General features: G+C 37.0%; 4 protein-coding genes across 4 annotated transcripts; 2 read left to right on the plus strand and 2 right to left on the minus strand.

The window, feature by feature from the left end:
• Positions 1-23,931: 23,931 nt before the first annotated feature.
• Positions 23,932-29,378, minus strand: LOC147481905 (uncharacterized). Its single transcript, XM_086581366.1, has 3 exons — positions 28,873-29,378; positions 26,747-27,219; positions 23,932-24,505 (listed from the first exon to the last, which is right to left on the minus strand). The coding sequence occupies exons 2-3, from the start codon at positions 26,993-26,995 to the stop codon at positions 24,095-24,097; spliced, it is 660 nt and encodes a 219-aa protein (XP_086437492.1). The 5' UTR covers positions 26,996-27,219; positions 28,873-29,378; the 3' UTR covers positions 23,932-24,094.
• Positions 29,379-35,505: 6,127 nt separating this feature from the next.
• On the minus strand, positions 35,506-36,741 carry LOC147481906 (uncharacterized). The gene is made up of 2 exons (XM_086579116.1): positions 36,211-36,741; positions 35,506-36,087 (listed from the first exon to the last, which is right to left on the minus strand). The coding sequence occupies exons 1-2, from the start codon at positions 36,739-36,741 to the stop codon at positions 35,506-35,508; spliced, it is 1,113 nt and encodes a 370-aa protein (XP_086435242.1).
• Positions 36,742-61,452: 24,711 nt separating this feature from the next.
• Positions 61,453-66,950, plus strand: LOC147481907 (Major facilitator superfamily protein). Its single transcript, XM_086576641.1, has 10 exons — positions 61,453-61,927; positions 62,022-62,185; positions 62,619-62,682; positions 62,796-62,909; positions 63,073-63,117; positions 63,341-63,591; positions 63,675-63,765; positions 64,893-65,005; positions 65,123-65,246; positions 66,640-66,950. The coding sequence occupies exons 1-10, from the start codon at positions 61,751-61,753 to the stop codon at positions 66,823-66,825; spliced, it is 1,329 nt and encodes a 442-aa protein (XP_086432767.1). The 5' UTR covers positions 61,453-61,750; the 3' UTR covers positions 66,826-66,950.
• A 933-nt stretch (positions 66,951-67,883) lies between these two features.
• On the plus strand, positions 67,884-68,544 carry LOC147481908 (uncharacterized). The gene has a single exon (XM_086576642.1). The coding sequence runs from the start codon at positions 68,025-68,027 to the stop codon at positions 68,391-68,393; it is 369 nt and encodes a 122-aa protein (XP_086432768.1). The 5' UTR covers positions 67,884-68,024; the 3' UTR covers positions 68,394-68,544.
• Positions 68,545-72,089: the final 3,545 nt, after the last annotated feature.

Below are 72,089 nucleotides of genomic sequence, written 5' to 3' on the forward strand. Positions count from 1 at the left end.
GTAAGGCTTAATTAAATCAAGTCACAACATAACTATGACTTGGACATGTCCTTCTTCAATTATAGTTAAAACTTTTCTTCCTTAATCCCATTTATTCCCCTCAAGTCCTTACCCCAAGACCTTGATACCAACCTCCCAAGTCTTGACCAGTAGGCCACTGGATGACACTATGATTTGGATTTTGGACATGTCATCCACGTTAAATAGTCTAATCGCCATATAACATGAGTGTGCACATGCACATGCACACGCACACGCACACGCACACGCACACGCACACGCACACGCACACGCACACACATGCATGCAACACACCTCATCTATTATTGGACATCCTTTGTCTTTGACCTCCTTCAATATATATTCCAAAGCAAATTTAGCCGCATTCTGTCCTGCCTCTTTCTTATGTAGAAATGTCTCAACCGACATATAATTTACCCCATCAACCGAAACAGAACATCTAAATTGGGGCACAGTTCCAAAGCTTTCAGTAGTATAGGTCGGAAGTGGCAGTTTAGATTTCTGAGCATACTCTTACAATCGGTTCTTATGCATGCATTCATCTGGAATACCTACACACATAATACAAAATATCAAGATATGGGTGTTTATCGATACTTAATTTCTTGATATGTATCGTGGATGTCCAAATTGAGCCCAGTATTTGAACAATGTAAAAGTTGAGAATGTACCACTTGTGTCCATCAGGACTTCAATTAGACCACAGGGTGTTCCCAACTAGACAAAAAAATAAATGGAAATAAAATCCATGTCAAGAACTTTTTTGCACTGAGTTAAAAAGTAGGTAAAAAGTATATAGACATAAAATAAAAAAAATAAAAATAATAAGGGATAAAGTTAAAAGTCAGAATGGAAAATTCAAAAAACCATTTAATCTAGGTTTAATCTATGACACTCATTGTCAGATGTAATGTAATGGGTGACTTTAAAAGCTAGTCAGATTCTAGTCGAAAATGGGACGGTCGAGTGCGAGTAGCGAGTAGGTTTACTCGGTCGGGGATTAATTGTGATTACTCGGGCGATTTTTTCTAAACAATATATTTCTATACATATACCTGTTAAATTACTTAAATATAATTAACAAGTAAAAGCATTGATATACCAACATAATAAAGCCAATAAACGACTTTGTGGCCTAATGGATATACCAACATAAAAAATCACTATAAAAAAAAATCAAACGGTAAACAACTAAACACTAAGAAGTAGAAGAAATGGAACTCTCAAACCCAACAAGACAATGGTGGTTACTAACACTTATCCATCATACTCAAAAAATGGAGAAGAAGGAGAGCTAGCGTACTTGGAACTCCTGGAGGTGCTGGAGTGGAGAAGACAAACTAGCGTACGACCCTTTCAGTGTTTCACGAGCCCTACATTTGCTTTGGACCTTTTTGGTTAACTGTTTCTCGGGCCAAAAAAAAAGGCCCGATTTCACACTATTAAGTCGCCCAGGCCTAAGTACTTATTAATTGAAATATCGACCTATTTCTCAGTGATTTTTTGTCCCCAATCACTCATGGGGAGTAATGGGCTGAACTAGTCGGCTAGGTACCGAGTAGGGAGTACCCGGCAAGTACTCGGCGATTTTATAGCACAACATGTAATTGGATGATTGAGCGAGAGGGCTACATGAACAAATATTGAAAGAAATTGTAGTAACACTTTTCATATTACATCCCAATCCTTTAAACAATTTTACATACTTGTTCAGCTAGAGTTTTAGTATCAGTATTGGACGAAGAATCACCCATTTTCTCAATTCCCTTCGCCAACGACAAAAAAAAAACTTACAATTTTCTCAATTCTCATATTTGTTGGAGTGTTGTAATTTTGTGATTATAGGAATCTTACAAGTAGACAGCACTTATGGTGAATCACATAGAACATTATAATGTTATATCCGGTCAGTATGATGTCTTGCGTTGAATAATCACAAATTAGTGCTGATCATTTCCTTCAAATGTACAAGACCATCATCGATCACAGCATGGTCGAGGACTATCAGTAGATGAAATTACACATGATCGGGTAATATAACCGAAACGTTTCAAATCGTGTTTTCATTGGGCTCAATTAGCCGACGGGGTTATTCCCAATATCTGAAATAAATACCCTAACTAAATCCATTATATAACTAAAACTTCCAGTCATTATTCAACAAAATGATCTTCTTTGGCGCCTAGTTTCATAGCCACCAATTCACATACAGGCAACATTTCAAAATAGAAATCCTCTTATACATTACATTTAAATCCAAATAGAAATAAAAATACAACTTAAAAAATAGTTTTGATATCCTAATAAAATCCCTAAAAATCATTCCTTATTATCCTTCTTCTCTACATCATTGATCCCAAGTTCATCCATCTTCTTCAAGAAACCCGCACAAACATCATTTGTTATAGCTTGTTTCATCTCAACAAATGTGCGCAATTTGGCAAGCGTTTCCTGTTCACTAGAATCATTATTTGTTACGGAAGACGTAGAGCTTGTGCCACTCGTCTCTCCAAACCATTGGAAGAATCCACACCCTGCAAATCCTTCATTAGTTGATTGTGGGCAACGATAGAATTTTCTATTTGGGTTTCTTCGGGTATGCGAGGTTTTTATCATACAAAGTCCCTCATTACATGGACACATTTTCACCTCATCCACCCATTGCCAAAGTCCACACCCTTTAGCACCCTTTGGACATGTAAGGTATGCTCTCCTAGGGTTCTCTAAAGTCTTCGATACCTTAGTCTTACATGTACCCCCACCACATATGCAAAGAACATCTTTATCTCCCTTTGATGCCATCTTACCTGCTTATAAATATTGACAATAATTTCAAATAAAGTCATATCTCATGACAATCAACATGTTTACATGTCATGATATAATAAACTCAAACACCAAGAAAAAATGTTTAAACATTCTCATATCATCGATATGTCAGAAAACAAGAGTTTACAAGTCATAAATATAGCAAATAAAACAAGAGTTTACAAGAAGTTATACATCATAAAACACGACTAAGAAGAACATCACTCGGGATTATTAGGATTTGCAATAAGGATATCTGCAATTTGAGATCGTAAATTGACTATCTCAGTGCTTGATCTTGTGACCTAAAAACTTGCTCAACACCATAAATTGTTTCTGGGTCTACTGGAATCTGATTATTCACAGGAAGTTCCTCATTACCATATGCTTGGAATAACACATCATTGAGGGAAACTCAACGAAGGAAGTTATGAAGAGCCATACAAGCAATGATTATGTTCCTCTGAATTGGAAACTTATACCCTAGCATCTTGCTTAAAATCAGGGAACCTAGCTTTCAAAACTCCAAAGCTCCTCTCAATCACATTCCTTAGTTTTGAATGGTAATGGTTAAACTTCTCCTCCTTAGTCCTAACACGACTCCCAGGACTTCTGTAGTCAGCAAGCCAATATCTTACACCACGATATGGGGACATAAAGCCCTAAAGTATGCGTGTAAGCCGCGTCACACAGACAATACTTATTTGTACAATGGAAATAGATGAAAATTTACTATGCATATACCAGTAATAAGTTTGTAGATAAAATTACAATAAAACAAAGTCTACACACTTACCACGATGAGGTAATGGAAACTTGAAAGCTGGATTCCCCACTGAAGTAGTTAACACCCTAGCATCATGGGCAATCTCCTCCCATCCAACCACAGCATATATGAATTTCATGTCAAAATCATAAATTGCCAACACATTTTGCCAACAATCTTTTCGACCTCTGCCTCTGTAAGGGGTCTGTTTAATAGGAGGACTAACTGCATCAATGAGAGTGCCATCTAATGCTCCAACAACCCCTTTAAATGCTCCTTCTCTAAGTTCTTTATAACTTCTAAGTTCTCCAACTGGGGCATCCCAAGATGGTGGTACAATCATCTCTTTGGAAAACACAATCATAACTTTCAATACTTCATGAAAGTACTTGTGAATTGTTTCTCCAGAATGTTGGAATAACCAACTTACATGTTTCATACGAGTGTTATGACTAAGTGTTAACAAGAACATCATCATTTTCTCTTCCAAAGGTAGGTGCTTGACAATTGCCCAAGTACCCTCTCTCTCGAAAATGACTACACAATGCTTGAAAAGATTCTTTCAACATCCTAAAAGATTGGAAAATTAGGTTTTGATGGACCATTCAAAGTCTCCCTAACTAAATCTTATCCACTACTTGAGGAAATGCACATCTTGTGACAGACTCTCCTTGGGAGTGTATTTCTTCTTGCATGTTTGAGCAATCTCATTAATGCTGTAAGACTCACCAACAAGGATAACTTAAAATAATCCATATAGACCTACATATAACAAGGATAACCATTTCAATGTATCCATTACATTGTATTTGGTGCAAACTAATTAAAAAACAGTTTATGCATTTCAAAGAGAGAATAACATACTAGAACTTGGCATAATTATGAGTGTGTGAGCACTTGGGTTGATAGTAGAGCAAGCATCAAGAACACCAAAGCAATCATCTTAACCATAATGTACATCAGCAATTTATCATGAAAAGTGCACTTCCATTATCGTACAAAATATAAAATGGCATGGTTCTATGTCAAGTTCAAACGTAGGCTTCCTTTGCTAATACTCCATATTTGATTTATTGATCTATTTCATCCTAGACTAAACACATTCTTATCAATCAGTCGGCAACAACCCAAAATTAAAATAAAGAGATAACCATTCGGCAGCAAACCTAAAAGCAAGTACTAAAAGAAAATAAATAAATCAGTAAATAGCCAAATCAATTAGTCGGTAGCAAACCGGCCATAACAATCAATAAAAAGAAATTGAAACAATAGCATACAATGCAACAACAATAATGCAAGTGCTAGTGAGAGAGAGTGCGAGTGTGAATTCAATAATGAACATAGTCCATGAATACTAGCATAATCTAAGAGACAGCTCGCCAATTTAATCAATGTCGATTAAGTTTCTATTGCATACCGAGTGGCTCGATCAACCTTGGCAGTGGCGACAACAATTTCACACTTTATAGTAGTTGTGGTAGCAACAGCACCAAGGCGCTCGGTCAATATCAGAGATGGAGCTCATGATTGGTGGCAGCAGCAACTGCTTGTTAGTCTGGGAAGAATGAAGAAGAGATAACGAGGGCAAGGGGTAGTGTGCTTGGGGCGTTTGTGTCTTTTCCCAGCATACAAGTCTTACAGAATTGTAGTAGATCCAATGTTGGTACTGACATAAATCATGCCTCTTATAAGAGATTTCTAGTAGAATGCCTCTTATAAGAGGCAAAAAATGAACCAAAAATATGTCCCAAATCACTGGTCCACGTGTCTTATAAGAGGTTATAAAACCTCTGGGTCTTATAAGAGGCAAAAGCAAATGGCCCCTGTAAACTGTTACAGATACATTATGTTGGCTTATGGGATATTTATATTGTCTTACTGGTAACCGTTGAGGAAAATGAAATAACATGTTTAATTAAGTACTAATTGAACACAATGCAGTGCTTTCTGCACTTGATACATAAGTACCCAGTCTATTAATATGTACTAAACCATACTTAATGCAGTGCTTCTTGTGTTATGTGATTATGTCTAGTCGATACTGTTTCAGCAAGTTTTGCCAAAACACACTAGTTGGGTCGGAAGTGATCTTTTCAGAAGAGATTGCGAAGGGGATGGTTGTTGGTGAGAGTTAAGAATGGACTTTGGTTTGAAGTTGCCTACATACCCAAATGTTGTATTGCTTTGGGATCAAGTCTCGATTGCGCAGTTCTGGAGAATGACCAATGTTGGATTTTATATGTCGGATTGGTGATAGTTACTTCCTCATTCTCCAATATTCTAATCGTGGGATGAAATTGGAGAACTTGTTGGAGTACCGTCACAAGATCTGAAGTTGATGGAAGTGAATCTTGAATTTGGACAAAGTGTGGAAGTTGTGGAAGTTGATTGATTCGATGAAACAATTCCTCACAAATGTTCAAGACACGTGTTTAATTGAATAGACTTTGCGTTATGTGGGTAGGTAGGCTATAAATTGAATCTGAGCATGGGCTCTGAGCGTGGCCTTTTTGGGCTCTAAGCATGGGCTTTATTGTAGATAAGTTATGAGCATGGGCTCTAAGCGTGGCCTTTTTAGGCTCTGAGCATGGGCTTTACTATAGTTAAACTTTAAGCATGGGCTTTATTGTAGATAAGATATGAGCATGGGCTCTGAGCGTTGGTTTTTTTTTTTTTTTTTTTTTTTTTTTTTTGGAAAGGCAAGTAGGGTTTTTGAGAGGTCCCTTACCCCTATTTTATTAAAATTAAAACTAGCTTGGTTACATAGCTTATACTCTTACATATCTTTTGCCTGTGGCATCATCGAATACAATTTTCCTTACATCTTCAGAAAATGAACTAGGGGTAATTACTACATAACTTGCTATCGGGATATTACTAGCTAATATATCGGCTAATTTGTTGGCTTCCCGAAATACATGTTTGAGTGTGAAACTCTCAAGTTGGGCTTTCAATCGATGGATTTCACCCATAAGGTAATGGGCCTGATCCCTCATATAAGCTGTTACTGTTGTTGAGTTCGTCTGGGCTCTAACATTTAAACATCTTCTCTCCACCGCCAACTGAAGTCCTCTCGCTAACCCCTGTAACTCAATGAGGTCGATCGTCTGATATTCTGATTTCCCCTGTGCAGCTGCTACAACAACTCTTTCTTTGTTATCACAGCCACCCACCCCCCTTGTTCTCCCTGGAGTGTTACATCAGTATTGAGGTAGTACGATCCCATATTTGGCTTCTCCCATACACAAAATCAAGCTATCCTCGGCCTTGCTTCCACCATTACATTCCATATTAACATAACACTGTCTCTTTCGGGCCCTTCATCCATTACTGTTTTGAGAGAAGAGAGTTTGGTCGCTACATCATGAATGATCAATAAACTCACCTGGACGGCAATCTGATTTTTGTGCTGAAAGATCCTTCTATTCCTCTCTTGCCACACATGATAGATGAAGCCATTAAACATCAATCGAAGCGCATCCTGTTGAATGCCTTTCCCTTTTGTTTTCATGATCACCCATTCCACTTCTTCCAACTAGTTTGCACTTTGTGCCTTGTTGTAGCCTGCATGTTGTAATATATGCTGCCAAATGAACTGTGCATAAGTACACTCAAAGAACATGTGTACTTCAATTTCTCTCTCCCTCAAACACAGTACGCAGGTGTCATCAGTTCCTACCCCCCACTCTTTCAACTTGCTAGTTGTCTTCAGCCCTCCCTAGAATGTGAGCCAGGCAATGAAGGAGTGTCTCGGTATCCGATTCAAGAACCAGACCAAGTGATGCCAAGATACTGGATTTTTGACTGCTCTGAGCGTGGGTTTGTATTGAATTGGGCTTTTATTGAGCCACATTTGTAGGGACCGAAACAGATACCGACACATACTCACATTTGTAAAACGTACCAACTTTCTACAATGATCTTGTCTGTGGTTTTCAAAGAAGCCAAATGACTGTAGGGAACAATTCATCTTTGCCATAGAGTCATAATCAAGTAAGCGGAGCGAATATTTTTTAGAGGGGTTGGGGGGGGTACATGGCCCAAAATGTAGTTTGGTTTAGATATTTCTGCACTTGTTAAGTCGTTAGTGTTTGCAGATTGAACTGTAATGGATCTATTGATAGCGTAAGTTGAAATGAGTTCCCCATGTATTTTAACTGTGAAATGATAATGGGCAATGATTGAAGAAACATCAATTCAACTTATACATAATGGGAAACTTAAACTTACTTACATAAGTTCGTAGAAAAACAACTAGAACTCAACAAATGGACAATTAGATAAACACCAATAGATGTGATAGACAAATAGAGGGGCTTCCTGATTAAGTTTGTTAACATGTTAGAGAAATACTATGTTGTCTTACAGTATAGTTATATTGTGTTAAAAGGAAACCTTAAGGAAAGGACATGACATGTTTAATTAAGTACTAATTGAACACAATGCAGTGCTTCCTGCAAGTCCAACACAATGACTCTATATTTCTGTAAGCAAGGGATAAACAAAGGTCACAGGTTTATAAAGTGCAGAAGTCAACCTAGATGCGGCGCTTTCAAATGGATTGATCTCCCGGATGAAGAAAGCCATGAAGCCAGCCATCAAGCAACTACAACTAGGTAAAAAAAGGTCACAGAAGGAGGGAAGGTGAAGGTAACAATGGAGGGGAACTATACCTCCAAAATTACCATGGAAGGGATTGTTTCAGATATTTCAGCACTTGTTAAGTCTTTAGGGTTTGCCGATTGAACTGTAATGGATCTACTGATAGCATAAGTTGAAATGAGTGAACATTTTGGATGTATTTTAATTGTAATTGATATAGTTTAACTGTGAAATGATAATGGGTAATGATTCAAGAAACATGAATTCAGCTTAAACATAATGGGAAACTTACACATAATTACAAAAGTTCGTAGAAAAACAACAAGAACTCAACAAAGGGATAATTACAAATATGTGTTTTCCAGTTATGTAAGTTCTATATTAGAGATACACTGTGTTGTCTTCATACATAGTTATGTTGTTGTGTATTTAACCATTGACTAAAGGACATAACATGATTAATAAGTAATAATTTCACATAACCATAACATAATGTAGTGCTTCCTGCAGTTGATGCATAATAAGTACCCAGTCTATTAAAATGTAATGACTAACAGGAAAGAAATAATTACATATATAAACGACTAGTTAAATTGGGTTTCGACAAAGTCTGACATGAATGAGAAAATAGAGTGAATGCCACTTGTTGGGATTACTTGATCTGCTAGGACCTTCTTCTCCATGAAACTGTACCATATGATCTTGTTGTACCAACTGAAAACTCCAATGTTTGATGGCAGTAGGTTGACAAAGTTTGAATGGCGAAAACTTTCATACAATATAAACGTCATCGGTTCACTCCACACACAGTTCTCGTACCGCTACAAAACCCGGAGTTCTAATATTTCAGTGTCAGTGCCATCCTCACCCCAGAAAGAGAACATAATAGCTATAGAGCCATCATAGGGAAATAGCGTGTACGACTTCGGTGGACGTTGAGTATCCGGTAGCCTAATCCTTGTCCATTGCTCACGTCGAACGTTAAAAACTAATATTCCCGCAGCCCAAAGAGACCAATGAAGATTTCCTTTTACAATAACTCCAGCATTCCTTTTAAGGAGTGCATCATTAAAAGACAACTCCAGGTCCTCCAATCTTCTCCATTGGTTAACTTGGGAATCAAATTCAACATGATAGATGATACATTTCTTCAATTTGTTGTCCCTGGAAGGCCTTACAATGTTGTGGTTGGGCACTGAGAGCCTAACTATAGTGAATCGCAAAGGTTCCACAGAATTAGCCACCATTCCCACACATTCTGTGAATAATATGTTCCTAGGATTATTTAGGCGACGAAGGTTTCTAGTTGTTGGTTTGTATACATAGAACTTTTGGTTTTTTTCGTAAGGTGTGTTCAAGAGAACAATACCTTCCATTGACGAGGCAAGGACCAATGTGCCATCAGGTTTGAAGTCCAAAGTTGTGCCTGGAATTGGTGGGTTGTTTGCAATGCTGGATGCAAAAGATATCCTGGATTCCCATTTGTATTCTGTATTTATGATGTAACCAAGAAAAGATCCCATCAACAATGCATGGTCTTTAGTGAAGGAACTTGAATTGTAAAGGATGCACATTTTTGGCAGACAAACATTGCTTTTTTAAGAAATGGAAGTGGAGTATGTTTGACTATCTCTTCAGAAATTTCATCTGGCCTTTCCATGTTGTTGTTGTTGTTGTTATGGTTGTTGTTGTGGTTGTTTTTATTGTCGGTGTTGGTGTTGGTGTTGGTGTTGGTGTTGGTGGAGTTGTTCTTGTTTTTTTTTTGGATATAGATGAAGAAGATCCTTCCATTGTTGTTTTGTTCAGGTGGGTTTGATATCGAATGTGTAGTTTTTAGGTTTGATATCCTCTCAATGCTTACAAGTTGCCCAATAAATGGAAATGAATGCTTTTAATCTTGGGAGACGTTTATTGAAGAACCGTTTATTGAAGAACTGAAAGGTCGTGACTTATTTGTAAAGTAAATCTAACCACCTAATTAATAAAAGAAACAAAAATCTATGGTGATCACTTTAACCATAGTTGGAAAACACAATGTTGTATAGGTGAAGTATGTTGTTATATAAAGAACGTTGTGTCTTCTGAGTTATCTAATTTGAATAATGATTCTAGGCTTAGATTCTAACCACAAAGATAACACATAAATTGATGTTACACCCTTTCCCATTGTATGGAATCCTAATGGTCTATATGACAGCTATGTTGTCATATTCAGTTAGGTGTGTGTTCAGGGCGGTCTAATTTGAAATTTGAATCTAACCGCCTAATGAACTTCTAAAACATTTGCTTCTCAAATTGACTACATGATGGTATACATAATGTCTAAACCAGAATCTATGTTGTCATATCACGCACGTGTCATCTTCAGGATGCACTAATTTGAAATTTGAATCTAACCAACTAATTAACATAATCACATTCACTTCTCATTATGACTAAAGGATGGTATACATATACATAATGTATGCTGTCATATCAGCAATATTTTGTCTTCATGGTGCTCTAATTTCAAATTTGAATCTAACCGCCTAATTATAACCTTGGGAACTGTTGCTTCTCTCTTGCCACTAGATAATTGTACACTTAATGGATTATATGGATGTTACGTTGTCATACTTGGTACGTTTCGTGTTCTTGGTGTTCTAATTTTTAATTTGAATCTGACCGCCTGATTAACACAAAACTGTTTGGTTCTCCATTCCGACAACAAGATGGTGTACATAATGTCATGTAAGGACTTTAAGTTTCCCTATTAGAAACATGTTTTGTTCATGCATGGTGCTTTATTACAACATCTAATTTTAAGTTCCAAATATAAATACAAATATATATTACTAGTTATACTGAGTTGGGCCAAAGTGAGTTTCGCCAAAGTCTGGCATGAATGGTAGAATGGAGTGAACGCATTGTTGGGATTTTTTATTCTGATAACACCTCCTTGTCCTTGAAACTGTACCATATGATCCTGTTGTTCCAACTGAAAACTCCAATTTCTGTTGATAGTAAGTCGACGAATTTCGGATGACTGTAATGTTCATACAATTTGTCCAACAAATACTTCCTCGATTGACTCCACAACCTGTTCTCGTAATGAGGTAATACCCTCAGTTCTAATATTTCAGTAGTAATGTTGTCCTCACCCCAGTAGGAGAACATAACAGCAATCGTGCCATCAAAGCAAAAAAATTTGTAGGACTTGGCTGGGGATTCGGTTTGTGGTAGCATAATCTTTGTCCATTGTTGTCAACCAATGTTAAATACCAATATGCCTTCTTCATAAAGAGACCAGTGGAGACATCCCTTTGCATCCACCCCGGGCTGCCTGTTTATGTGTTCAGCATTAAAGGACAATGCCAAGTCGTTCAACCTTTGCCAATTGAATGTTTGTGAATCAAACAATTCAACATGGTGAATGATTGAAAATTCCTTTTTGTTGTCTCATCTTTGTCTACCAGTGTTGTAGTTGGGTTTTGAGATCCTAACTATAGTGAAACTTAAAGGTGCCATGGATTTCACCGACATTCCCACACATTCAGTGAAGAATTTGATCCTAGGATTATTCAAGCGACACACTTGTCTAGTCGTCGGTTTGCACACATAAAAATTTTGGTCTTTCTTGTGTGGGGTGTTCAAGAGAAATATACCTTCCAATGAAGACGCAATTATCGACATACCATACGGTTTGAAGTCCATAGTTGGGGCTGGAATTGCGGGGTTGTGGCCAATGCTGGGGGCAAAAGATATTATTGATTCCTATCTTCTTTTTGTGTCTATCTTGTAACCCATAAATGATCTAGTCTTCAACGTGTGCTCCTTTATGAAGGAACTTGAATTTGTAAAGGTTTCCCATTTTCGAGAGACAAACTTGGCCTTTTTAAGAAATGGAAGTGGAGGACGTTTGACAATTTCTACACAAAGGTCATGTTTTTGAAATGGTGAACTTATGTGACTTTTCAGGACCTACTTCTCTATGTTACTGGTTTTATAACCGTGGTATTCGCTCTATGGGGCAGTTATAAATAGCCAAATAATTTGGATAACTGTATTTCATCAGTATTCTAATTGTATATCAATTCAAAAACCGTTTGACACTATTATCTATAATGCCCCAAACCATCTTTATATTGTCTTATAATGCAGTTGGTTTGTCCTGAAAAGTCTATTGTGATGGGCACACGTGGTTTTCAGATGGGCCACGCTACCACTTTAATGATGATGTGTGCGGCGTACCAGTAACATCAGTTCTAGGGGAAAAAACCATTGGGAACTGAGATGAATGCTTTTCGACACATCAACTCTAATTTCTTCTCAAACCGTGACCACATTCCTCCTTAAATCGTGACCAAATTTATTCTCAAACTCAAAAATCGCCTAAATCATGACAAACCCTAAAACGATACGCCCCAAAACTAGAAGTAATGGCCGAACTCATATCAAAGCCAAAAAATGTGGGGTTTTACAAATGTGGACCGTCCTTTGTGTGTTATTTTGTCCTGTCAAAAAGAACCCTATCTTATTAAATGGACTAGAATTCAAATTGTGGCTATGCCACTCAAGAGTCATGGGGGTGCCTTTCATACTCAGCGTCTCAACACTACAAATTACATCTAGTCTTCGTGGAGGCGATAAAAAATTACATATGTTTCCAAATAATCGTACATAATTGATCTAACTTGAATGACATTTTTACAATACGAATGTATAGTAACGTGATCTAGAAATTACCCTTGTCTTCAAGTTGAATGATTCTTGATTTTGTTTCTCACCATTTACTTTGTATCTAACAAAGTAATATAAAACCATGGAATTCATTTCCTCTTTTTTCTCAACTCACAAAGCTTTATGGATAACAGCCGATGGAACTAAGTTATCTCAGCCCACCCTGAGAGAAAACTAAGATGAAAGGGGAGTCAGTAATTCGATTATTGGGAGCATACCCAGAAGAGTTCATGGATTATTGGAGGCATCTTAAGTCTTCAAACCTTAAGTAGCAAATCACTTTAACATGGATTATCATTTTCCTTCCTCTATCAAACACCTATCTGTACACTTGCATTGCAAATAAGATAAGCATATTGAATATTTGCTACACGTTTTCATAAAGATTGTTTCCTAATTGGAATCAACTTACTCTTTAATCGTGCCGGTCTACCGTTAGATGTACTGATTGCATTAACTATTAGGCATCTGATGTAGGAGTTTGTCGATAAAAAGGCTATGAGAATTAATATCATCAGTACGTTAGAATTTAGATAACTTTAGATAAATTTAGATAAGTTAGAATTTAAATAAGTTAGATAAGTTATTTATAGATAAGTTAGTAGTAATTTCTTTGAGTATGTTTTCATAAAAATTGTTTCCTAATTGGAATCAACTTACTCTTTAATCGTGCTGGTATACCTTTAGATGTACTGATTGTATTAACTATTAGCCATCCGATGTAGGCTTCACACAAACCACTTAAAAACCTGAGAAGTGGATTATCCTCTTCTTTTGTATTTCTTTGCATTCCCATAAACATTCAGCTCAAACTCTCTCCCCTACAAAAACATAGTGATGTTCTATATTTACTCACCGTTTTCCAAGAATCATGATTATAACCAAACACACCTCGATTATTTTTTTCGCAAAAAAATTAGACACTACAGTCAGTTAGGCTGCCCTATGACACAAGTTATGAAGCTAATGATCAATCAAAATCTTTACAAGCTTTTGAGTAGTTTCCTAATTGGAATCAACTTAGATTAGATTTATATAGCCTTGGATCCCATGGATATATATATCCAAATGAAAATATTAGATATAATTTAATATATATATAGCCCGGCTCCTAAAATGACCTTAAATAAGTACCAAATCTAAAACACCCACAACTTTACCTACAAAATGATTTAAAATCTAATCTTTTGTGCATGTGATCTACTAACCATAACGAACATCTCTACAAAAATTCAACTCGTTTGATATCCTCTAACTTAGATAAAATTGTTTTTCACTTATGAAAAAATATATAAAGGTCCAGAAATGTCTAGTTTTTGCAATTATCTTTTGCCAATATTAAAAATTGTCAAATGAGTTGAATTTTTGTAGAGATGTTCGTTATGGTTAGTAGATCATATGCACAAAAGATTAGGTTTTAAATCATTTTGTAGGTGAAATTGTGGGTGTTTTAGATTTGGTACTTATTTAAGGTCCTTTTAAATAAGTATATATATAATTAGTTGATTCCAATTAAAACTAACAATTAATACAATTAATACAATCAGTATATATATCTATGAGGATTAATATCAATCAGTATCTTTTAGTAGTTTTCTAATTGGAATCAACTAACTCTCTAATCGTGCCGGTCTACCGTCAGATATACTGATTGTATTAATTGTTAGTTGTCCGATGTAGGCTTCACACAAAGCGCTTAAAGACCATGTTGTTTTATTATATAGATAATGCCCTTAACTATCTTTATATTATCCTATGAGGTAGTTGGGTTGTCCTGCAAAGTCTATTGTGATGATTACACTTGGTTTACAGACGGACCACGCTACCACTTTAATTATGATGTGTGCGGCGTCCCAGATAACATCAGTTTTGGGGGGAAAATATCCCAAATACCATTGGGAACTGAGATGTACGCTTGTTCGACACATCAACTCTAACCCCTTCAAATTCCTCCTTAAACCGTGACCGAATTTCTTCTCGAACTCAGAATTGCTTAAATCATGACAAACCCTAAAACGATACGCCCCAAAACTGAAAGGTTCGTTTTTTTTGTTGCTTGCTTTTATACAGTTGGCTTTAATTACATGTTTTTTTTAATAAAAAAGAAAACCTTAGTAGGATTATTCCTTTGTCTGGTATTTTAGTTTTTAATTTAATACTTTAGTTATATGTGTTTTATATTGGGTCGACCTGAGAGAATTCGATTATATTTAGGCAGTATGCATCTAATTAATTTAATTACCTATAGCCATAGTTGTTGTTTTTTACCCATGCTTTGTTGTCCTAATACTATCACACTATGGCTTGATGTGTGTTGTGTAGTGGAAAGAGGAAGAAACCTGAAGCACTGGCATGAATGCCAGGAACGAAGATTACTTGTCACTGATGTCCTAAAATGCTTCAAGAGAAGCTTTTCCAAGGGTTTGATATGGAGGAAATAAGTAGTTTTCCTTCATCTCCGTTTGGGTTTCTACTGACTGTTGATGGCAATGTGGACCCTCTGGATCCAAAACAAAGGAAGTACAATCATTTTACCCACCCCCAATTGGTTGTCTCCGTTCTGAAAAGACGAATTGCACCATTGACTTACCATATTAGGAACAAATATATCAGTTTTAAGTCTTCCGATTTCTCGCTACTCACCGGGCTTTCCACCGCCTGTCTAAGCAACAACTATTACGATTTGAATCCCAAGAATCTGACTGATTTCAGATTGAGGTAATTTAAGGAAAGTCGTGGTTCCCTACGTGGTCAAATTCGACTGACTGCTATTGAGCAAGCTAGGGAGGTGGCAAAGGCTAATGCATTACATAATGTGGAGATGAAGAATGACATACATTGCCTTAATAGGCTGTACGCCCTTGGAGCTTTCCTCATACCTACTGGCTCGAAAGAAGTCGATGTAAGATGGGTTGACATTGCTGCTGATTTGGAGGTGTTTGATGCTTTTCCTTGGGGGTATCTTGCCTATGAACTCCTTTGTAAAAAGTTGGAAGAGTTGTATCATAGTATTACAAACCACTTCTCCAAGGCGCTACCCAACAGTATACTGGCACACTCCAGGGTTGTGCCCTTGCATTCACCCTTTGGGTATTCCTCCACATTCCATCTCAGGAGGCAAGAAGGTTGGATCCATTGACCTTCCTATGGTTTAAAGGGTGGGTGCAAGTTCTGGACACAGTTGCCGCGGTAGTGCATGGGATAAAAAGCTTAGTAACAAGAAAAACTAGTGGTTCCGAATGGTTAGACATTCCCCCCAGGTTGTTAGGGAAGAACCGGTGGTCGAGATGCTTTGGAGGTGTATATTCATATTCATTTACCCAAGTGTTCACAACCTTCTAAATTCGTTTGTGTTAAACATATTTTCATACTTGTTTTAATACTTTTATGTTTTATTGTGACAGCGAGAGTGGCTCAGTCCGACTATGGCATACAATCTCCTGTTGGAAAACAGAAGACTAGAGCAGAAGACTGAATCGGTATGGCTATGATGCAGACCTTTTGTTTGCCTTGCTATTCTTATAGCATTTTTGCAATTCTGTTTCTTATTGTTTCCTTTACATTTATTCATTTCAGGTGATGAACAAGACTGCAAAGGAGTTCCTTGTTGCTGCTCATGAGACTGGCCAACCCAGTATAGTTGTTAGGAAAAATGCTAGAAGAGAACATAGCAGTGAAAATAGTGAGGGTAATGGGGAAGAGGATGAAAAGGAAGAATGGGTTAGAAGTGAAGAAGAGTCCACTACTAAAAGGGTGCGACGTCCCACTGCCAGGGAAAGCAGCTTCACAAAACTGGGGAGTCTGGCTAAGAAACAACATACGGTCATCACCATGAAGACACATGTTGCTGCTGTGGCAAACAATCAAGAAACCGCAAGTTTGAACAAGAAACAAGTACCACCACCTTTGAAGAAGACACCTCCAGCAATTCTGAAGAAGAATGGAAACCCTCCAAAAAATAAGGCTACAACCCAAAACACAGTCCTAAATAGGGTGTCTGGTACTGCTTCCACTCAGAGGTCACCACGGTCAGCGATGAAAGTCACCACGGATGCAACAACTTCTTCAACTAACAGCTTGCCCGACACAATGCCTGTTGCAAAATATGTCCAAAGCAAATGTAAACCATTGTCCAAGGTAGACAGAACTCCATTTGCTCCCCAGCGTGTTGGGGGGACTGAACCGGAGCCTCTATCGTCCCCTGGGGAAGTTGAAGACAGGCGTCTTGAACTCGGAATAGGCCAAACTAGCCTACCAAAACATGTCAACAATCCACTACCAAAGGAGGAGCCTGCTCTAAATCAGAGACTGTGGAAGCCAAGTGAATGTTTGGTGAGTGAAATGGTCATTTTCACGACATAAGTGGGACATGGTTTGTTGGGTGTTTTTGCAACCACCTTAGACCCCACCTCTATGGCTAAGTATGCCAAAATAACTTATGTTTCTATGTTTTATCTCTAACAGGATTTCAATCACATGCCCAACGCATCTAAAGTAGGTCACAGCACCAACCACCAAGTGCCAACTCAACTTCAACTGGGTCAGATTGATAACCCTAGTGAAGATACTGAGGCGCAACAAATAGTTATGTGCACTACTCATGCCATTAACTCCTCTGTCCCTCCCAATGAATTGGAAGGGATGTTCAGAACCTACCGAGGTGGGCAGTTGTCAGAGAGTTAACCTGATGTTATTGATAGGGGAGGAGAAGACTTACTGAAAGATGTTTTGGCTGAAGAATTTAACAATTGTTATACTAAGCAGAGTCAACCTGAGCCGGCTTTTAGGGCTGGTGAACACCTGAGGGGGAGCATGAGTGACATGGAAATCTACCAATCGTATGTGTCAAGGAATCAACAATTGCAAATAGAGGCAGTGGGTAATGAGAAGACGCTTCCTGAGATTGAGACAGCGGGTATCGATGGGGAACATACTCATCGAGAGGAAAATTTATGTAATGAAATTGCACAAATTTTGGTTGTGGATGTCATAAGTGCGTCCAAGGTAATTGAAATTTAAATGTGTCCCTATGACTTATTTATCTTCTTAGTGGAGATTAAATGTTTTGTATATGAGTGGGACTTTATGTGGCTTCGTTGAGACATCATATCTACTTTCTGAGCTTATATAAAGTTTGTTTATTTAGGTTGTCTGTGTGACTCCAAGTGATGGTGATGGTGAAGTTGAATTTGTTCCAATTTGTGAGGACAACTTAGAAGATGGGGAACTAGCATTTGATCCTAACGAACAATACACTGATGATTTTGCATTTGATATGGTAATACCGATTCTTGTGCTTCACTATTAATTACTTTTTTTTTAAATATTGTCGTGTCTATAGGTTATTATTATATTTTTTTAGGCTACTATTTTAAAAGAATTGGGGATGCAAGCCAAAGAAAGATGCACTATGCCTGCTGTGAGTGTTCAGGGTGGTGGTGCTGATGTTATGGAAGGTGCTAATTCTGAACAAAATTGTGTTCGTGGGAACACTATTTCCAAAATTCTAATTGCTCCAACTACTCCTTTAGAAGGGGAAACTACAGTCAAGGTACATTATTCTTTTTTTACATAACTCCCAAATTACTCTAAGTTATCATCTAAATGTGGATAGAAAGGTTGCTATTTTAGTGGGACATTATGTCCCTGCTGTGAGACATCATATATGCTTTTTGACTTCTTCCATTTTTGGCATAGGATACTTCTGAGACATCTGTTGTGGATGATCGTGGTATTGGACTTTCTGAGAATTTGTTGTTGTCAGAGAATATGGAGGAAGATTGCATCATGGTTGATGGCGAAGAAGATGGACAAAATTATGTCCCTGCTTATGTGTTGTAGGATGATATGGCACGGAGGTCACAGCTACGAATTTTCCCAGAAAACAAGAGGAGTCAACTCAAGGTGGAAGTGGCTGACATTTGCCATGATCTGATTCTTGGTGTTTTCAATAAGGGAGTGGGATTGCTAAAAAGAGTTCCTGGTGTTGCTAGTCGAAAAAGTGTTGGAGATGACCAGACGGAATTGCATACCTCGTATGTACAAGTGTCGTATTACTGGAATAAGCACGACAATGATGAAACCAGTCACTCTGAAATTGTTAGACGGTACGGGAGTGAGTTTCAAATTGACATTAGCATCTTTTATGGACTGTATGGGAGAGGATGGCTTAATGATGTGGTATGTCTCTGTCTATTAAAAGTACTTCATGTGCATATACTTGTTGATTATTTATTCTTGTTTTTTGGGTTCTAGGTACTAGACTCCTACATGTACTTACTGAGTCAGTGGTACACTACCGTAGCACACCCTGGTGGAATGGAGAATTTGTACATCATAGTTGCCGAGTCGTGGTTCTCGGTAATTTCACACATGTTTCTAGTCATTTATTCTATAATGATTTATTTAATTTTATTATTGTAATGACAACATTATTTGTGTGATTTGTACAACGGATTGGCCACTGTTTTAGAAGAAAAGAATATGCCCATAGAAGATAAGCTTTCTGCAGCAAGACTGCAAATTGTAGGTAATTTAAAGACTCGTATCATCGGACTGGTTCGGCTTGACAATTCGGGGCCAGACTTGAGAAAATGTCGTGGGTTGATGATGACGGTGAATGTTGAAGGAGTGCATTGGATCCTCATCGTCGTTAACTTTGTCACGTGGGGTGTTCAAATCTACGACTCATTGGAGAAACCGAAGGATGGTGCCAACTGGGTTCTTAACCCAACACCACGTTTAACCAAGTTGTTGACAGTGCTTCCTTACACACTTCTGAGCCTGGATAGTGGATGTATAGACATGGCCAAATTGGGTAGTCAGTGGAATCTAGAGTTTGCGAAATGCACCAAACAGGACGACGACAACAGCTGTGGCGCGTTCACCCATGCCTTTGCAGACTGCCTACTCCGAAATTTGCCGCCTGTCTTTGCATCGAAAAGGCAAACATATATTAGGAAAAGAATAGCAAAGGACTTGTTAAAGTGTGGGATTACTGAGGAAGAGTATTGTCGGTGCCAAGGTGGTCGGGGTTTGGACTTTAATGCGGCAGATAAAACTGCTGATGTTAATGGTTTAGCTTTTAAAAATGATGTTGAAAAAACTGCTGATGTGAAGGGTCGAATATCTGAAGTCCAAATTGGACCAACTGCTGTTACAAAGGTGGAATAGGATGACAAGGTTGTTTAAATATGTACCAAACACTATGTAGTACATTATGTGGCAGTTCTAAGACATTTTGGGGTTCCCTTCTGACTTCTAACCATAATTTACGCAGGTGGCTTGTGGGATTAAAACTCCATTGGTAATGACTGTGGGGAGATCTTCAAAATATATTAAAGTGTCACATATCATATTTTTATTGTTCCCCTGTCGAGAGAAGATACTTACTATCTCTTTCGATTTTGATTTTTTCTTAGGTTACCGATGGGAAAGTTCTGGGTCAGGAAGAAATTGTCAATCATGGTACTGTGAGTTGCTCTGGGAGTTTCTCTGGGAGTTCTAGTCACGCTGCTCTGGGAGTTGCTCAGTTGAATCGGTGGAATAAATTCAGTGATCTGGAGGAACAAGCTGCCGAATTATGTGATCAGAGGCTTCTGGAACACATGATTGTGAGTGGCCCATTAATAAAGAGGAATTCCTCCATTGCTACCAAGAGAAATATGCCTTTGGAGTCCGCATTTTGCCCTGACCCAAAATACCTTGCACAGTTGTATTGGTGGTACCATGAACGCGACCTATTAAAGTCCGGTGTTTTCAACTCTATAAAGCTCAGGTTTTATGGTCGTGGTTTGGACTTAAGCATGAGCACATACCACTTGTTTAGCCCTAATCAGTGGCTAAATGATGAGGTATGTCAACTGCTACTCTGAACTTACCCAACTTAATTCGCAACTCATTTCGTCTTATTGATAAATTTGTTATTTCTTTTTGTCGCCAAGGTCATTTCGCTCTACATGGCGCTTCTTGACAGGGCCCATAACAGACTTGCAAACTCTAATGATGTACTCAGAACACGTGATTCGTCGCAGTCCTACACTGTCATCCCCGATACACTGATCCCGGTTATTTGACCGAAACCCACTTCTTTTCTCGTACTTTTCTAGGCTTTCTGAGATTGTGCAAATAACTTTTGTTTCAATTGATGCAGGTCAGCTGGGAGTCATTGTATTCGACTGTTGAAGTGAGCCTTACCGATCCGTGCCTGACTACGGAACAAAAGATTTTTGTCCTTGCTTCCAACCTTTCATCGAACCAAAAGATGACCTTTGAAGATATGCTCCAACCAAACACCCGCATCCCATACGTCACCAGATCTAAGGGCATGATGATGGCCTTCAATATCTCAAACATGCATTGGATACTGGTGGTCTTTAACTTCCCCACTTGGACTTGTTGGATATATGATTAGCTGGCGGAGCCTATCGCCGATCCTAAACCCCGCCTCGAAAAGCTCGGTACCCTGTTTCAGTATGCCCTCTTAATGCTCGACAAAGGTTGTATACCACAATCGAAGCTTCGGAAAAAGTGGAATATCAAATACGCCGACTGTGTAAAGTAGACATATTCTTACAATTGCGGGGTCTTCATACTGGCTTTTCCAGATCAGCTACTGCGAAATCAGCGTCTCAATTTCACCCGGACTGGGGCCATGATAAAAAATACGGTGGCCAAAGACTTGCACGCCTGTGGTTTGACCTGCTTGCCGGGTTGAACGGAATGGTAGAATCGGGGTTGACCGTGAAAAAACACAAAAATGCAGTGCTTAAGTCTCTGGATGGACAAACTAAACTACATGCTACTGGATTTTGTTTTTAATTGCTTTAATTAAGATTAATCTTTCTTAATTAAGTACTTTTGCCTACACTACTAACATCACCTAAACGAAGACAACATGTCGTCAATTGGAGTATGCCACGAATTGAACATTTATATAGATCTTTCTTTACCACCAGATCTATTTTCCAGACTAAAACAACATACAATACCATTGAGACATTATAAACCTTCTTTGGAAATAAATTGATCTTTGATGCCTCTGCTCATATTACCATTTTCTAAACAACATCATAGCTTTTCAATACTAATTATTGAAGATGCTCACGTGGTGCTTCTTAGATTTGTTTATATATTGGTACTTTATATATATATGGGCAAGATCATACTCCACTACATGTTTTGACTTCTCTCTTTCGATATTGAGTTTTGGGCATACACATATTTGTTCTTACCCAAGTATACATTTGTACAACAAATAAAAACTAGAACTACCGTGTTCTACCGTTGCATTCACATCTTTATTTTTTTCGTGTATACTTTTGTACTGATAAAAACTACGTTGTTCTGCCATATACTTATAATGGGATTAACAAAACCATATCTTTGATTAAAACGAAAAAGCAAACCCTATCATACATTTCCTATACAAGAACTCCATTTCACAACAACTAAACTAAGATATAAGACAATAGGGAAACTCCCAAACATTTTCAATACAATTTGGTCAATATGGTAGGAGAAAAGAGAGGAAAGGAATTGAAATTTGGGCGGGAACAAAGGGAGTTTTCGTTGGTGACTTTGTACTTAGGAGTGTAAGTTGTTGAGAGAGAAGGTAGGAATAAGATAGAGAAAATAACTTCTGATGTACTAGGTAGGAAGAGATGTGACAAGAGGGTGGGAGATATTCAAAGGTATATATGTAAATTCGTATAATGATATATCATTTTTTCTAAAAACAAAACACTAATACCTTGAAGGGTATTAGGAGCATTTCATACAATCAGTAAATAGGGGCCACGTCCGGCAGTGGAATAAATCATTTCTGCCGTATTCAACGGGTTCATTTGTACTAAGATTAAGTCAATTCCGATTCAGGAAGTTTCCCCTAAAACTATTTCATTTCATTTAATTTCAAGACAAGATCAAAGACCGTACGTATTCTACTATACCAGTCGAACCAGATATGAACCCCTGACCCACTAAAGCACTATTACAACTTTTAGACGTATTGGTGACAGCCTTAATTAGTACCTTCAGAAACAGCATGTTTAGCTCCAGGAAGAACAAGTCTCACAGAAGTCTGATTCTCTCGAGAAGTAAATTAGGCTTCTTATTTACACCGAGCAAGTCGGGAAGCTTCCTGAGCCAGTTTCTCAAATATATCACTAATAAAACTGATGTCAGGATGAACTTGCTTCAGAACATCGAAAATGTAGATTTTGTATGATTTCGTGATGTATATATTATGCGCTAGTTCATCCTAGAATGCATGAGGAATTATTGATTCTCACAGTTTGAAAAAGTAGTTCAACAAATACATAAGGATAGAATACAAAACTTATGCCAAAGACTAAGGATAAGGAAGCTGTAAAAAACAGAATAGCCGAACTACTAATTCTGGATGTAAGCTTGAAGATTGATTAGCAAAGTGCACAATTTTCAGAAATTACTAATAGTCAAATAGATCAAAAGATTTCATTGTTCAAGTAATGCAAGTTGTGAAATACACTAGAAGGCCTAGAGAAAGCTCAAAAATCTCAGGAATGCAATGCTAGTTGTGACAAAAGCAAAAACTATAAAAAAAAAAAGACGCGGTATGGGACCAGCACCCCTTTTGAATGACATATGTTATATATGTTATATATCATCCAAAAAAGTGTTAGTCCCATAAAGTGGGGTGTCAATACCGCCGCCCAAAACGGAAGGCTAGACATATCCGCAATTTCCAACACATGACCCTGAAATTCCAGCAAACATCGCCAAAATGGTGAAGGCAGATGCCCAAATGGTGAAGGCAGATATTCAAAAAGGAAAAAAAACATTGGACTATCAGAAACATCAATCAGGTTCCCAAAACTTCAGTCCCTCGTATATAATATACTGATTACTGCCCTGAGCAAAAAGGAACTACACGGATCAAAGAAAAAAAAATTAAAAAGGTCTGATCAAAGAAAACATGTTACCCTGAAGGTACAATTATGCACAATCAACCTCTCAAAAATGACATAATCAAGTTATCGAAACTTTGTAGATTGAATATCAACATATAACCAACCAAAACGCTTAAGAACCACGCACACACAACAAAGACTGATCACCTACTGTCGTTACAAGTTTACAACACAACAAATTTATTTATTTACAAAACACTGCAGCATGAAACCAACAGCCCAGCAATTATGTAGCCTCAGCAAATGGGATGTGCACCTTATGGAGTGATGTCCTGAGGAAGCTACTCCCACAATTAGACTCCTTCCCTGTAGCAGAGAAGTCCAAGAAATCAACACTAGATTCATTGAATAACCCATTGCCGGTCGCTGGTGACTTGGACCGCAGTTCAGAGTTCCCATTATGTCTCCGATAGTGTTTCTTATCGGTGCTACCCCGTGAAGACTTCCCTTTATGCTTGTTCTTGCTATTCTTCTTGTTGGTCCTGGAACGCTGCTGGCTGTAGCCCTTCACTGTGTGAGAGAGGGAAGTAACTGGTGGATCATACACATCAGGGGCCCACCTCACTGTCAGGAACTTCTCATGTGGCTCCTGCCTCTCACGATTGCCTTTCATAGCAGACACAAGCTTCAAAGAAGTCTAAGAGGAAGAAGCATAATAAGATGGGTACAAGAATTTTTGTCAAGAATTGCTTAATTTGTGTACAATTACAAGGAATTAATAACCCAGCAATAGAAACATTATTTTGACAACTCATTTGTCGTTTCAAAAAATCAGTACTATTAAAAGTATAAAAGCATTTTTGAAATCCCAAGCATAGTTGGGACGTTTAAAATCTCGGAAGCAATTAATAGGGTAAGCCATTAGATTTAATATTTTATTAACAGGAAACATCAGATTTTGAAGACGACAAAATGCAGAATGACAATTAGCAGGACACATGCATTTTCCATCTTGCCAACTTGAAAGAAAGATTGTGTTCTAATATAAAATCTTGAACATGTGGGTATACTATCTTTCCAAATTTTAGTGAGAAACTTCTACACACTTTAAAAAGAAAGGAAGTACCTAATTTTTCCAAACTTCAATGCACTAAAATCATACTGCAAATTGGTTTACAATAAAATAGATACTTTTGTTAAGTTCTCACTGAGATAACTCAAATGAAAGAATAACCAATATCACAGCCTCTTTCTTTGTGTGCCCTTTACAGAGTTGCACTGTGCAATTTCTAATGCACAATGCCACATTGCACTGATTTCCAATGCCGTGCACATATGTTTTACCTTAGGAGGACCTGCAACCAAAAATCTAGCCTCATCTTTTGCAAGCCTTGAGCATACTTTTATGGAAAACTTATTCTTCCCTATGCTATAATCTGATTGATGTTTTATCTACGTCAATAAACACCAACTACTATTTCTTGAAATGGTGCAATATATTTTATTATCTCAAGCTAGCTACCGCACACCTTCATTACTATAACTTTTTCTTTATTTATTTTTTCTTTTTCGCAAGAGTTTAGCTCAAAGCTGGAATCATGCAATTCGTATGTTTTTGTTCTGCCAAATATGATGAAAAAGATCTCAAACTTCAAATATTATATTTTTTTTTATCAAATCTAAGATATTAATAATGACATTCTTCCACGTCCTACAATCTTTCCAGCTATTCCCTTTATATGTAGTTATCCTAGATCCATAAATGAAACCTTTACTTGCTCAGAATTAACTATTTTCTGATCAGTGCTTAACATTTTTTTGTTCAGGTACTTAACTGACAAGCGTAAATATAACACAATGCATGTAATAGAGCTTGCACATCAGCCTCGAAGCTAGCTAACACTTACTTAACACTGTAAACCATTAACATTTAAAAACTTTGTTTAACAATACTCTAAAAGTGCAGCTCCAACGACATTCTGAATTTAGTGTATAACTAATCTAAGTTCAATAAGTAAGCTCATACACATCAGGAAAGACCGCTAACCATACCACTTTATATTCTTAATTTCAACTTTTTCTGATCTACGACGGTCCAGACAAGTCAAAAAGATAATAATAAAATGGAATGATACCTCACTTTTTGCAATAACATAAACATAGGTGCCATGAGGCTTCATCAGTCATTAAGTGTTGTAAGCAATTAACATATAAATCAAGTCAGGATGCGCTCATTTTTTATTTTACCCTATTTACATTTCTACATTTCTTTCATGGTCCTTTATTTTGATTAATCAATTTAATCATTTTTTTTTTCTTTGTCCTGAAAAGAGTGTTAAAAGCAGCTTCAAGAAAGACAATCAAAACGTTTATCGATCAATGAAATAGAATGTAAGAAATAGGTAAATGACAAGCAGGGTTCTAAGCTGTTTTTGTAACAGAGAAAAAAAACTAAATTATACGTGTACCATGTATATATATATATTGAAAGGAGAAAAATATCCACTTGTCTTGCACTTTGGCAATCACATTTACAAACACTAGCTAACTTCGTATATCACCTTTTAACTGAATCTTGTATACAGCTGCTTCAAATTGATTAAATTTGCTTAGCAACTGTCAAGAGCGATGTCAGTGATTTATAAGTTAAAGGACATTTTCTAGTAAAACAAAGTTGTTTAAACCATATACAGGCCTGCAAGAGAGAACATGCATCAAGCTTGATAAAACTTATTTAAAAGCCAAGAAAAAGAAAGTCCTGACAGCTTTGAATGTAGCCAAACACAACATTGTGTAGATTCAGAAAATTACGACTATCGAAATTATGTCTGATCATAGATCTTTAGTGTATATGGGCTTTCAAATATATAGCAATTATTTATTCTTCAAAGAATTGAAAAAGAATAAATACATGGTGATATAAAGGTTGGAAACTCACAGGTAAAGATATTGAGCGGGCGTAAGCTGGATTGTCAGATGCCATAGAGCACTGCCCACCATCACAAGATATGTCAAGGACATCATCATTACCAACTGCAGAAACAGGATCTGCAAGCTTTCTGGAGCTGGGGAACGTTGCATATTTGCCCAAGACCTTCTCAGCTGTTGCATTTGAGGAGCCAACCTGCTTTGACTTTAAGTTTATCAGATGAATCTTCTTTCTCCTGACAGTGGCTTGACTCCTCATCAATAGCTAGAGTACAGCTTGACATTAGTTCTTCTACTTCTTGAACATATAGGACCTCGCTAGAAGTGTTTCCGATTTCTGGTACCACATTGACCTCAGTGCTGATGTTTTTACTACATATATGTTGCTTATGATTTACAAGTGCATCGATTGAGTCAGAGGCACTATATACACATCCAGATGCTATATCACAAGGAGGGAAAACGTCCATGAGATACCTAGCCCTACGTGAATGAAAACGACAAAGCACTCTTATTAGAATAAATATAATTATTGCGACTCTGTACGTTAATCAAAACCAAACTTCAGATAATAGTCGGCAAGAAAACAAACAGGACAGCTGTGAAAAGGTATTTCTACAAATCCTTCTCGGCTGTGTCTCAAAAAAGAGAAATCAAAGATATTAACAAATTGAATAAAGAGTTCATAGATGAGAGGGTAACACAATAAGAAGAAAACATAGTATATGTACAGTTGCAATTTTTTAGCGTGCCTGTGCGCTGTGTGCAAGGGCAAAACTGCAAACCCCCACCCCCAAATTCCCCATCTTTATCTGTAAAAGAAATATTATCCAGAAATAGAGATAAGCTGTTAAATACTTTCCGACCAAAATATGAGAAATTGCACATGCATATGCGCTGTGTGCGTGTGCAACTCCTCCCATGCAATCCAAGAAATTTAACGCATTACTAACATGATTTGCCAATATGTGGGACAAGACATAAGCCTCAATTGACATTTTGTTTTGTACATCCCTACCCAATTGACATTTTGTTTTGTAGGCAAGTGAGCACATCCCTACCCAATTGACATTTTGTTTTGTACAAGTACTTAAATCTGCAGGGACATGCACTATCCCTTCTCTCTCCAGTTCGAATAGGGAATACTCTCGTGGATCAAATAGGGAAGACTCTTTGTCAAATTTTAAACTCCCTTTCTTATTCTCTATTTCTCTCTATCTTCAATCTCACTTCAAATCAAACTAGATCCAAGCAGTTAATATGCAAGCGTTTTTAAACAGAGTCACATAACTTCAACCAAGTATGCAAGCAGTTCAGCATTTCGGACAGTTCAACATACGCTCAAAACATCTTTGATCTCTTGACTTATGCGATAATAGTTGCATTTAGTTTGTTTGTCATATAATTTATTTTGCATTACAAGCAGTGAGTGCTACAAATTGACAAACACTCCCCAAAAAAAAAATGTTACCAGAAGCTAGCACGGAATGCTGGGTGAACTGCTTGAATATTCTTCCCTGCGAGTCGGCAAGAGGGACTTTCCACAGTCCACACTAAACCATTTGCTAAACATTTACAAAAAGGACTCGCTAGAGTTTGCCTTGGGCACTAACATACAATTCACTCCCATAATAAGCTCTTAATAAGCATAAATCACCTCATAATAAGCTCCTAAGTATCCTTAAAAACTCAAGATTAAAAGTTCCCCAATATATAGTTTTGAAAACACCATGCAATTACAATCTAACCATAAACCCTAAACAATGGCACTAGTAAAAATTATCCACAACATGCATCTAAGCGAATAACACATATTTGGATAAGCCCACTGTCTTAAACTCTCCACAAAATGCATTTAACACTATCTTTCCTAGGCAAACACCAAAGATAACACACACGTTTAAAAGAATCCAGATCGAATGCCAAGTAAACCACAAACATCTAGGAATTGCTACTAAGTCTGCTAGGCAAGATGGTTAACAACGTAACACCTGGCATTAACAACTTCTTATTTAGATACTACCATAAAGCATATTTAATCCGTAATCAAACCACAACTTTAGTAAATTACACAGAATGAAAAGTATCTAAATGAAAAGACATAAAACAATATGATAAAAAAAAACAGTATATTACCTCAAGTCACGAGTTGTCAGTCACTCAGCAAGAATTATAAAACCAAGCTAGCTCTATATTTATAAAACCGCAAAAACCGGACACTCTCTTTCTAGATCGAAGAAAATCCTAAGCTAAAGAAAAAGTCATGATGTAAACGTTAATTCAAATTACCACGCCGATTCCATTTTTCAAGTTTTTTCAAACGATGACGATGAGAAGAAGAAGAAGAGTAAATTTCAGATTGTATAGTCATTTTGTTGACCAACTTGGACATTCTTGTAATAAACTTTTTTTTTTTTAAACCCTAATTAAATTAATATTCCCCGATCTCTTCGATCGAGCTGGAATAACACCATCCGAATCAACCCATTCAAATGCACTAGTTGGAGAATATGAAAACCCTAGCGATGATTCTTTTCTTGTCTGAATTGGAGGTAAGCTATATATAGTGTGAGGAATAGGGATCTGGCAGCCGGTTTTGGTGGAACCTAATCCAAGCGTACACGTTGTATCTAGATTTGGTCGTCGTAACAGTTGGTCAAACTGTCGTTTAAACAGCGAACAACTTTATCCATTTTCACTAATTTTAGGGACTCGTCGTAGTTGGTAATTCCAAGAAATGGCAAAAAGTTTAATTGGGTTGAGCCTTGAGAGTGTAAATTTAAACCCTTGAGATTTTATACCCCAAAATCCACCTACGAGATCTCCAAATGGGGGGTGTAAACTGTATAATGCCTAAAGTTTATACCTCTAAATTTAATATAAACTTCTTCCGACCGCATCTCTAATAAAATAATAGTTAATAGAGCGATACTGAGACCACATGTAAAAGGGTCCCAAGAGTACAACACCTAGAGGAAAAGGAGATAACAAAAATATAGACAGAAAAGAAGTGAGAGAGAGAGAGGTGGACCTTGTGTGGTATTGGGCCAAATAGATGGGCCCAAGATCAGGAGGTCCAAGAACTTTTACCTAAAGAAAGAGAGAGGCGGCTAAAGAGAAAGAGGAAGGGGGAGAGTCGAAGAAGGAGAGAGAAAAAAGGAATGGAGAACTACGATACAGCTTTATCCTCCGAGAAGGGTTCGGGTGTATGTAGGCAACCCAAATGGGTTCAGCTGATCAAGTCAAATCGCGATTATTTCTCATCTTCGACAGGAAACCGAGGAGTGGCCGTAGACTTATAAGATTAGTGTGTATGAAATGGGATCATACAATGGCACCGTCTGTGGGGATATGCGATGCGAATGAGAAAGCTACGCTATCTACAAACTATTGAGCAGCTATGAACATTCTGGCAACAAATACAATTAAAAGGCATCACATTTCAGCGGTTACTTGCAGCTTGGTCCGGTGTCACAAAAGAAATTACTAGCAGCTAAGTGTTCATATCCCATTAAAATGCCGATACATCTTATTATTATATTTTTTGGGTTCTCTTTGGTAAGGGAATCCACGTTTTTGCTTGGGTTAAGTTTACTGACAGATTTCGCTCAATCAACTTTGGTTTTGTAGGAGTAATAGTGATTCTCACTGTCCTTTTTCGGTTATCTTAAATTTCGGTTTGTCCCGAATTATTTTTGGTTTTCTTTTTTCTGGTGGAATCAATGTTTCTAGATAGAGGAGCTTACAGACCAATATGTTTTGAGGGGTCGAGAACGTGAGGCAATGTCTCTTTGTCTTACTAACCTGATATCTCTAATCTTTGCTGGTCTTGGACGTGAGGCTACCAATATATCTCTATGAAATAGCTCCATACAAAGTTAGGGGTGCACTGAATATCGAATCCCATTCGAGTTGGTGTTGGTGGCCAACATTATAAACTACTTCACGGCTCAAATCATAAGACTGTGGGAGCCCTTTCTCATCAGTTGAATTGCAATGCATTAACTCAGTTATGAGGGGCAATTGGTCCTATTGTTATACCTTCTGAGATGTACAAATATGGTGAAGAAGAATATTGTTGCCAAATGAGGTGCTCTACAAAGTTTCACAATAGGTGTTTGAGAAATTGAGCTAAAGAGGGAAACATCCATGAAATGGGCATGACTCTTGATTTTGGCCCCAAACCACATGGGCACCTACAATGGGATCAAATGGTTTCGTATTACAGGAGACATATTTGCATTGACACCCTAAAGGACCTTCAAAGCTATGGTGTAATCATCTTATCACTAGTCTAATTTGGTCAAATCGGTCGGGTGTGACAACGGAGCAGGTAGCCTCTTAACCTTTATAATATATTACAGTTACATTATAAGGAGAACTTGCTATTCTTGTTAAGGTCATGAAATTTATTAATAGGGCATTATGTTTATAACAGAAGAGGCTATAGTAGACTCCGATGGCTTGTACAATAATTTGAGAGAATGTACATTATGTCATGAAATTTGAGAAATGGGTATGCTTGATTTTTGACAAGGATCCATACTCCGGTTATTATTTGTTTAGGGATAAATCATCAATTAGATTTGGGGGAAAAATCAAACGAGATGAGAGGGACTGGATTTTTGAGGAATTGGGCAATCTCATGGTGTTGCATGTGCTTTTATGCATGATAAAAGAAGGTGAAACCTTTGGTTATAAATTATTTTGAGATGCTATCTTGTTTGGAAAATAGGTTTGGTTGTAGTAGTATTAGTATCTTTTTTGCCTGCATGTGTATAGTCCAGTTCTATGTGATTTAAACCTACTGATATGGGAGTGAAATTATTGGTCATATTAAAATGTTATCCTCGTATATTCTGTAATGGTCTTTGAGCTGATGGTTTATGTGATCTTAGATATTAACTTGCTTTGAATTGTTTGTGATGTTGTCGTTTATTAGTACACCATATGAGGTACTTTGGATTGATGAGAAAGGAGCTGAGCTTATCTACTATATCTTGCCTATTTTCGTTGTGTACATAATAGACGGACGGGTAGTGACTCAATTGTTAACTAGAGTTACACTAGGGGAAAGCGAGACTTATCCACGAACAAGCAATTGGTCTCACAATCTGAGTCCGCGACCAGGCTGGGGTAGGCGATTCCTGTTCCCATCGTACACTGGGGGCAAGCAAGTCTTGTCCCCATCCTTGGCAGAGATGTATGTATGGACAGGCTAGGTTGTCCCCAAATATCGTGATATTCCGTGGAGCTATTATCTCTAGGGAGCCACGGACCACGAATGAGAACGTGGTCATACCCCTCAAGGTAAGACGGGTGGTACATTGTCTGGAGCACATTATCGCCATTAGTCTTGTATGCAAGAGTTTATATGGAATGTCCTTCATTATATCTCACGTGTTATTTGTACAATACCCGAACATGAAAGTTTCAGGTTATAGAGAAAGAGAAAGACTTAAGGTACCGTGGAACCAAGCGGAGTTTGAGCTGGTATTGGGAGATGGATCCATCTTACCTTATTTACTACTGATATAAGTAAAAACTAATGTTTTACTTACTCTTAACTAATTATGATAAGAATAAGTAAAACTAAAAAAGATTTATTCTAGATCAAAGTTTTCTACTCTCGATTATCTTGCGATATGGTGGAATTCGTTCCACTCCTAGTTCCTTAGACGTAACAGTTTCACTAATTTAACAATTCTATAATATCAACGAGAGCAATAAGTAAATTATACTAATATGGTGAAATAGCTAATTAAAATGTTCTAAACTATACTATGACAATTTGATTATAAGATGTGAATGAGAAGAGAGATATTAGGGAGATTTGATTTCACCTTGATTTATTCTTAATATGTTAGTATATATTTGTTGTAATCCTAATCTTTATGCTTTCACATGAAGGTTGGGTATTTTTAATCCCTAATTATTCATGGCAATCTCTACCAACTAATAATTAGCATGTGAGGCAATTTAAACTCATTTTCATGGTGAATTAACTAACTTCTTGAGTGGAATAGATTACTACAACTATTTCTATATTAACACATCAAGTCTTCATCAAAGCTTTATCAAACCCCTCTAATGGAGGTTTAGCTCAGATTCATTAGACCATCATTAATAGAAGAATAAGAAGAAAGTATCATAATAACAATAACTTGGCTTTATTAATCTAATGGAAGAGAGTTTAAGAATGAAAACTATATTAAAAACTAATAGTGAATAATTAACTAACTTAAAACTAATGGAAGGGTTATATGAATTAAAACCTAAGTATTTGAGAGCTATATTATGTCTTAGTCCTCTTTATATAGGAGAGGGCTAGGTTTATAATTTCGTGCATGGGCTTTGGATCCATGTTTTGTTCCCTTAAATCAAGCCCAAAACCTAATTACTTAAGTTCAAAAAGGGTTTCTCTGTTAGAAATTACTACAACAGCTTTTTCGTCCACTTTTACTTCTTTGATTAAATCAAGGCTAGGACCGTTAGAAATCTCTTTCTGAGCCGGTCGTTTTAACATATAATAGGCCCAATTCCGAGTTTGAGTCTAAAGATACGGCTTGTGGATATTCTGTTGACTTTTATGCTCTATTTCTGCCCGCGTTGACTTTGACTTTTTAGCTTTTGACCGGGCTTTAAAAAGGATTTTTCTCTTTGAATCTTGGTTTTTAGTCATAGAACCTCTTAGCAACCAACCTTTGCTCATTTCTCTTGCAAAAGTGACATGTTTCTTTACATATTTGACTCAAAAACCTGAAATAAACAAAAGCACATAAACAGTACTAACTCTTATCTATTATACACATAATTGGTCTAAATGTAATATTATTAAGGGGTTAAAACTACAGTTTTGGACTCTAATCAAACTACCCCCAAACAACATTTTGCTTGTCTTCAAGCAAATATGAGAAATTAAAATAAGTGACAAAAAATGGAGTTCTAACTAATCTCGTTTCGCTGAGTGCGATTGCATTTATCATATGCAATAAGGCCTTAAACCACTAGGAATTCCCTAGTAGACGAGTTATACCCTCGTGAGAGTTTTCTAGATAAGGTACTCACAAACTTCATCTATACTACAACAACTAAGAAATAAAAATTATTGTTTTCTAATTTATTCTCAGATATCTATACATCTCACTAGTAATGAATACAGAATAATCAATTTGAAATCTAAGCTAATACGTGCATAATAATCAATCATCTACGGATAAACATATATATAATAAACTATGTTATGAAATGCAATAACAGGTCTGTTTCTGAAACTTTGGAATAACGTCCTTAAGTTGGTCCTCACATATATGTCAAGACAAAAAACACTCTGATTTTTCCACTCAAGTTTCGCTCACTCCAATGTATAGTGGGCACACTTTATCTTACAATCTCAATAACATACAAGGAAGCCGAAGTCGATCAAACACATCTGCCACTTACTATCACACTAACATATTCCTAATTAAGCTAGAGGTTTTTATTAGATGTTGCGGAGATTAGGTGATAGGTTAAGAATGAAGAAAATGGATATTCAAAAAGGACAAGTCTGAGATAATAGAGTCTTCAAAATATGTGTTTTTTTTTATGGGCAAGCGAGGTTGTTATAGAGGTCCCCTACCCATTTTCATTAAAAAGAAAAGGGTAAATAGCTTGTTACAATCGAATATAAAGTTTGCCTATTGCATCATCATATATTATTTTTTTTACATCCTTCGAAAAAGAACTAGGTACTAACTCTACATAGCTAACTGTTGGAATGTCACTTGTCAATGCATCTGCAAGTTTGTTAGTTTCCCGGTATACATGGGTGATAGTGAAACTTTCTAGTTCCTATCTCATCTGATTAATGCTCCTCATCAGCTGTTCTGCTTGCCATGGATATTGCTTCTCAGAGAAAAAAGCAATTACATTTGCTGAGTCCGTTTTCACTCTTAACTTCCTAATGCCCTATGAAATAGCCATCTTCAGCCCTTGTTCAACACCTTGAAGCTCTATTAAGGCAATGGTCCGCTTGTTGGATCTGCCTTTACTTGCTATTCGAACTTGCCCCTGTTCATCCCTTAATACCGCGACCCATCCACCTAGAAGCCCATGTAGAGTACCGTCAGTGTTTAAATTTTGTATTCCCTCTTTAGCTTTGTCCCATTTACAATACTTCGTCTTCTTCACTCTCGAACTCACGTCAACATTCCACAATTTGCTAAAACGTTGCTTCTCTGGTCCATCAGCCATCTTTATCTCCATTGATTGCAACTTAGTTTTGACATCACATAATATTCTCCACACCACCTGAGTCGCAAGTGCCTGCTTATTTTCAAAAATCTTTTCATTTCGCGTTCGCCATATCCAGTATATATACCCATTCCATCCTAACTTTATAGCATCTTGTTTCGGCCCCTTCCCCTCTGATTTGCTCTGTACCCATTCAATCTCTGCCTGCCATGAGTTCGCCTGTATTCTATTGTATCCCATTTTCTGTATAATCATCTGCCACACTTCCTTAGAGTATTCACAGCCATGGAATAAGTGTTATGCTGTCTCCACCTCCTTCCAGCACAATATGCATGTATCATTAGACACTTTCTTCCATTCCTTCATCTTTTCTAGTGTTTTTAGTCCCCCTTTGATTGCCATCCAGCTGATAAACGAATGTCTCGGTATTCGATTTGAAAACCAGATCAGCTGATGCCATGGTACTAGTTGTTTAGTTCCTCTTAATCTTTCATAAGTGTCCCTCATGGTGTAGTCGCCGTGAATTGATGTCATCTAGACCAACTTATCTCTTCCCCCCATTATTTCTGTTTCATAATCAATCTGCTCCACTATCTCTCTTATGTGAACCTTTATTTGATCTTGAAAGTGCCATTCTCCTTGTACAATGAATTCAGCAACCTTAGCGTTAATGTGACATGTGGAATCATACTTAAATACTTGCGGGAACTTATCTTTCAAAATTCCACTCGGATCCCAAGGATCAAACCAAAAACTTGTGTTGCTTCCGTCTCCTATTTGATGTATAGCCACTTGCGCTGCTTCCTTTCTCTCCTTTAACAGATTTCGCCAGCTCCATGAACAGTCATTTGGTATTTTGAGCTGCCAGAAGTTCCGCCCTTTGATCAAGTTCTTGTGTACCCAATCCACCCATAGTGTATCTGCCTTTGTTACTACTTTCCAGATATGCTTCATGTTGGCTGCTTGATTCACCTTTGCCAAATTCCTCAAACCCAGTCCTCCCTCCTCATATGGGTAGCACAAATCCTCCCATCCAATCAAAGCATGTGACTGGTGGCAGTCAGGCCCTGTCCATAGAAAATTTCTACACAACCTATTGATATCATCAATAATCTTCTGTGGTATAATAAATGATGCAAACCAGTATACACTCAGGTTGTTAAGTACTGCTTTAACCAGCTGTAATCTCCCTGGATACGACAAAGCCTTTCCTTTCTAGCTCTGTATCCTGCTTGTAACCTTTGTGAGCAAAGGGCTACAATCCGGTGATCTCAATCTTGTTGTAATTAAGGGAAGTCCCAAATATTTCACCGGCAGCTCTCCTAATGGGAATTGCAGTATCCCCTCAATCTCTGTACATGTGCTATCATCCACTCCAACAAAGAATATCTGACTTTTTTGTATATTCACTTCTAGTCTTGTGCAAGCTTTGAAAGTGTTCAGATTTTCTTTGAGCTTTGTGGCTGTTTGGGCATCCCCCTGTATGAACGCCATCAAGTCATCTGCAAAAGACAAATGAGTAATAACTGGATTATTGCATTTGTGATGTAGTTTATACTCATTTGTTGTTATAGTATAGTGCATGATTTCTGAAAAAAGATCCATCACAATGACAAACAAGTATGGGGAAATTGGGTCTCCTTGTCGTATCCCTCTCCTTCCCTTGAAATACCCATATGGTGCTCCATTAATCATGATTGAGTAATGAGCTGATTCCACACACACTTTAACCCACTTAATGAACCTTCTAGGCATACCAACTCTCGCCATCGCAAATTCAATTGCTTCCCATCTCACTGAAATAACAGTTCCTACAATATGTTCTCAGACCCTGTTCACCTCCTAGTGTTGCTCTTCTAACAAATTGCCCACCGTGTCGGGCGCCTACACCAAATTTTTCTCTGTTCGGTGCTACACTCCTGACATATGGACCAAATGGGCAAATTCCTCGAGCAATGTGGGGTGTTCCGACCATGTGTCTGTATGACACACCACCACTAAATGTGGCACATGTCCCCTGATCACAAAGCATTGGCGTCCGTCCATCACCTCCTCTTAACCCATCAACATTTTCACCTCTCCCCCCAAGTCCTGCAAGATTAGTAACCGATCCCCGTCCACCACCTTGCTGTTCAACTTCACACCCTTGGTCATCGCTTCCCCCACTTTGCTCATCAACTTCAAGCTCTTCCTCATCAGTTCCACCACCATCTAAATCATTGGTTAAGACAACATGTCCATCACTTGCATCATCATCAGAATCATCCAACACTAATTCATGACCAGCCTCACCATCTCCTAGGTCATCCATCTATAATGGGGTTCAACATGTAATCCTCCCAATCAGCTTCCCTCCAATTATATGAGTTTGGAAGTTGTTTTTCGGCAATCCTAATGACTTCAGGAAGACTTACAGATTGGTTACTAACTTTCGCTAAAGGTAGCTCTGGTATATATACACTGTCTTCCCCATCAGATGGATCGTTAAGTTCGAGAGGAATATGTTGGGTTCCTAACCCCGTTACAATAACTGTACCTTCATATAACTTAGGAATAATCGGCCGGTACTGAAGTGGTATTTGCTCGATATTGAACTCTTCAAGTTCAGCTTCAATATAATTCTGCTTGTCATAGTAAGACATTATATATCATGTACAAGACATTATAAATGCCAATTTTTCATTTTATTTATACTCTTTTCAGACAATATAATATGGGTTCCGATATAATATCGACTTATTTTTTCGAATTTCAGTATCAATGAGTTCAAATATATACACTAAAAACATTCGGGTTTTCTTTCATGGGTTTCTTTCAATCAACAGTATCAAGAATCCAGCTTTATTGTATCAATAGCCAATATACGCACATTTAATGTCCTGCTTGGGTTGTATGATGATTCAACATTTAACAAATATTGTACAACCCCTATTTATTGTCCTTGTTTCCTTATTTGATGTTCCATGTTTAAAGTGGTGAGCTTTTACATCAAATTAAAGATGCAGTTTTGAACACAAATGGAGGGTGGTAGCATTAACTTCCACACAGACACCAACACAAACATTAGCCCATATTTAGTTGAAAAGAGTATAATAATTAGGGTAATGTTTACAAGGTTTACATACATTTTTTTTTTATGTAATTGGGCAATGACATACAACTTCAAAATTTGGTGTGGAAATTTGTTTCAAGCATGAAGCTGAAGAAGAAAAAAGGGTAAAAAATAAAAATATCTAGGAAATTTTGCACAGTGTTTTATTGGGAAGAGATCAAAATTGCTTCAAAATTGATGTTGGGCAAAGATTCTCATTCTTATTAGCTCCGTACATGAGAGTTGGCAAGTTTTTCCATTAATTGCATGGATTAGACTTGAGGACAATTTGGTGATTTCACATGTAAACTTAGCAAATATGGGAGCAAATGTTTACTGAATCCGGACTAGGTTATAATAGGGATAATAGTCCTATTTACTGTTACCATATCTTAAAGGGATATTTAGTTGGCTGTTTCCATATTACAAACGTCTGCTATAAATTGTTGTATACTTGTTTTGCAATGCCTCAGCAGGAAGATTACGTTCCCTAACACAGTTGTCTCATATTGTACATCTTTGTCATCCCCTTCACCAAATCTGTTTGTCCCTGTTTTCTGGGACTTTATGTTGTCCATAAGTAAGTTGATATCGGAGGTGGGGCCTCCGGGAGTCGAGGGCTTAGATATTCTCTAAGGCAAGCACAATTTATTTGTCTGCGAAACCGATATCACTTTCTAAAAGGGAAATAACCCAGGCAAAACAATTAGAACTGCCGTATGAGTGTATTCTTAAGCATAGACGCTAATTAAAATAACTAAAATGTATTATGATAGATTCATCAGATAGTTCATCTAGAACATCAATCTAACATAATAGAGAACACTGATCTCGAGTAATATCAGTGTTAAGTAGTTGTCCTCCATTGAAACTTCCAAACTTAACTTGTGGCTTAATTAGATCTAATTTAATGTCTAGAGATATGTATACAAAAAATTTAGGACTCTAAAATCTGGGGATTCAAAATGGGATCAAGCAATCAGAGTTTATAGAAGATACAAACTCATATTTAATAACGGTCGTAAAATTGTGCTTAGGAAGTTGCAACTATTAAGGAAATAATATCCGTGTTCAATGGATAATTTAAGGTTTCACATAAGAGTCCTTACTCAGATATTGTCCCGTAATTCACATAAACTGTGCAGATTGATTGATTTTATGAATATTTTAGGTAATATTTCATTTTCTTAACAATTTAACATAAAATATCTAAGGTAAATACAGTTTTTATAAATTGTGTCCCCAATTGCATTATCTGTGGGATCGACCTGTTCGCCCGCAACAATTTTCAACAATAGCTGTGCGCTTGTGGTTTAATTATAGGGTTTAACTAGATTTTGGACCCGGGCATACTCCCTGGATATATTAAATATTTTGTGTGATGAAAAGGCTTTACAAAATGTCTCACACAAATTTTGTTATCATAATTTATTTTTATTGAAAATAAACTAAAATACTTTAATTAGCAGCGATTATGGTGCATAAGTACTTGGAAACTAATGAATCAAATTGAGATAACCTCTTCACTTTGTGGTTTAGAATATTAATCCGTAATATTCAAATGGAATTATATTAAACTCGATCTAGCTTATATAATAGTTCTATTAGATTTATGGTGATTTAGCGGTAAATCATCATCGCTCGCCTTACATACTAGTGTGTACAAATAACTAAAACAGATTGATTATTTCCATATCCTCAAATAATACACTACTCTCACTTGAAAAGATTCTGAAGATTTATCACATGAACATGTCCTACAAACGGGTGTCATTATATTAAATTATTCTAAAAAATATTACCAACTATGCATAGCTATGAGATATGAAAATTATATAAAGTATTACTCATTTAAATTTCTTGCACCACTCTCTATAAAAAGGAAGCATCATATCAAACCTTGATAAAACTCATCGACTTCTTTTTATTGTTAGGTTTAACAATAGATGTTTGATTGGAGTTTTGTGATAACGCCTAATATGGCGAAGATAATATTGAAGCTACTTGAATAGCAAGACATTCCCAATCACTATAAAAGAATTATGATAAACACTACTTAAAATGCAAAACTATTTGTCGAGATATTTATTCCCTATACATATAATACAAATATGTTTTATGGTTATTAGTTCAATTCATTTGCATCAAGTTTCTGATTTTCCATTAATTATTCTTTGAGGTTAGTTCAATGCAGTTGTATCCAATTTCCGATTTTATGTTAATTGTTCTTTGAGGTTAGTTCAATGCATTTGCATCAAGTTTCCGATTTCCCGTTAATCATTTTTTGAGGTTAGTTCAATACAGTTACATCAAATTTATAATTTCCCGTTAATTATTCATTTAAGTTAGTTCAATGCAGTTTCATCCATTTTTCAATGTTTCGTTAATTAGTGTTTGAGATTAGTTTATTGCATTTGGATCCAGTTTTTGATTTCCCGTTAATTATTATGTGAGATTAGTTTAATGCATTTGCATCCAGTTTTCGATTTCTCGTTTATTTTTTGATAAAGTTGCATTTGCATTTAGTTTCCGAGTTCCCGTTAATTTTTGTTTGAGGTTAGTTCAATAAATTTGCATCTAGTTTTCGATTTCTCGTTAGTTTAATATTTGAGGGTTAACTCGTTAATTGTTTTCTAGGTCTATACTATGACAGCCAAAACAGCGAATGGAATGAGTAGTAGCCAAGCAGCGCGCCACTAAACCGGTGTTATGGTTTTAGTTTGTGAGTGTGGTACACCTTCAGTATTCAGGTTAGGCCATTGCCTACACCAACAGTTTCACTTTCTAGAACGTCTCAACAATTGTTCAAGTTCTTCAACTAAAGACAGTACAATAATGTTTCAATTCTCCTAGCATCAACACTAACATTATACAAATATGAATTTTATTAGATAATTAAAACATACATTATTGACAATTATGCAATGTTTTATTGAAAATTTTCAAATTGAAGACGATCATTTGAACAAGGCAACTGCAAAAAGCGAAAACAATTTTAATTGGAAACGTACATCAAATCAATTAAATTACCATGTATGTGTAAGTTAATATTTATTGTACGGGTTAAAACATATAAACAAACTCACAATTGTTAAGGTATTTAGAAGTTTTAGATTAGGCTAAGTTTTTGTAGATATGATCTCTGATAAGAGCCCAAAACTGTAGTTTTAACCCCTTAACAATCCTACTTTTAGACCAATTATGTGAATAATAAGTAAGAGTTAATACTGATTACGTGTTTTTATGCATTGCAGGCTTCAAAGTCCATTATGTGCAGAAATGTGCCACTTTAGCGAGATAAAGGAGCAAAGGTCGGTTGCTAAGGAGTTCTGTGATTAAAGGCCAATTTTCAAAAAGACAAAGCCTCTGTAAAGCCCGGTCAAAAGATGAAAAGTCAAAGTTCATGCGGGCAGAAATAGTGCACAAAGTCAACAGAACTTCCGAAGACCATATCTTTGGACTCAGATCTCGGAATTGAGCCTACCTTACGTCAAAACGACCGGCTCGGAAAGAGCTTTCCAATGGTTTAATCCTTGACCCAATCAGAGGAGCAGAAGTGGACAAAAAGTCTGTCGAAGTCAACTGCAGCTGAAGAGGCCTTTTTGGACTGAAAGAATTGGGTTTTGGGCCTGAGAATCTGGCCCAAAACATGGCTCCAAGCCCATGCACGATTTTTGGATCTGAAAGTATAAAAACAAAAGCTTAGCTCTTTGTTAATGGTAGATAGTTAGGTTAGAAAATAAGTTAGGTTAGGAAGCTAATGTTAATGGAATTTAGGGTTAGAATAATTTTTAGATCTAGAATTAAATCTCCATTTTAATTAGTTTTCATTTCCCTTGTTTTAATTTAAAGTATTTAAATATTGTTATTGCTTCATTAGATAAATTAAGTAGTTTATTATTGATCAAATTCGATTTTGTCATTTATCTATTGCTTAGATCTAATTTCATTTCTTGGTTGTTAGTCATTTCGTAGTTATTGATGTTGGGTTGGATTATTGTTTAGTTAAATTTCATAAAGTTAGAATCTTTAGATTATGTTGTATTCAATTTCATATAGAAATGATAGTATAATGATATTAGAAATTTCACATCACCCATTACTCTCACCATTGTTCCTTGTGTCGAGTAGTTGAATTCTAATTAAGTCTTGAGGGTTTAAGAGTGGAACGAATCCTGACTCTAATATATTACTTCGTTATTGAGAGTAGGAATATTGATATAAACACGTATTTACGTATTATGATTATTTGTGTTTACGCATAGATAGTTAGAATATGTAAAATCATTTTTATCAAATGGCGCCGCTGCCATCTTAATCTCATTCATGACAAGAATTCAATTGCTTGAATCCAAGGGGCAATCCCCCATTCTCTACCCACCCACCCTTTTAATTTTTCATTCTTATTTCTTGAATTTTCGGAACTGTTCACTGTTTCAGGCATAGGGGTTGTGGATTCACAGAGAAAAACACTACGGTGAAGGTATTTCTAAATTTTCGAAAATTCTGAAAATTTTCATACATATTATTTAATGTGTTGTTGATTTACTGGAATATTTTCAGATTTTTCAAAGTTGGTTTACCTTGTGAAAAAAACACGATCTTTATAGTGCTGCATTTCAGTTTTCACACCGTATGTTCTTGAAAAACAGACGAGTAAGGTTACTTAGGGAGTTCTAAAAATTCTATAATATTTACAGGAGTATCTATCCTAAGTCAGGAGTTTGTAGTAAAATTTTGATGAGTTTTTGATTTGTTTTGACCTCCTAAATAGTAGAGTGTTTCCAGTGTGTTTCTGCAGTGTTGCAAACACTTAATATCTGGAACACCAGCCAATAAGGAGAGGTTGTAGAACTCCAATTGCTCTAAATATTTTACAAGAACAAGTAGAACCTGTCAGGAGTCTTCAGTAAATATTTGGCAATTTTTGGATTTGTTTTGATGGGTTAACCATTCGGTTGTTTGTATTGTGTCTGAAAACCGTTTCGCAAACTTTGCAGGGTAGTAGAGGGACTTTCATAGCTCCGATTGATCTGAAATTTTACAGGCTACTTGATAGACGTCTTAGCAAATTACTGTAAAAATTTCAAATTTTTTGGAGTAAGATAAAAGGCCTAAAACTTGAAAACCCTGGAGCGCGACCACCCGCTTCAAACCGAAGCGACCGCCCAAAACCGGACATTCGACAAAACAGAGGGCACCCGCGCCCTCGAAGGAAAATTCAGCATGAACAGCCCAATTTCATAGGTAAATGCAAATTTTTATTTCTTCAAGTTACTCAGTGTTTCTAACTTGTTAAATACACCGAGATCGCTGTGATACAAGACGCTATTCAAACGCTGCAGTAGCAAGGAGGCATTCAGTACTCCTTCTTCCACTCCTCTCCTCTTACGTCGAGGAGTTTTAATTCTAGTATAATCGGGCTTGTTTTTCGTAGAAATAAATACAACACGCCTATCTAGAATTTCACACACTACACTTGCATCAATGGCTAAAGAACAAGAGACTCCTCTCTCGATTTTTATAAAGCCCTAAACGATGGCCCTAAGTCGCATTGTTCTTGCAGACCTAGTGGGGATTTTGAATCCCCTAATATATTTAACTTGTTACCGGTTTTTCATGGTTTAGACCACGAGAAGCCTTACCAAAGACATCGCGTAGGATAGACCAAGTTCTCACTACATTCCATCATCCTAGCGTAAGTCCGGATCAAGTTAAACTTAGGGTGTTTTCTTTCACCCTAGCCGACAAGGCGGCGCCTTGGTTAACTGCCCAAACGCCAAACTCGTGGACTCATGGGTTCAACTTGTTCAATTGTTCATGGAACAGTTTTACCCACCATCGAAGACAGATGAAATGCTTCACGATTCATTTCTTCCACTATAATCCTCATGAATCCTTTTCAGAGGCCTGGAATTGTTTCACTGATCTTCTCATTGAATGCCCGCATCATAATCTTGCGAAAGACATGCTTGTTCGTGATTTCTTCAAGGGGCTTTCACATTATCATAAGGAGGTTCTAGATATCATGACTAGGGGTAGTTTTCTTAGTAAAGGAGCCTTAGAGGCTTATAAATTCTTAGAAGATCAATCTAAGAAGAACAACAATTGGGAAGGAAGCGATTCCTCCCGCTCCTTTCCTTCTTCTCTTGAGGTTAAACATGATCCCGAGCTGAAAACTCTTATTGATGCCCTCACTAAAAAGGTAGATGCCATCTCTGTTCAACAACAACCCACTCCAGTCATGAACATTAACTCTACTCGTTGTAATGTCTGTTGCAGTCTTGAGCATTCCGACTTTTATTGTCCTCTTGTCTATGCACAAACACCACCACAACCATCACACTTTAACCGCTTAACTCAACATCAAGGACAAGGGAACTTAGGTGACCGAATAGAGGTTTAGTACCCGAACCCTTAACTATCAACATCAAGACATGAACGCCAACAAGCTTTAATTCCAATACAACCATCTACGACAAAGTAGTAGTGACCTTGTTGGAGAAACAAAATCAAATTATGCAACAAAACTCCAACTTGATGAAAGATCGGCATGATCAAAACTTTAATATGATGAAACAAACGATGCAAATGATGCGTCTTTGTGCCAAAAGGTTATTGACATGTCTTCTAACCAAAATAATAACCAAACCGGCGTTTTCCAAGTCAAGCGATTGCCTAATCCTAAGTTAACAAACACCGCCCAAATAGAAAGTATTCATTGTAATGGTAATATAAACCAAGGAGACCTACGTCAATACTACCCTTCGCTCGTGGAGAGTAGTTGATAACCAAGTGACTATGCCTAAAGATCACCCATGAAACTATAAATGATACCATACCAAATACTATCATAGAAATTGAAGACCACCTGTAGAGGTTCCAATATGGAAACCTAGTTGGAAAGTGATAAAAGATAAAGCAACGGTTAACAAATATGTTCCCCTCATATTAGGTATAGGGATAAAACACCGCATGAACAACTAGATTTTCCCGTAGAAGGTGAAGTTAAGTCTATTGAGAGTTTTGTATATCACATTAGTGCTTCCGACGATGTCGCCCCTACACTAGTACATATCCCTCTTATGGAAGAAGACAAAGATCACAATTTTGACTCTTTGAACATAACTCAACTAGAGAAAGAATTTTCAACCCCGCCTTCCTCGACCATAGAAGAGATGGACTAAACCTCACAATAGACGAGATAGATGAATTCCTCAAAGATGAAGATGAATACCATAATTATATGGATCTAACAACCTAGATGAGGAATTCGACGAGTTTCTAAGAGCTGTGATGATCCACCTTCTCAAGCAAGTACCTAGAGCACCACCCTACCACCATCCACTGAAGTTAATCCCTCATAAAATCCAATCATTCTTCCCACCCTTTTCTTCTAACACTTATCCACATTCCAAGTATTTTCCAAAACCATTCATTTACTCCGCGATCATTCACTTGGACACCTTCTTATTCAACTAAGTTTAATTAGGTAGAGAAAGTTTTGGGGCTTGATTCTGTTTGGTGGTGCATTCCATGTTAACTATTTATGGAAAGATCCACAATTGTTTAGATTATTGATATATGGGAAACCGCATGTAAATACATATATATCACTTTAAGTCTAGGGAATCGACTTTAAAAGACCACGTTTTAAAACAAATTTTACAAACCCGTGTTCAAAAATTTGTTTGGGGGTGGGGTGTTTGGTTTTTCCATGCTTGATCACTAAACTTCCTATTCTTATCCCCACCTCGCTCCCTTTAAGAGTAGCTAGATTTCTCCTTGTTTGTTGTTTTGATGTTGTTTTTTATTATTTTTAGTAGATAGGATGTTACGTTGTTAAATTCCGTAGTTAACTTTCAATTTGGTAGTTAAATGTTGTTTGAAATTCAATTTTAATATAATGTTGTTCTTTTCAAATTGTGCATGGATTTTATTGTTAATCCCACCTTTCCGAATTGTTTGGGGGTGGTATTATTTATTTTATCATGATTTGTAGAAAGATCCTCCATTTTAGAGTTTGTTTTGGAGTGAAGGTTGAGAATATTGTCGTAATTGGCATACCTATGATTAGATGTGGTGCTAGGATGAAATCTAAGAGAGTTTAGAAGTTACTAGTCTAAATCCAGTATAAAAGATATTAGGGTTGTTATAGAATCAAGAATATGAGTTGTTTCCGTTTTCAAGTTCGGAAATTTTATTGTTTCCAGAAATTGCCTTAAAGCTTTTTGGAAACCTACCGATTCGTTTTAACAATTCAAAACCTATAAAAACTTCATTCATTCTACACTCACAACCCACACTACACCTAACTTCCATCTCTCACCTTTCACTCCCACGTTTCCCGTTGTTCTTCACCATTTTCACAAATCAGCACCTCGGGCGCTTTCAAGGGCTTAAAGGTGAGCGTGACTTCAGCCAAACACTGGAATTCCAAAATCATCGAGCGCCACCAGCTTCAAGTGGAGAGCGCGCCCAGCTTTGCTTTCGTGAACATGAAAAATTCCAGTTTTCTGCGGGTTGTTCCCGGTGATTTGCAAATATTCCAGGCGTAGTTTTGAGATGACATCTCCTACAATAATATCGAACAGTCTTTCAAGATTTGTTTCAAAGCACTACTTATGGTGCTTGGTTTCATGAGGTGATCACACACGTAGGCCGGGAACCGCTTATGGTTCTTGCTAGCATTTGTGCTTGGACTTGCCATGCCCGCTGAAATACAAGACCCATGATGCTATTGGGTAGATAATATGCATGTCTACACTTATGACTTTTGCATGAGGCTTATGGGGCGGGCATTTTCCAGTATCGAGGACCAAGGCTAATATAACGTCGCCTTTGGTAGCCCGGGTCCATGAACATAGGAACTGTTATGTTTTGGATCATGCTAAACATTTTAGGGGAATGGCGTTTTTTCTTCTGTGAATGATGCCACTTGCAGCGTCTTCCTTGCTTTAGCCACGGGACGTATGTGCCATGACCTTCCCAGAACCTTGATGTCTAGTTTTGCACGAGCCCATAGCATGAGCCATAAGTAACTTCTTATGCCTGTTTTAGTTTGTCGTATTATTCTATGTTTCTTCCCTATTTTTTGTGCCCATTTCACGGATTGGGTTGGGGTCGAAATTGTGAGACCCACCAATTGTATTATCCGATCTTTCCGTGCAATGACTTGGCAAGGGTGGAGGATACAACCTCATCGGGTTGCACCTTACACCCCATCCCACCAAGTGGCGCTTAACAAAAGTTAGCATCCGGTAGATGATAAATGGCGGCAAGCTTGGCAATTTATAATGGCATGGCAGATCTTGAAGGAACCTCACTTCTTTATAGAAGGAAGGATGACGAAAGTAAACGCCAGAGTGGAGGTAAGTTTTAGTTTCGGTTAGTGTCCGCTTATGTCCCAAGCAATTTAATTGCTAACCCCATAATGGGTGGAACTCTTATAGAGTTCGTCGGTTTTTTATTTCCTATATTAGTATGTTCTAACCTTGTTTTGCGGATGTTCCGAATTTCACGCGTTTTCATGGTATTTTTCTACCCTCTTTATTTAAATGCTTTGAGGACAAAGCATGCTTCTTGTTTGGGGGCATAGAAACACGTGTAATTAAGGCATCCGTTAGGATATAGATATATATAATATGCATTTGTTTTCAAGTTAAAAATTTCAAAAATATAAATAAATAAGTTTATGCTATACACTTAGGAATATTGGTATTGTTTTCTTTCTCTATGCTCTTAACAATCTAGAAGTCTCACGTAGCTTTTGCATCAGAATAATTGTTAGAAACTTAGGTTAATATGTAGGTAATAATCTTTGCATCTATCTATAAATATATTACATGAGTATCTATGATTGTTAGCGATAAGTTTTCAAATCTAGGCTAGAGTACTTATTCTACAAATCCTGTGAGAATATAGCCTAAAGCCTTATATGAGCGAAACATTTGAGAAATGACACAAGGGAGAAGTAAAATCCGGATAGAGAAATCACACGTCCACTTGCTTGATCACTATGCCATATCCTAAGCGAGAATTTAGGCCCTCTTTTGGATCGATATAGCCGTAAATTCAAACCTATGAATTATTTTCCGCTAGTCGCCCCTCTGAGCCTTTTTTTAGCCTTCCATAAACCACAATTCCTTTACCCTGTTACAAAAACAAAACAAAATAAAAAATTCAACTTACCCAATCTAGAATAAGTCTAAGAATAAAATGAGTGAAGAAAGAAGAAGAGAAAAACTTGTGTAAACAAAAATTAGTTGGTTGTTTCAGAAAAAGAAAAGAGGTTTCCATCCAAGGAAAAGAAAAAAAAAATAAAAATAAATAAAAACTCCAAAAATAGAATAAAAGGGAGTCAAAAGCCAAAGAAAAGAAAAAGAAAAATATGGCTAAGGATGGAAACAAAGTATAGAAGTAAAAGAAAATAACAAGGTTTTCTCTAAGTCACATAATATGAAGACTCTATTATCTCAGACTTGTCCTTTTGAATATCCATTTCCTTCCTTTTTAAACCATCTCCTAATCCCCGCAACACCTAATAAAGACCTCTAGCTCAATTAGGAATAGGTTAGTGTGATAGTAAGTGGCAGATGTGTTTGATCGACTCTGGCTTCCTTGTTTGTCATTGAGATTGTAAGGTAAAGTGTGCCCACCGCATTAATGGAGTAAATAAACTTGAGCGGAAAAATCGAGTGGTTTTGTCTTGACATTTATGTGAGGACCTACTTAAGGACGCTTATTTCGAGTTTTCAGAAACGAACCTGCTAGGCATTTCATAGTATTACTCATAGTATATATATTTGTATCATAGATGATTGATTATTATGTATATATTAGTTTAGGTTTTTGACTTGGTTATTCTTATTTAATTGCTAGTGAGATGTATAGATAGTTGAGACATGAATGAGGAAACAATAGTTTTATTTCTTAGTCGTTGTAGTATAGATGAAGTTTGTGAGTACCTTCATTTGGAAAAAACTCTCACGAGGCTATAACTTCGTCCCACTAGGGAATTCCTAGTGGTTTAAGCGCCTTGTTGCATATGGTCAATGCAATCGCGACTCGGTGAAACGAGTAGTTAGAACTCCATTTTTGGTCACTTATTCTAATTTCTCATATTTGCTTGAGGACAAGCAAAATGCTGTTTGGGGTGGGTTTGATAAGAGCCCAAAATTGTAGTTTTAACCCCTTAACAATCCTACTTTTTAGACCAATTATGTGAATAATAAGTAAGAGTTAATACCGATTCGTGTTTTTATGCATTACAGCTTCAAAGTCCATTATGTGCGAAAATGTGCCACTTTAGCGAGATAAAGGAGCAAAGGTCGGTTGCTTGCTAAGAGTTCTGTGATTAAAGGCCAATTTTCAAGAAGACAAAGCCTCTGTAAAGCCCGGTCAAAAGATGAAAAGTCAAAGTCCACGCGCGCGAAAAAATTACAAAAGTCAACAAGAAACTTCCGAAGACCATATCTTTGGACTCAGACCTCAGAATTGGGCCTACCTTACGTCAAAACGACCGGCTCGGAAAGAGCTTTCCAATGGTCCAAGCATTGACCCAATCAGAGGAGCAGAAGTGGACAAAAAGTCTGTCGAAGTCAACTGCAGCTGAAGAGGCCTTTTTGGACTGAAAGAATTGGGTTTTGGGCCTGCCCAAAACATGGCTCTAAGCCCATGCACGATTTTTGGATCTGAAAGTATAAAAACAAAAGCTTAGCTCTTTGTTAATGGTAGATAGTTAGGTTAGAAAATAAGTTAGGTTAGGAAGCTAATGTTAATGGAATTTAGGGTTAGAATAATTTTTAGATCTAGAATTAAATCTCCATTTTAATTAGTTTTCATTTCCCTTGTTTTAATTTAAAGTATTAAAATATTGTTATTGCTTCATTAGATAAATTAAGTAGTTTATTATTGATCAAATTCGATTTTGTCATTTATCTATTGCTTAGATATAATTTCATTTCTTGGTTGTTAGTCATTTCGTAGTTATTGATGTTGGGTTGGATTATTGTTTAGTTAAATTTCATAAAGTTAGAATCTTTAGATTATGTTGTATTCAATTTCATATAGAAATGATAGTATAATGATATTAGAAATTTCACATCACCTGTTACTCTCACCATTGTTCCTTGTGTCGAGTAGTTGAATTCTAATTAAGTCTTGAGGGTTTAAGAGTGGAACGAATCCTGACTCTAATATATTACTTCGTTATTGAGAGTAGGAATATTGATATAAACATGTATTTACGTATTATGATTATTTGTGTTTACGCATAGATAGTTAGAATATGTAAAATCATTTTTATCAATCTCCTAACTATTTAAACACATTGTCACAACTAATCAAAATAATTAAAAAGTTTAATGTAACTTGCGAATAACATAGTTTATAAATAGTGAAAATGAACAATCCACAATTAGCCATGTTTTGTGATAATGTCTATAGTAGTTGGGAGATCATATGTTCAAATCAAATAGCCAAATCTAAAACTTATAAATACACTTTGTACATCTCTAAAAGACTCTTATTCCAATATAGCTCTATCACTTTGTCATCGCTCACAAAACTTATTAAATCCAATATAGTGATTTAATAGGAGTATGCTACAAATAGTGGTTTAATAGGAGTATGCTACATCAAGTAGTTTAATAGTAGTATGTTACATCTAGTGGCTTAATTGGAGTATACTACATGTACTGTTTTAATATAAGTTGGTCAATGCATTTGTTCCCTCCGTATGCTCCAACAGTCTAACCCGTCCCTCCTTCTTTTACTTTTCTTTTATAAACAACATCAACATCTAGGGGTAGGGTTTAGGGTTTTTACCTTTTTCTTAAAAAAAATTTATCTGTTATTGCTACTGCATAAGATCCAATCAAGCATAATAAGCACGAAGCAAGCATAAGAGAACGTTAATTTTGCAAAAATGAAGGTGATTTCCCTTCAAATTCATGAGTTCGATTAAGTTTAAGTTTTAAGGGTGAGTAAGAGAAAATTTTGAGTTATTGAGTGTCATTATTCACTTCGAATTTTATCAAGTATAAAGAGCACGAAGAATTTGATATTTGAAATGTTAACAGAGATAAATTTTAGTTTATCAAGTATAAAGAGCATGAAAAAGTTGGTTGGTTGTGTGAAGGTTTTACTTCCTTCATGGATTAGTAATTCTTTAATAATTGAACTTGGTTGAGCTATTGGTCTGAACTAGCTTATTAAGAAATTTAATTTTTGCATTAGTTGCTTAGCCATTTGTTCATTGTCTCTATCTTCATGAGTTTAAAATTAAGAAGTACATGTTTCGTTCACCACAGGTTGAATGTCAGGTATGTGATCAACTTGGACACTTTATGTACTCTCACTGTAAAGAAGCTACATGTGATGAGTTCCGATTGTTAGGCATATCGCAAACAACAAGCAATCCTCTCGAGAAAGTACTTTAAGTGCCAGCATGATACATGTTGAAGTTATTTGCAACGGTTGGATGAAGCTGTTTATGATCAACTTTTTGGATCGTCTATGATTAAGACATGTGTACTCAGTTGTACACATCCACCTATATGGCACTTTTGGAAATCTAATTTAACGCGGACACATGGTCAACTAGTAACTGCCCACCATTTCACATATAGTCTGTATGGTGTAGCAGAGCACTTAATTTTTGCGATTTTTTGGGGTGAAAGTTTGGTAAACTAGAATTTGCTCAATTTCATCTGAAGTTCACTTGTCGCCTCTGAATCCTAATCTTATAAACTCTGACATCTAAGTTCTCATCCCAAATTAAGACAAAATACTCGACCTTTTCATTACTTTCCCTTCCTTAATCCTTCCCCCAATGTTAAGCAAGGGTTTGAGTAATATATCTGCTGTCGCCATAACTTTGCTCAATTTTTTTGTCGCACTTTTTTTTTAGGATCCCCACTACAATGCGCAACCCTAAAAGGTGTGGTTTTTATATACGGAAATGAATTGGTTCAGTATGATTCACAATGTTGAGTTGAACTATTGCACAGTGAAAATTACACAAATGCTAAGATTAAAATACATTAAAATATGGGTAATATTTGGTTTCCTTTTCCAGAATTTCATACTGTTTCAGTTAGCGATATTGTAATAAGGGATATGTGTTTGATAATGTAACTGCTTGATGAGGAATTCCTTTGTTTTGATGTATGCTTTAGCAGTAACTGTAGAATTAATCGTTTGTGCTCTCTAGGATGTTTCAAAGTTTTTTGTTGTCTACTTATTAGTGATGTTGTCTTAATTTGCTAAGAAAATGTCATGAAACAAGCAGTAGTTCCAAGAGGAAGGGCAAGAAAGTTGAACATCCAGCGGGACCTGAAGTAAGGATTACTTTCCGATGCTATCCTAGAAAGTTTCGAGAGCAGATGTTTGATTTATTTGATAATGATGAAAGAGAATATTTTCAGACTTCTCCATTTGGTTTTCTTCTGATAGTTGATGGGATTGTGGACTATAGGGATCCTGAAAAACTGTGTACAATCATTTTAACCACCCCAAATTGGTTTCAGAGTTGTTAAAAATGAGAATCATTCCAGGAACTTTCAGAGTTGGTAGCAAGTACATCTCATTCAAGTTGTCAGATATGGCACTGCTAATCGGCCTTTCGACCCAACGTCCACCTAGTTGGTATTATGAAATGAATGAGAACAAGCCGAGTGATTTCCGGACGAGGTATTTTCCCTTAACAGAAGCTCGTGCTTCACTGCGTGGTCAAATTAAATGTGAATAGATTCTCAAGGCTAGAGAGACAACCAAGGATAATGCCCTAACTAATCCAAACACGGCTGATGATATCCACCGCCTTAACAGGCTTTTCTATCTTGGTGCTTTCTTGATCCCGACTGGGTCGAAAGGGGTCAGAGTCCAGTGGGTTGACATTGTTGCTAATTTGGAGAAGTTTGATTCTTTTCCTTGGGGTTATCTTGCATACGAACTGGTATACACAGAAGTTGAGTCGCTATATGAGAAGATGAATGCCCACTTTGCGGCGTTTCCTACCCGCCCTTATACTAGGACCCTCCACAGTTGTGTCCTAGCGTTCAACCTCTGGGTATTCCTCCATGTTCTGTCGTTGGGGGCAAGACGGTTGGATCCTCCCTACTTCCCGTGGTTTAAAGGGTGGGTGAAAATTCTTGGACAGAGTTGTCGGGCCATTAGGTGGGAATCAAAGCTGACTAAGAGGGGAAGAGTGAATGTTGGGGTTCTCGATCGCCTAGATATTCCAGAGGACATTAGGAATAAGGAAGTGGTCAGATCTACTTTGGAGGTTTGTATCTCTTTGCCTAACCATTCACGGTGTTATACTATGTTATGTATACTTTTTCGAGAGCAGCTTGTTTTATGATTTTCATGTTTTGGTATGACAGTGAGAGCTGCGAGATATGTCTAAGGATTACGATCTCCTGGCGCAAAGAATAAAGTTGGAGCTGGATACGTTATTGGTATAACTATGAGGGGTTATTATATTCTACTCGTTTTTCAATTCGAATTAGACATGTTGGTCTACTATTTTGACATCTAAGTTGTTTCGTTTTAGGTGATTAAGAAGACTGCAGAGGAGATCCTCGGTCTTGCCCATGGCCGAGCGAATAGGTATGTGAGAAGAGAACTGACTCCGGTGGAAGAGGAACTAGATAGTGACGAGAAAGAAGATGAAGAGGGAGAAGAAGTTGTTAGTAGTGAAGGTGAGTCCAAAAAAGTGCATACCAGGAAACGTACAAGACGTGAGTCTGTTCCCCAAAGAAAGGTTGTCAAAGTAGAAGCTGTCAGGAAGAAACAACGAACCCCCTGTTAAAGAGAAACAAGCTGTCGTTGTTAAAAAAAAACACCCCGACCTTCCACTAGAAAACCACCCCAACTTCCAAAGATGAAAGAACGTAACCCTCCAAGAAAAAAGTTTCCTACTACCATAACACGAGAAGTACAGACTGTGCCTGGTACCAGAGTCATTGGATGGGCAACACGATCGTCGGCCCCCCTTGGAGTAAGTGTTGTGCTCCCCTCAACTTATGGGAGGAAGAGAAAAGTTGTGTTTGAACAACTCCAGGATTCGTCAAACTATACCGTGTCCAACAACTTGCCTCTTTCTAAGTACCCCAAACACAAACGTAGTGCTAAATCCCAAGATGGAGAAGGAGTTATTCCTCAGCGTGTTGGGGGAAATGAAGCAGAGCCTTTATCAATCACTGAGGAAGATGAAATTGAATACATAGAAGGGCCGCTTAACCTGGCAAGACTGGTCAACAATCAACAATTGGAGGAGGAGGCTGCTGCAAACAAGAGAATGTCATCGTCAGCACGTGTGGTGAGTCGCGTCCTAGTAGCTGCAATGAAAAAAGGAGATCGTTATTTGAGTTTATTTGCACCGACCTTAGATGCCTCGATGGCTGAATATGAAAAAATAACCTCCTCACTTTGTGGTTTGATCTAAATCAGGATTTGTATGACATTTCGAAGGAGTCTGAAGTGAGTCATAGCACCGACAACCAAGTACCTACTGAAGTGGTATGTATTTTTTAATTTGTTATGGCAACAGTTATTGCAAATTTGTTAGGATACAAATTCGCAACTATATCTCCCTCTCCATCTAGTGTTATGCTGTGTAGGTCCTTCAAGAGACTCACAACCCCAGTGGTATTGAGCCCTACCTATTTGCTGTGGAGACAGCATAATATATTAACCCTATCCCCCCTAAACAAATCGATGGGTTGTTCAACAAGTATCTAAGCGTGCAGCTGTTGGGGAGTCAGCCTGATGTTATTGATAGGGGCGGAGAAGACTTGCTGAAAGATGTTTCGGCTGAAGAATTTAACAAGTGTTATACTGAGTAGAGTCAACTTGAGCCGGCTGTTAGGGCTGGTGAACACCTGAGAGGGAGCATGAGTGACATGGAAGTCTACCAATCGTATGTGTCAAGGAATCAGCAATTGCAAATAGAGGTAGTGGGTAATGAGAAGATGCTTCCTGAGATTGAGACAGCGGGTATCGATGGGGAACAGACTCATCTAGAGGAAAATTTATGTAATGAAATTGCACGAATTTCGGCTGTGGATGTCATAAGTGCGTCCAAGGTAATTGAAATTTAAATGTGTCCCTATGACTTATTTAGCTTCTTAGTGGAGATTAAATACTTTGTATATGAGTGGGACTTTATGTGGCTTCTTTGAGACATCATATCTACTTTCTGAGCTTATATAAAGTTTGTTTATTTAGGTTGTCTGTGTGACTTCAAGTGATGGTGATGGTGAAGTTGAATTAGTTCCAATTTGTGAGGACGACTTAAAAGATGGGGGACTAGAATTTGATCCTAATGAATAATAGACTGATAATTTTGCATTTGATATGGTAATACCGATGCTTATGTTTCACTATTATTATTTTTTTTAAATATTGTCTTGTCTACAGGTTATTATTTTGTTTTTTTAGGCTACTATTTTCAAGGAATTGGGAATGCAAGCCGCAGAATTATGCCCTATGCCTGCTGTGACTGTTCAGGGTGGTGGCACTAATACGGTAAAATGTGCTATTTCTGAACATAAATCTGCTTGTGGGGGCGCTATTGCAGAAATTCATATTGCACCAACTGCTCCTGTAGAAGGGGAAAATGCAGTCAAGGTACATTATTTTATTGTACGAACCCTTTATTTTAATTACCTCCCAAATTACTCTTAAGTTATCTTCTAAATATGGATTGAAAGGTAGTTATTTTTAGTGGGACATTATGTTCCTGCTGTGTGACATCATAGATACCTTCTGACTTCATTCCTTTCTGACACAAGATGCTTGTGAGACATCCATTGTGGATGATCGTGGTGATGGACTTTCTAAGAATGGGGTGGAAGGTTGCCTCTTGATTGTTGATGAAGGAGAGGGAGAATATTCTGTGACTACTTCTGTGATGCAAGAACATATGGCACAGGGATCGCGGCAACGAATATTTACTCAATATATAAAGAGTGAACTTGAGGTTGAAATGACTGACATTTGCAAATATTTGATTCTTGGTGTTTTCAATAAGGGAGTAGGATTGCTAGATAGAGCTCCTGGTGTTGCTAGTCAGAAAAGTGTTGGAGATGACCTGACGGAATTGCATACCTCGAATGTACAAGTGCCATATTACTGGAATAAGCATGACAATGATGAAACCAGTCACTCTAACATTGTTAGACGGTATGGGAGTGGGTTTCAAATTGACATCACCAGCTTCTATGGACTATTCAGGGGAGGATGGCTTAATGATGTGGTATGTCTCTGTCTATTAAAGTACTTCTTCTACATATACTTGATGTTGATTATTAATATTGTTTTTGGGTTCGAGGTACTTGACTCGTACATCTGCTTACTAGGCCGGTGGTACACTTCCGTAGCTTAGCCTTGTGGAATAGAGAATTTGTACATCATAGTTACAGAGTTGTGGTTCTCTGTAATTTCACACACGTTTCGTGTCTTTTATTCTACAGAACTCTATAATGATTTATACTTTCCTTATTTTATTAAGTATAATGATTTATTTAATTTTATTTTATTATTGTAATGACATCATTATTTGTGTGATTTGTACAATGGATTGGCTACTATTTTAGAAGACCAGAAGATGCCCGTAGAAGATAAGCTTTGTGCAGCGGGACTACAAATTGTGGGTAATTTAAAGACACGTATCATCGAACTGGTTCAGCGTGACAGTTTGAGGCTAGACTTGAGAAATTGCCGTGGGTTGATGATGACGGTGAATGTTGAAAGAGTGCATTGGATCCTTATCGTCGTTAACTTTGTCACGTGGACTGTTCAAATCTACAACTCGTTGGAGAAGCCGAAAGATAGTGCCGTCTGGGCTTTGGACCCCGCACCTCGTTTGACAAAGTTGTTTACAGTGCTCCCTTATGCACTTCTTAGCTCATATAGTGAGTGTATAGACATGGCAAAACTGGGTCATCAGTGGAAATTGGAGTTTGCCGAATGCGCCAAACAGGACAACGACACCAGCTGTGGTGTATACACACTTGCCTTTGATGACTGCCTACTCAGAAATTTGCCACCCGTCTTTCAATCAAAGAGGCGAACGTATATCAGGAAAAGAATAGCAAAGGACTTGTTGGAGTGTGGCATGACTGACGAAGAGTACTGTATGAGGAGAGCTGCTCTGTCTTTGGACTTTGATGCGGGAGAAAAAACTCCAACAGTCAAGGGTATATCTGAAGTTGAAAATGCACCAACTACTACTGCTGCTAAGGTGGAAATGGTTGTTTAAATATGTTCCAAACACTAATTTATACTCTAATTTTGGATTAAAAGTCTGATACTTCAGTAGGACATTGTGTGACTGTTATAAGATATCATAGTTACTTGCTGAGTTCTGCACAATTTTTACGCAGGATGCTTGTCTGTTTATTACTCAATCAGTAACGGTTGTGCCGACCCCTCCCTAGCTTTGGAAGTGTCTTCCTTTTATCTTTAAAAATATATTTAAGTGTCACGTATATCATATACCAATTATCGTGAGTAATTATGTTCCTCTGTCGAGACTACTTATTTGCTATCTCTTACAATTTGGCTGCCCTGGGTTCTTCATCGAAAATACGATAGCCAAAGATCTTCTAGACTGCGGGTTGACTTCCATGCTTGGTGACATTTATTGAAGTTGTTCATGTGGTGCGTCGTGGATTTGTTTGTTTATTCGGAACCCTTGTTTATTTTGGTGTACTTTAAATTTGGAAAGCGTCGTATTTTGGTTTGTTTTGGGTTCTCACTTTCGACAGATTAAAACTATAAATTTCTACCATATAATTTACTAAAACTTATCAATACTAGTATTCACTTTCATCACAACAAAAGGGTCATATAAAACAAGTTTGAAACTCCAAAACTTTCCTCATACAAATTACTCCAAATCACCATATTCGTCTTCGTCGTAGAAGTCAGTTTCAAGAGATCCACATGGCAGTGTATATGTGATGCATGGGTCCTTTGGCTTTGCAGGCACATAGCACTTACGACCACTTCCACCCATTCCTAGTCGTGGTCGTTTTGAGAGTAGATACGTCTTCCATTCAATGTCCTCAGAATCTGTCATAGCCTTGTCATAGTTTCTTTTCAACTACACAAGATTTGAACTCAGATTTATTGCACATAACATACAACATAAACAGGCAACAATAACTTTTCCTTTCCTTATATATCAAATACTATTATATATTTCAAAACCATATTTATTACCTTTTTTCCTTGGCTATCCACTGATACTTGGCATGGTAGTGGAAATGGCAGTGCTTCCGGGCGTGGTGGTTTTTCTGAAACATCATAGTCCTTTGTACTTTCAAATTATCCCAGGAACTTAAGCGCATAAACCACGCTTGGGTATAGAATAAACCTCATTTCTTTGGCCTTTTTTGCATTGCTGTAAATGCTATAAAACACGGTTTTACAGTCGCATCCCATCTCATATAGATACCTAGCTATGAAGTTTACATCAAAACGCCAATTCCTGAGCAAGTCTATGTCAGAAACTAACTTGTGAAATTCTTGTTTCACCACCACCTCCATATTGAGCTCGAAGTTGTACAACTTGTTAATTGTCACCATGAAAATCTCCATCAAATGGGCCAAAGTCTCTAGATCCGGATAGTGGGGGGTCTGGGGATGGTAACTACGGAAATGAAGGTATCAACTATTATTACATATAACCACAATTGCTTCTGGTCTCTTGCCAATAATCTAGTACTCGTCAAATGTGCCCATCTCGACATGACTTTTCCACCAATAGTAAGCTTTCTTTCTACAATAATTCCTCTCTATAGTCTTTTCAGAATCACCATCATGGTATAATTGCTCTGGACTTTGATATGCTTTAGTGACCATGGCTGAAACAAAAACCTGAAACACTTCTATATAAGTTCACTTTAGAGAGCGTACTACAGTTTAACTGAACTAAACATGATCTTATTAAGACATCTTATATCCCAACTAGGACACTATATAAGTCCACCTTAGACACCTTACTACAGTTTACTTGACCTGAACAAGATCATATTACGACATCTTATCTCTAAGGTACGACACTATATTATAACACTTTAGACACCGTACTACTGTTTACCAAAATTGAACTTGATCATATCAAGACATCTTATCTCTCAAGTACGAAACTATATTAGTTCACCTAAGATAGTGTACTACCGTTTACCTGAACTGAACTTGACCATCTCAAGACATCTTATCTCCCAAGTACGACACTATATATGCCCACTTTAGACAGTGTACTACAGATTACCTGAACTGAACATGATCATATTAAGACATCTTATCTCCCAAGTACAACACTATATCAGTTCACTTTTGGGAGTTTACTACAGTTTACTTGAACTAAACATGATCATATTAAGACATTTGATCTCATATGTACTCCACTATATAAGTTCACTTTAGAGAGTGTACTACAATTTAACTGAAATGAATATGATCATAGTAAGACATTTTATCTCAAATGTACAACAATATGTAGTGCTATAAAATTCAAATTTGGATAACCTAAAAATACACGGTTAATATGATTTTCATCCCTATTTTGCTTTACTTTTACAACATGTGGAAAGAATCTAATGATCAAAGTGACTTGGGACATTTAGGATGTTGTTATTAAACTGACATTTAACTCGAATGTAATAGAAACACTTATAAGCGTAATAAACTTAAATGTAAACAATTAATTTTAGCCTATTATCAAGCACATGGTTACCTGCAGTGCTTCTCCAACTGATTTTCTTAGATGAAGAACTCTAGAATGAAAGGTAAAGTATCTTATCATAGTAGAAATGGAGGGGAAAAAGAGGGGGGAAGGAAATTGGGCGGGAAGAAATGAAGTTTTCATTGGAGACTGTGTACTCAGGAGTGAATGTTGTTGAGAGAGAAAAAGAGACGTCTAGTTTGGGTAGGAATAGGAGAGAGAAAAAAACTTATGATGTAAGAGAGGTGACTAGAGGGTGGGAGATGTTCAAGGGTTTATATGTAAACTCTTATTATGTTAATTTCATTTTTTTCAAATAAAAATAACTAATATTTGGAAGGGTATTATGGGTACTACACACTATCTTCTAGTGGGGACCACGTCCGATAGTGGAATAAAACTTGTCTGGCAGATTCAACGGGTTCAGTTGTCCTAAAGATTAAGTCATCGTTCAATCCATGCATTTTTTGTTTTAGTTTTCTATTTTTTTTTGCAGTTCTTCTTCGTTCCTACTTTCTACGGCTCTGTAAATTATTTGTTACCTGGGACACACAAAGAAACCTCGCCAAATAACAACATCTTCATGGTCAAGTCATTTATTTAAGTTTGTTTGGCACGCGGTGGGTTGTTTGAGATTATGTGGACGTTTGCACCACAAGATATTTACCATTTTGATAAAATGCCCATAATACCATGCACATGCCGTACGAGTGACTTATTTGAGGACCAAACTGCAAATATTTCTATTAAAAGTGGGATCAATTACTAAAAACTACATATGACATCATCTCATTCATTCAATCCAACGGTTTTAGACAATTAATATTTTTTTTCTTAAACACCGCCGCCACCACCACCTTCACTCTCCATAACTGAATCGTCGCCACCATCACTATCTAAAAGCAATGGCCGCCATTAACACAATTAACTGCCAATAAAAAATCCATTTATTACATTTTCACTTTACAATCATATTTTCAAGTTTGTCAGCGATTTTTGAGCATTCAAGTTTGTTGCTAATCTTTGATACTCAATTTTTTTTGGATTTCTGGTTAAGATAAGGGTGGTTAAGATTTGTGTCTCATTTATTAGGAAGTTTAAGTTGAAATTTCAAATATCCAATCTTATTTTTTTAAAAAAAATTCAAAATTAATTTTTGTAGTTCTATAGTGTTTTAAGTTCAATAAGATAAATGATTTTGATCTTTGTATAAAGTTGAGAAAGATAGACAACGGTGATTGTAGAATGGTGATGAATGAAGTGATAATTAAGTAGTGGAAGAGAAGGTGGTGGTGGTGGTAAGATATGAAGAATAGAAAATGTAAGTTTGGGACTCGGTTAGTTGAGATGCACATGGTGTAAGACGAGTCGTTGATTGAAATCAAATGATTAAATGATGGCTAATGATTTTAAGGGTAAATATGGTATTATGAAATTTTAGATGGATTGACGAGACCAAAATGCAATAAAAGATTAATTGTGGACCAAACCCTAATATCACTATTATCAATAAGACCAAACTGCAAAATACCAGAAGCGATGGCCTTTGATTAGTTTCATGTGCAGTGTTAGGGTAATTTGGGTATTAAGAAAATATAGAGGGACCCATGTCTATTTGGGACCAAAGTGCAATAAACGATTAATTGTAGGACCAAAATGCAAAGCACCCTTTAAAATTAGAAAGAAAAAAGAAAGAGAAAAGAGTTTGTATTATTAGTATTATTATATTTGTCTCGTGTTTGTGCCAAACATTTTGTTTTGTTTTCCTTTGGCGTGTTGAGATTCTTCCTAATTCGATGTCTTCAATGCTTTGTGCAAACCTATTATTTTGAAAGACAAGGCCGTATTCCAATTGTTTTGGCCGGCTTCTTTAATTTTGAATTGTTGGAGGTTTATTTATTTAAGGCGGGTCTTGGTTTGTTAGTTAGTTCAATTCTTGATTAGCAATGGACGTACTTGAACCCGCCGAAGAAAATGTGGCTTTATTGATTGAAAATGGTGATTTGCAATCTGAAGAATCACCAAATAATCACACCAGAGATGTTCATATCTTGAGCTCTGCGTTTCTGTTGATATTTCTTGCTTATGGTGCTGCTCAGAATTTGGAGAGCACAGTCAATACGGTGAGGTTCTAGTCCACCTCTGTTTGTTGTTATTTAGTTTTATTACTGAGGACTATACTGGTGTAACTATGATTTTGCATTTTCTTGTAACTAGGAGGAAAATTTGGGCACCACTTCACTTGGGATATTGTATATCTCCTTCACGGTCTTCTCTTTATTTGCTTCATCAGTGGTGCGTTCACTTGGGTCAAAAAATTCTTTGATTCTTGGTACTACTGGCTATTGGTTGTTCATAGCTGCAAATTTGAAACCTTCTTGGTAATGCATTTGTTGTGTATTTTATGCTTTCTTTAATCATTTTCTTTTTCCCTTTTGTACATTTCAAAGTTAAGTCGCATGCAAGTGATGCATATTTGGACAATATTCCAATCATTCTTAGTCGGGCACTCTATTAATGTGCATAATTAATTATCTGGTCCACAATTTCAAGTTCAGCTTATTGTGTAATGATGACTTTTCGACTCCTAATTGTACTATCTAGTATTTAAGATGTAAGCTTATTCTCTGAGCTATGTTATGCCAGTCAACTCTTGTTCACTAATTACAAATAAAAGGATTTATGCTGAATTGTGCCAAGAACTTGCTTTGAGATTGGTTCTTGTACAGTTGTACTTCTTTTAGGTATTTCCAAACAATATCCCCCCCTCCCCCCCCTAAATGTTGAACATTGCTACACTTTTTTTTTGTGCAGGAATACGATGGTGCCTACTGCTCTGTATCTTGGTTTTGCTGCTTCAATAATATGGGTTGGCCAGGTAGTCTTTCGTAATCCAAATTTACTTGAATTCATAAGCGTTATCAAGCTCCCTATCCCCAGAAGATCAATTATTTTAAACAAGTTCTTGTTCTTTTATTCCTGGGGCCACAGGGGACTTATCTCACTTCCACTGCACGCACCCACGCAAAGGACTACCAATTTCACGAAGGAACAATACTTGGTCACTTCAACGGAGAGTTTTGGGGCATGTTTGCTTGCCATCAGGTGCACACACTGTTCTAGATTATTCAAGTGAGGCTAATTAGAATGCATATTTCTTTTTTGTTGGAATGCTTAGAAGCTATTTCTGGAAACATATGGCCTTCCAAGATTTTGTTTTTTCTTCTTAATGCTACATAATTAGGTATAACTTTTGTTGTTGTTGCAGTTAATTGGGAATTTGATCTCACTTGCACTGCTGAGAGATGGAAAGGTGTGTTGTACTCAACCGTTTCTTGTTGAAGATTTGTCATTGCTGTAATTAACTAATTAATTATAGAGACAGACAGTATATTTATAAAATGGCAATGTTACAATGCCATCTCAGTCAGTATTATTCTTGCTTACATGTCATCAATATTTTAACTAAATCTATTGCTCTCTCTCTCTTTCTCCCTCTCTGATTATTGAATTGTAATCTCATGGCGTCACTGCAGGGAGGGAGTACAAACGGCACAACCTTGTTATTTGTGGTATTCTTAGGGAGCATGACTCTTGGTACGATATTAATGTGCTTCTTAAGTAAAAGGGATGGTAAAGGAGAAGAGGGACCACCAAAACCCTCTACAAGTTTTTACTCGTCTATGGTGTCTCTCTCAAAGTTGGTTATTGCTCCTTTGTGTGATAAAAGAATGTTGTTGATTATCCCCTTAATTGCATACTCGGGCTTACAACAGGCATTTGTGTGGTAAATACCCAAATTATACTCTAATTGTTATTATAACCTCCCCTTTTGTAATTTAAACGTAAATGGGTCTTTCTTATATTCAGGGCAGAATTCACCAAGTATATTGTAACACCAGCACTCGGCGTGTCAGGTGTTGGCGGTTCGATGGCAGTGTATGGGGCTTTTGATGCAATAGTAAGTATGAGGATTGACTCCAAGCAGATTATTTTAGCTAATCATATACTTTGGGCTGGCTCGGTCCATAAGGAAAACACTGCATAAGATGATAACGTTTTTTGAAAATGATTGCAAGCAGGTTGTAGTATAGAATTACCTTTGTTCAATATAATAGTTGAGTTCAATTTCTCTGAAATCCTACATCTGTTTCAGTATGCTTTTTCTCTATATTTAATAATGTCTTTACAATTAAAATATTCAATTTCGAACCTGATATCTTTTTCCTTAAAGTTGTATTCAAAGGGATAAGCACGGAGAAAGGTCAAGATGACAACTAGCTTTAGGCTTCAGAAGAAAAGGGTTGTCGTGGCCATCTTAATGAATTTAGTTTTACTTCTGCATCCATTTATGCAATAGTTCTACAAATAAGAGTATGTGAAATAGTTGTGAAGAGTTGTTGTACGAAGGACCAAGTTGGCGGCCTGTTGGAAGTCCATCTTGTCAACGAGGGAGTATCATTTACTGTTCTCTTTTCTTGTTTGCTTTTGGAAAACTATATGCGCATGATTTTTAGATGGGTCTTAGCAGAAGAGTTTGGTTAGCCTCACTTTAGCTACCATGTAGCCTCTTTCGCCTTTCTTCAACAAATTTGTTTTCTCTTGCTGAATTTGGCCGTGCATTTTTTGTTATATAAAAAGGTGTGTCATTAGGCCTCGTATGGTGTGCCAGAGCACTGAACTTCACATTTATGAGATGTCTAAACTCCTTAAAGGGCTATTGCGGCATGCCTAATATTACTGTGTACAACTCAACGACACCGGTTTCTCTACATTGTATTATATAATATAGATAGTAATGAACTCACATAGTTCTGTTACTGAAAAGTAAAGAAATCCTATGGTATATTACCTCTCTTATATATGTATCTGCTGGCTACATATTGGTATACAAATTTAAGATTTTTTTCAGAGTGCAAAAAAGTACTGTCTATTCTTTTCAAGTTTGTAAAATGATCATTTGTTAGGAAAAATCAATATGCTTATATATGTGGTGAAAGTAATGGAATCCATTTTGTGGGTATGGCCATTGCACGTCATTTTGGTTGTGGTATCACAAACTTATGGTTGAAATGTTTGTACGACAAGTGTTCCTTGGTAGCTGGGCGATTCACCTCTGGTCTATCTTCAATCACTGTAATAGTTTTCGGTGGAATTTTGATTCAGGCTGTCATTATGTTGTGGCTTTTGCTGAAATACACGTAAGCTTTCTGGGGAAGTTGACTCTTACTCACTCTTACAGACTTCTATACTGTTCAATGTGTATGTTGATCTGAACTCACTCCCTCTTGGGCTTGTTTCATTCTGTTGTTTTGCAGCTTGACCAGTGGATTGCTTAGCTCTATATACCCACTTATCATGGCAGCCGTGTTGGGTACTGGAGATGGTGTGTTCAATACACAGCTGAGTGCTTTACTCGGGATGCTTTTCAAAAATGACACGGTAATAATAGAAAATATGAGAACTATAAATCCTGGTGTTCTTTATTTTCTAAGATTCTAATTTTTCACCTCACAAAATAAAGAAAAAAAGAAATTCTGATTTTTCTGCATCTATGCATCCTAGTTTTTTGTGCATCTTGCTATCTGTCTGGATTTTTCCTCTTGGTCATCTGAGAGCCTTGGTTCTCTTCTCGGTTTCCTTCATAGGCATCACATTTTCTAGGACTGGGAGAGGAGGTACTTTTACGTAATTCGAGGGTGAGCAATTAGATTTTCTGGAGTTGTTTACGAAGCATCATGATGACCCTGACAGGTCAAGAGATCCTCCAGGCTTCACATTACATGTAGAAAGATATTTTATTCAGTATCGTGGTTACTGAGGTGTGTTGCAGTAATAAGACCTGCACTTCTCATTGATTTTTCCATCAGAATTACGCATACGCAATACTTTGTATAGATGTTGGGGGTCTGTTATTGCAAGAGTGGGAGTGTGATTCATTTTGCATCTTAACATACCAAGAATTTTTCGATGTCTCAAAATAATAATGTCAAATAAGTGAAGGTATAGCTCTTGAGAATTCTAAATAAAACAACGCCACATGTCCCCAAGAATTCTATGTGGGATGCGATGTCAGTAGATCGACAACTGAATATGGTTTCTTCCATAATATACTTTTTGGTGTAACTCCTACAGTCCTACTTATGAGTTAGTTTAATTGCTGGAAAATTCAAGACACGGTCTCCATAACACACCTGGTAGTAGGATCACCCCCGATTCAAGACATCAGTCTTTGGGTTACCGAAAAGTAGGGAAACTTAACTTTTGCATTCAGTGATTAGTATTGATGACTGAACATGGTTATATCGTAATGACGTAATCTACGTTTTGGTCAACTCCTACTTTGGAGAGTTCAACAAAAGGCGACTCCAGATCCCATCTGGTAGTATGATCACCGATGATTCAAAACATCAATCTGATAATTTCTTTGGGTGAGTGAGAAGAAGGGAAATTCATGTCCAATCTACTTAATGATTGTAAACATGTTCACGTGCAAGAAGAACCTGGTACCGTACAAGAGGAGTGAGACGTGCCGAACAACTGCCTAAGGTGTCTGTTCCTATAAAAGAGTGTTCCACATAATTACATTGATCTTTCCCATTTTGCCTTGATATGACAAAGCTTGGTACCTCAAAAGAGAGTGAACTAGGTGTTTCATTCTTGCCTCACTCTTCTCCATTCTCTCGCACTACATAGCTACTCACCACGTGTCAATTGTCATAGTTATTAACTGTCCCTCATGAAAACCACCATTACATCTTTTATTTTGGTCTCATTTCTAAACATCTCAAGGTACACCGGATGGGTGACTAATTAAGTAGTTAATCTGTATCAGGAAGGAGCGTTCGCACAACTGAAGGTCTGGCAGAGCGCATCTACCGCAGTGGTTTTCTTTCTGAGCCCACACATTACATTTCATGCCATGTTGTTGGTGATGCTTGCTGCCATTGGCATCTCAGTAACTTGCTTTCTGTTTCTTATGCTAAAGATTGAAAGAGTATTCTCTTGTAGAATATCTTGATGTTGACACTGAATTTTTTGAAGTGACAGGTAGTATAAAATATTTTCAGTGGCTTGGCGATCCCATGCTCTTGTTATCTGTAATTTCGAAGATAGTATATAAGTAAGAGCTTCTCCTGTTCAACCTTTTTGAGCATCAGTCACGCCACATTTTAGTCGATTAGACTGCAGATTTTAGTTATGGATGGGGAAGTTAGGGTGGATCAATTTCGTGTGCATTTAGTGAATACTTTCTAGTCTAGTCTAAAGTTTTTTGCAATTGTAAGTTTTGCTGGGGGATTCGATGGAAATTGCTATGGGTGTCAAAATAAATGAAACCAGATAGGAATTGAATTGAAACATATAGCGATAGTCTTGATAATTTCTATTTAAATAATTGGTTTCCCAATATTTGCGTTTTAAATTGATAGACTTCTTTCATCAAAAAGTTCGACTTTTGTTTTAGAAGTGTTAACGAACACCAGTATAAAGACACGGGAACCCTAATCACCTATATTTTGCTTGTGAAACAAAACTCATTGTTTTAATCAGGGTGCTCCAGTATGTATGGTGTCAATAGAGAAAAGTAATCACAGTTGCAGACTAATTTTGATTTCTGCTGTAAATCACGGGGTTGCATTCTTTAACTTGATTAAGAGGCTGTACCATTCTGCCAGGGCGCCAGGCATCCTTACGTTCTGTTCCACAGATTTCCTCAATGAGACACTTCTGCTAGCTGTGTCCTGCGAGTGTTTCTGTAATTATTGGTTATTAAATCTTGATCAGCAGGTACTACACATGTTCAACTAACAATTTTGATAGCAAATTACACGAGAATGATTTTAGTACTGTTCGACTTTATTCTATATCGGTTAGGTTTTCTTTTGATTCCATTTCTACAGATTTCTAAAAGTGTGATTGTGAATTATCCGATTGGTCTTGTTTATGCTCCAGGTAAAACTGCTATGAGAAAAAAAAAAATAACACAAAAAAGAATAACTGCTCCATTCAATTAAATACAGAAAGGAGTATAAATGTCAAGATTTATATGTCACGCTTATATCAAAACGCAACTGATTCAACATATATTGTTACTAACCGCACTCAAAACTAATGCACAAAACCCCGCTCCCAGCAGTTGGTCACATAGTAATGGTGCAAGTGTCAGGTTTTCTATAAAACTTAACTTCAAGTCCTCTAAGTAACGTACAATGAAAAGAGATGATGATGAATCTCTTTCTACTCACCTCCTCGTTTCTCCGTCAAGTTACAGCTCGCCATCCTTTAATGCTCTACGCAGTGACGTGGACTGTTATGCTAACTGTGACAGTTGCGGTGGCATCATTTTCTTCAGAGATGGCATTTGTATCGGCAATAGCATCATCTTATTCTTTGTCACGAACATGCTGCAAAGGAGAGGGTCTAATTAGAATCCCGATAGATGTTCCTGGAGAGATTATATGTTTGCCGGCACAGCTCTTCACAACGTCAAAGATGGATTTCTTCGTTCCTCCGATATTTGCAGCAACTGTGGTCTCCGGCTCCGCTTTTGTGGTTAGGACTATGGGTCTCTGGGAAGACGACAGTTGATGATACACAATTTTTTTTAACCTTCTGAAAAGGAGCAAGGGATGAGTTTTATGAAGGAAGCAGTTGGTACATTAGTTGCTAAATTACCAGCTAGCAGCCTATTACATTCCATGAATCAAAGAAAATTCTTCAAATCCTCTTATCCTATTCCAAATGTTTTCCATTATTTTGTTTCCCTGCCATGGATGTTGACCCCTTTTCTCAGTGAAGGAAACTACAATTGTAGAGTCTATTTGTGCGGGTATTCCCCTCAAGTTGTACAGCTGTGCTATAGCTTGAGCCTTTGTTGTAGTCCAATGCAGTTCTATATGAATTGTCTGTCTGTGCAATAGAATTGAACTGTGATCAACCATGAGCAGCTAGCTGCTATTACCCTTCCATCACTGTCCCTTATTGACAATGGCCATCCCCTTTGGTTCCCTTGAAGTGTAACATAACATGACCTTGTACGATAATAACTGTGTCAACTCCCCACACTGCCATGAAGTCAGTTCCCCAACCACCACCACTACACCATCTTAATCTTAAAGAAGTTTAACTTGATTTTATCATCCTTTATGATTAAGTTAGCCACCTGCATTGCTAGTGTAGTAGCCTTAAATAATCTAGCATTTATCACTTTTTTTTAATGTGTTTTTTGCGATACCCAATAAAAGAACGCATTTGTTAACAATTTAAGTGCATCCTGTTGAGATGGTCTTCCTCTATTCTTATCAACCCACTGGATCTCTTCTTGCCAAGTTGGAGAGAACAGGAAACTGAACAACATCTTTTATTTGAGTGCGTATACTCTTATGCATGTATGCTTCCTTAATTTGTCTTGCGAAAAGGAAGAAAGAAGGTTACTGGAGTTCATGGGCTCCCGCACTTATGGCACAAAATATTGATATATGTATAAAACTAGATTTCGTACCCGTTGCCGTTATTATTATTTTTTTCCTGCAATTATTTGTGATTAACCATTCAAAAAAGTCGAACAATAAAATTTTAAACAATTTCGTTAGTGTGAATATGATTACAATTCCTCAAAAGTAGCATGCCATTTACTATCTATAGGAAGAGAAGAGAGATTTAGGAGATTTGTTTCTATTCTTGGGTTGATTGTCGGTCATATTATCTCCCTAATATAGATTTCTTAAGTATCAAGTAAAAGATACTCCTCATTGTAACTAGATAAGTGCTGGTGTGATCTTTCTTGAAATACCAATGAATAAAACCATCTCCTCCCTTCTTCTGTGGATGTATGTAAGCTGCTACATTGGCAGCTGAATCACGTTAAACCATCGTGTTCTTTGTTTATTGTTTGTTAATCGCGACACTATCATTGTATCTATAAAAAGTACATATATGAGCTTATTTGCAGAAAAACCATATGTATTGCATAAATTGCCAGCCATTTAGTTCCAATGTACTTTGACCATCTTACCTACGGAAACACCTGACAACTAATGTTGATAGGTAAATAATTTTTAAATTAGTCAGGAGATTGGGTTTTATTGACTAAAAATGCAGGCAAAAATCTTCAAATGGTGGGAGGATTTGATAAATAAACTCCACAATAATAAACATTCAAAGAAACACTGTCCTGACAAATAAAATAAGTTAAAACACATAAATTGTATATTGATTTTTTTGGCAAGAAAGGAAGATTTTTTGTTTTGATAGGAAACTTTGAGTGTGTTTGGCAACTGAGACTGGAAACTAATTAGGAATAGAATGGAGTAGGAAACCATTGGAATGGAATCTATTAGAATAGAATTTGATTCCAACTTACAAAATGTGTATTTGGCAAACGTTTAGAAATCATCGGAATTCAATTCCTACTTCAATTAATGTGTTTGGTTGCCGTATAGAATCCTCTAACAGACTCCAATTTTTAGTTTATTTCCCCATTTTCGGATTAGAAATAAAAAACCGATTCCCATAGTCTAGGATTCCTTTGGATTAACAGGGGTCTGTCAAAGACTTAATAAAAGGAATTGGAGTCCGTTTAGAATCCAATTCTATTGGATTCTATGTCTCCAAATAGGCCAAAAGTGAGTGGTCCACCAAGGATTCCAGTTAATTCCACTCCTCAAGTCCGATTCCTGATAAACAAACGCACCCTTTCATTCATACTTAAACTTTAAACCGAGGAGTTACAGAATCATGCAACCAACTAGGTGGAGGGCTAATCCCTGCATACCTGTTAGCCCATTTAGCTATCTGATTTACTTCCCTATTACAATCTCTATTTAACCAGAAAAATTTATATACTAAACAGGGATGAGTCTCATAATATTCTTTCAAAATAGCCTAAAGCTTGTTGTAGCTATCTTGAGAATCCCATGTCAAAGTTCTCTCTCTTGCTGCAAGAGTCTTCGATCATAAGTCTTTGATTGTCTCCCAATATCACTACATGCGGAGCCTGAAGCTTATTTGTCAATATTATTGCAAGTTCAACACCTTTGCACTCTGCTTGCATGGCATTTTGACTTGTAAACTTGTTGTAAACTGCTCCAAGAATCCTTCCATCTTGTCCCTTACAAAAGGTTGTTGTTGCTCCTCTTCCTGTGTCTTTCTCATAAGCACCATCACAGTATATCTTGTGCCAGTTCTTATATTTCACTTGTTCATCTGAAGTGAAAGTAATCCTAGCATTTGTTACTTCTGTTTTCCTGTTAGTGGTTGTGTTGAGCTTTTAGGCATCCATGACATGCTCTGTATGAGTGTATACGTGATTGTAGATATCCTGGAGCTTAGTTTCCTTTTTTTCAAACAAAACCTTGTTTCTATAATTGCAGATTTCTGACAGTAGACATATATATTGCATAAGTCTTTGCATATCTGCCTTCAGAGTCATTCTTCTTCAAGCCCCATTCCAACAAAGTGTTCAGTGCAGTTCTAACATCTCTATCTTTATTCTGCATTGTTCTCTGGCCTAGAATAGATCCCATCCATAATCTTCTGGACCACTCACAACCTACGAAGCAATGATAATCTGTTTCAATCTCTTTTCTGTAGAAAACACAACTCACATCTCCTTTGAATTTTCTTTTTAACATGACATCTCCAGTAGCTAAACCACCCATGCATATACAACTTCCATAAGAATGATTGAGTACTTGCATCTATTTTTAGATTCACTGATGTGAGGTTGATGCACTCCATGATTGGCTTGGGAAACAACTCTCCCAACCTTTCTTGATTCCATTATGTAGTATCATTTACTACTAAATCCATTACATAACTACTTTCCACTGATGAAAAAGAAAAACCATCAGTGACGTGTTCTGACAGATGAACTGGTTTATCATTGAGTAACAACCAAGGTTCAGTGAATGTTTTGATACTACTACCATTACCAAGTGACCACAAAAATCCCTTTCTTACTGCATCCAAACTTTTCTTAACACCTTTCCAGAAATAAGACCGAGGTTTATTTTTCTGAACTGAATCTTGAGCAAAGCAGTCCCACATGTACAAACTTCTAAAAGTTTTTTCCCATATAGAGTCAACATTTTGTATCATTCTCCTGCTATGCTTTGCAAGCATTGCCATGTTCATGTCCCTTGCTCGTCTGAACCCTAGACCCCCATTTATCTTTGCTCTACACAACTTATCCCAACTAAGAGTGTGCCATGCATTTGAATTGACATCTCCATTCCAACAAAAGTCCCTATATATTTTATCCAGCTTCTCATATGTACTTATTGG

This window comes from Coptis chinensis, chromosome 8 (genome assembly GCF_015680905.1).
Source record: "Coptis chinensis isolate HL-2020 chromosome 8, ASM1568090v1, whole genome shotgun sequence".
Taxonomy (NCBI): Eukaryota; Viridiplantae; Streptophyta; class Magnoliopsida; order Ranunculales; family Ranunculaceae; genus Coptis; species Coptis chinensis.

Bases quoted from the DNA above. Each gene is read 5' to 3' on its own strand.
- LOC147481905 (XM_086581366.1), bottom strand. From the start codon at position 26,995: ATGAGGAGTCAAGCCACTGTCAGGAGAAAGAAGATTCATCTGATAAAC. The intron at 24,506-26,746 runs GTGAGTTTCCAA...TCTTCCTCTTAG, and splicing joins CCCGCTCAATATCTTTACCT to ACTTCTTTGAAGCTTGTGTC.
- LOC147481906 (XM_086579116.1), bottom strand. From the start codon at position 36,741: ATGGCGAGAGTTGGTATGCCTAGAAGGTTCATTAAGTGGGTTAAAGTG. The intron at 36,088-36,210 runs GTTACAAGCAGG...ATTATACCACAG, and splicing joins GTAGCCCTTTGCTCACAAAG to AAGATTATTGATGATATCAA.
- LOC147481907 (XM_086576641.1), top strand. From the start codon at position 61,751: ATGGACGTACTTGAACCCGCCGAAGAAAATGTGGCTTTATTGATTGAA. The intron at 62,910-63,072 runs GTGCACACACTG...TTGTTGTTGCAG, and splicing joins GCATGTTTGCTTGCCATCAG to TTAATTGGGAATTTGATCTC. The intron at 65,006-65,122 runs GTAAGCTTTCTG...GTTGTTTTGCAG, and splicing joins TGGCTTTTGCTGAAATACAC to CTTGACCAGTGGATTGCTTA.
- LOC147481908 (XM_086576642.1), top strand. From the start codon at position 68,025: ATGATGATGAATCTCTTTCTACTCACCTCCTCGTTTCTCCGTCAAGTT.